This window comes from Amblyraja radiata, chromosome 3 (assembly GCF_010909765.2).
Source record: "Amblyraja radiata isolate CabotCenter1 chromosome 3, sAmbRad1.1.pri, whole genome shotgun sequence".
NCBI lineage: Eukaryota > Metazoa > Chordata > Chondrichthyes > Rajiformes > Rajidae > Amblyraja > Amblyraja radiata.
In genome coordinates, this window is record NC_045958.1 from 53,758,856 (window position 1) to 53,830,944 (window position 72,089).

A 72,089-nucleotide genomic window follows, 5' to 3' on the forward strand; every position below is an offset into this window, starting at 1 on the left:
AGGTCAGCTGGTTCTTTCTCCACTTGCACCCAAAGATACTTGAGCCCATCCTATATAGGATCTTTGCTTGAGCCCAATATCAAAATATCTTTGTTTAAGAAGGAAATGCAGATGCTGGGAAATCGAAGAAACTCCAGCATTTTTGTGTACCATCAAAGTATCTTTGCTTGCACCTATTCTTTCTCCCCCATTGGTCCGATAACCTCTCCTCTCCCATTGGTCCGATAATCCCTCCTCTCCCATTGGTCCGATAGTCCCTCCTCTCCCATTGGTCCGATAATCCCTCCTCTCCTATTGGTCAGATATTCCCTTATCCCATTGGTCCGATAATCCCTGCTCCTATTGGTCCGATAGTCTCGCGACTCCGTCCACGACCCTCGAGCACCGGAAGCAATGCTGCGGCACCTTCCGGCCGCGGCGCGGTTGGCGACAAAGATCTTGTAGCCGCTATAGGATCTTTGGTTGGCGATGGCGGGCAAGAGGTCGGGCAGAGACAAGCGGCGGAAGCGGAGCCACGGCGAGGAGAGTCACGGGGAGAGGAAGCGTCTCAACTCCGACTCGAGCGCAGTCGAGGTGAGTGCGGCTCCGCGGGGCGAACGTTTCCAGCGCGGAAAGCTGGAGCTGGCGGTCTAGCGGTGCAGGGGTCGACCCACTGGTTCCTTGCCCGGCACCTGCCCCACGACCCCGGCACCTGCCCCACGACCCCGGCACCTGCCCCACGACCCCGGCACCTGCCCCACGACCCCGGCACCTGTCCCACGACCCCGGCACCTGCCCCACGACCCCGGCACCCGCCCCACGACCCCGGCACCCGCCCCCTGACCACGACCCCGGCACCCGCCCCCTGACCACGACCCCGGCACCCGCCCCACGACCCCGGCACCCGCCCCACGACCCCGGCAGCTTGGTCTCTGCTCCATGTACTCGGTTCTGACCACCCCTCTTGGGTCTCAGTCCCCTACCCGGATACCATCCATCTATATCTAGCCATTTATGCCCATACCCCAGTACAGTACAGAGCACCTAGTTATCATTACTAATCCCTTATAGCCAGGCATCTAATTCAGGTATCAGCACCAATCTCTTGTATCTTAATCCTTTGTTTATCTTGGCAATAAGCATGGAAACAGGTCCTTTGGCCCACCGAGTGCACTCTGGCCACCTGTTCACATTACTTCTGTGCTATCCCACTTTCTCATCAACTCTTTACACACAGGGAAATTTATTCTTTTTTCCACCAGGGCAGTTTCCTAGAGGGGGTTCGCAGATCCTGGTGGTGGGCCTCAGTTGACCCGCCACACGGGATCTGCCCAGCTTTTACCGTCATATCTTAAGAGTTAGGAATCTGGTTACCCTCAGCCAGCGCGCTACTCCTCGGGGAGAGGGGTGTTGTAGTTGCGAGAGTGGGCGGTCCTCACCCTGTCACGGTGGGTGTCGAGGAGGGGTGTATGTGAGGAACAATTCCAACCGAGCTTATCCCTGCTCCATCGGAATTGCTTTTTGGGCCCAAGCCCTGGAATCTTTCCCAGGAGCCGGCCCTACACAACATGAGCCGCCTTTCCGAGATGCCCTGCGTGCCGTTCCCTGACACGGAGAGACGTTTACTGTACAGGTTTCTCCTGCACACTACACTTCCTCGCCCTCGTCTTCCGTCCGGACACGCCCTGGCGGTCCGTGTTACCACCTGACGGCGGGTGTGGTCCTCAATGTAGGTCTCTATAAGGGGGGAGTCCTCCTTTACATCGGGGACCTGAGATGGAGAGTGTTGCACAGAGCTGTGGTGTGTAATAGATGTTGGTCTGAAGAAGGGTCTCGACCTGAAAAATCACCCATTCTTACTGTCCAGAGATGCTGCCTTTCCCGCTGAGTTACTCCAGCTTTTTGTGTCTATAATAGATATTTGTCCTGTTACATACTCACCTATCTGTCACTTCTGCGGCGAGGAAGAGACCGCTTTCCACGTGTACATGGAGTGTGAGAGGTTGCAGCCCCAGTACGAATATCTGAAGGGGCTGCTCCTCAAGGTTTGGTTACATTTCAGTCTCACGATTTTGGTATTTGGGCACAAGGCAGGAAGTGGGGAGCGTTGATCGCGAGAGTGGGATCTCCCTGTTGGTTTGCTTCTGGGCCTGGCCAAGATGGCAATTTGCGGGTCCAGGCAGCGGGTAATCGATGGTCACACCAGTCGGCTGCCTGCCCCTCTTCCGGGCCTATGTCCATGCTCGCGTGTCCCTCGAGAGGGAACACGCAGTGTCTGCGGGGACTCTCGAGGCCTATGAATGCTGGTCGCCACGGTGGGTCGAGTGTATTGTAGATAAAGATGGCACTGTTGTATTATAATGATCTGCTGATGTAATGTGACTATTGAATGTCTTTGTACCCTCTGGTACACTGGCGAACTGTGTGGAGGTCTCGCCAATATACAGGAGTTGACACCTGGAACTGCGGATACAGTAGATGAGGTTGGAGGAGGTGCAAGTGAACCTCTGCCTTACTTGATAATACTGTTGGGGTTCATGTAAGAAGTTGAGGGGGGAGGTAAAGAGAAAAGTGCCTGGGGAGGGGGTGGTTTGGGTTGGAAGGGACGAGTTGACTAGGGAGTTGCGGAGGGAACGGTCTCTGCGGAAAGCGGAAAGGAGTGGAGATGGGATGATATGGCTAGTAGTGGGATCCCGTTGGAGGTGGCACAAATGTCGGAGGTTTATGCGATGTATTGGACGGCTGATTGGGTGGAAGATGAGGACAAGGGGGAACTCTGTCCTGGTTACGAATGGGGAGAGAAGGAGCAAGAGCGGAGCTGCGGGATATCGAGGATACCCTAGTGAGAGCCTCATCTATAATGGAAGAGGGGAACCCCAGTTCTCGAAAGAATGAGGACATCTCCGAAGACCTGGTATGGAAAACCTCATCCTGGGCGCAGATCCGGTGTAGATGGAGGAATCGGGAGTAGGGGATAGGGTCTTTACAGGAAGCACGATGGGAAGAAGTGTAGCCTAGATAACTATAGGAATCAGTGGGTTTGTAATAGATGTTAGTCAATAGTCTAGCTCCAGTGATGGAGGAGGTGAGATCTAGAAACAGTAAGCAGATGTCGGAGATGGTCCAACTGAATTTGAATGCAGGATGGAAATTAGTCGTGAAGTTGATGGTCAGTGAGTTCTGATTGAACACAGGGGTCAGTGTTTATTATCTATGTTAATAATTTGGATGGGTATGGCATAACCATTTTTTGTAAATTTTTACAGATTATATCAAAAACTGGTGGTATAGTGGACAGCGAGGAAGGATATCTAAGTTTACTACAGGATCCAAATCAGTTGGAAAGGTGGAACAAGGAACGGCAAATAAAATTTAACTCCAATCAGTGTGAGGTGTGCACTTTGCTATGTCAAATCGGGGCAGGACGCACAGAAAATCGTGGAGCCCTGGATGGTGTTTTAGATCAGGGGGCACAGGTGCATGATTCCTCGAAAGTGGTCAGTCGGGTGGACAATGCCTTAAAGAAGGTACAGGTACACAACCTTTTATCCGAAAGCCTTGGGACCAGACACTTCTCGGATATCGGAAATTTTCGGATTTCGGAATGGAAGATTTTTAGCGTAGATTAGGTAGGTAGCGCGGGCGGCTTGAAAAGTCTGGAGCGGCTGCTTCCTCCCCGGAGACCCGAAATCATTGCTTAAATGTTAGTCAGTTAGTTGGAGGGATTTTATGTGGTGGGGGGGGTGACGGGGGAAACTTTAATTCTTAGTCCCCTACCTGGTACTCCCAACATCGCGGAGCTGGGGCTGCGGTCGTCCGGCCGCGGGAGGCGCTGGATTTGGAGCGCCGCGCAGCCAGGGGTAGAGTTGCCGGGGGTCGGAGCTACAACCGGCGCTGCCCACGGCCGGACACCCGCAGCCCCAGCTCCGCGATGTTGGGTGTCGGCGGCCACAGTGCTCCGGAGCTTACTGCACGGCGACCCGGTAAGGCATTGCCCGCTCCCCGCCTCTCCGACCAGGTAGGGGACTAAGAATTAAAGTTTCCCCCTTCACCCCCCCCCCCCCCCCCCTTCACATAAAAGCCCTCCAATCTAACTGACTAACATTTAAGCAATGATTTACAGATGTTTAAGTGTCTCCCCGGTCTCCAGGGAGGAGGCAGCCGCTACAGTAGTACAGACCTGGGTTGACCGTGGGTCGTTTCGGGTCAAGTTTGGTGCCAAACGCGAGCTTTGGTGTGCAGACGACATCCTGGAAAAAATGTCCGGTTTTCGGAGCTTTTCGGTTTCCGGAACTCCGGATAAAAGGTTGTGCACCTGTATTTGGCATGTTTGCTTTATTTAGCAAACATATTGGGCACTAAAGTTGGAACTTCATGATGCATCTGTACAAGTCGTTGGTGAGACCGCACTAGGAGTACTGTGGACTGTGCTATAGGCAGGATGACATTTAGTTGGAAAGAGTGCAGAAGAGATTCAGCAGGGTGTTATTTGAGCTCACAGGCTTGCGTTAAATGATGAAATTGGCAGGGAAGGCTATGGGGTGACCTTACCGGGGTCTACAAAATCACTAGGGACATGGATAATATGAACATTCAGTCTTTTTCCCAGGGTAGAGGATTCTAAAACGAGAGGGCATAGCTCAGTGACAAGGAAGAGATTTAAGGGGGACTACGGGAGGCAACATTTTCATTCAGTGTCATCCATCTCTGCAATGAGCTGGCAGAAGTTGTAGAAGCGGATAGAATTATGACTTTCTACAGAAATTTGGATGGATAGCTGGAGAAAGATTTAGGGTATAATGGTTAAATGGGACTTGTACCCAGTAGCTTTTTGGCACTATGTTTGTGTCGATCCGTCTACTTTGCTGTCTGCTCCTGCGTGACCCAATACCCCTTTCGTTCCTTGCTCTTCCTCTGCTCTCGCAACCCTATTGAGCCCCATTGAATTTCGGGGCCAGGCCCTTAGTCCTGTAAAGCCTGGTAATTATTTGTTCCTTCTCAACTAGGAAATCAAACACATTTCTTTCAGCTCAAAACTATTTTGTTCAAAACTAGCATTTGTTAAAAAAAAATGAAACAAAGTGTTCCACTATAATGTGTGTTTCCATAATATAAATTAGATATAAAGTGAGTGATGAATAAGGGAACAATATTTGCATTATGTGGGTCATATTCGGTTTTGTACCAGGCTATAATCAGACACAGTTGTCTCTTAAGAACTGAACATAGCTGCTATTTTAACTGCGGGTGGCCAATGGAATTGACCAGCATTAGACAAGTGGCATAGTGGCACGACTGGAAGATCTGCTGCCTCAGTCAGAGACCTGAGTTCGATCCTGACGTCGGGTGCTGTCTGTGTAAAGTTTGCATGTTCTCTGTGACCATGTGGGGTTTATCCAGATGCTCCAATTCCCTCCCACGTCCCAAGGACATGCAGTAAATTGTCCGTGTGCAGGCAGTGGATGGGAAAGTAGGATAACAGAACTAGTGTGAATTGGTGATCGATGTTTGGTGTGGTCTGAAGGGCTTTTTCCTTGCTATATCTCTAACCTAAACTAATTTATTCTGCTGACACTTGTGCAGCAATACTGTATTAAACAACCTTTAGTACTTTTAGCTTCAGTAAAAAAACAAAAACTTATTGCTATTGAAAAGATCGTCATTTTTGAAACTCTGCAGGAAAAGTTACTTTGTTATTGTGAATCGGAAACCCTCTGTTCCCTGACTCTATTTCCCCCAAAACGCAATTGCCTTTATATCACAAATTTCTATAACAGAAGGTTTCTTATGAAAGCAACTATTGAGTTAAAGCAGAACTATCAGTAATATTGAACATTGCACGTTCTCAGTGAGTCAGGTTCCATCCGTTTAGAGAGGAACAGAACTTGCATTCTCAAACCCCAAGAATGAAGTTGTTGTACATTTGGCATCTTAGCTAGTGAGAATTTGAGGACGGAAACTCGCAGTGTTTTGAAAAAAAAATTAAAAAATCTCATGGTTGCAAGTTTTATCCTTTATCATTTATGATAATTTTCAATGCTGTGGAAGGGAAGAAATTAAATTCTCTTTTCTCGATGTTATCAAGTACTTGCATTGTTTTAATCGGATTTTTTGGAGGTTTAAGTGTTTTTTGTCACCTTTTAGCTATGAGTTTTATCAGAGCTTAGTTTCATGAGTTTTCTGAGTTCTGCTACCATGGGCATAAGCCTCTTTACAATAATTAACCAAATTATGTAGTAAAATTAAATTAAAAATCTGCAAAAATTGTTTGCAGTTTCATGTGCTTAGTGTTTGACATGTAGTTCATGGTTATATAGCCATAGGGTTTACATGTAGAAATATAAGCTTGACACAAAATGCTGGGAGTAACTCAGCGGGTGAAGCAGCATCTCTGCAGAGAAGGAATGGGTGACGTTTCGGGTCGCCCATATATCGCCTTCTCTCCAGAGATGCTGCCTCACCCGCTGAGTTACTCCAGCATTTTGTGTCTACCTTCGATTTAAACCGGCATCTGCAGTTCTTTCTTTTACAAATATAAGCTTGACATTGTTTTCAGATTAGAATTATTTTATCTTTTCTTACTTTCATAATGTAACATTTGTATTTTTTCACAAGACGATAATACTTTTGTTTATGTGTGAATTTCCGTTCTGTAATTATTTTTGTCCTTGAAGGCAGGAAGAATTGCTTCAGAAAAAGAGGCAGCCACTGAGCACAGTGACTTTGAAGAGGGCGGTCTCGACCTTAGTATTTCCTTGAAACCAATCAGTTCGTATATCTCTGACAGGAAGGAAATGCTCGAACAGTGCTTCAAAATTATTGGTGAAAAAAAACTCCAGAAGATGCTCCCAGATATTTTGAAGGTACTATTGCAAAAAACCATTAGAGAAAATTTGTTAGTACCCTAAATCCTTATTATAATGTGCCATAGTGGGGGTAATTGGTGTCTGTTATCGCCGATTGTACGCTATGATCGAGTATGGGATTATCATTGTATAAGTATTAAAAACAAACAATTACAGATGCTGTTTAATACACAAAAGGAAAAAAAGTGCTGGAGTAACTCAGCAGGTCAGGCAGCATCGGGAGAACATGGATAGATGACATTTTGGCTCAAGACAAGTCAAGTCAAGAGAGTTTATTGTCAGGTGTCCCAGATAGGACAATGAAATTCTTGCTTGCTGCAGCACAACAGAATATGTAAACATAATACAGAACAGTAGATAAAAGTTCAGTGTGTCTATATACCATAGACCATATATATATATTCTTCTTCCCGATGGCACCGGAACGAATGCTCAAGACCCTTCTTCAGACTCTTGGTCTGAAACCTGGTTGGAATCCAGGTGAGTTGACAACCCTGGGCTGTGCTAGCAGCCTGGGAGAGGCGAGGATCTGTGGAGTCAATGGTTTCAGCCCACGGGCGGCTGGAGTGCAGGTATGGGTTGGCGGTGGCATACGGCAGGTGCAGCCGAAGAAGCTGTGTGGTCCGGCTTAGAAGCAGCCAGTGAGGCGGTGCGGACCCGCATTGGCAACTCGGCCTGGATGCAGCTGGGGTGGCGATGCAGGCCTGGGATTGCGTCACAGCCTGGCCTGGAAGCGGCTGGGTGGCAGTGTGGGCCTGGGGTACCGTCGGCAGCCTGGCCTGTCAGTGAAGGTCAGTAAGTCCATCCGCTATAATCCAAATCTGCTATAAAGAGGCTCATAAAAATGTGGGCTTTCTGCATTCGACACACAATCTTCATACTTTTTTGTAGACTCAGTAAGTGGCCGTAAAAAGGATGAAAATTTCTCCAAATATTTTTTTATTTTTTTACTGTTAATTAGCACACATTTTTGTGATTTTTGAATTTTTAACTGTTTAAAATGTTATTGAATTAAGATTCACCTGTGTAAAATTGCAGCTGAAGTAAATACTAAGAGATGATAGGTCTGGAAGGAATTGAATGAAAGTAGATTAGAATAAAATGTCCAATTAACGCATTTAACTAATCCAGAATCAATTATCTGTACTGTTAGTTGATTTCCTATGGAGTTAATGCAAATTCAAATTAATTAGTATTGGGTATATGCTAATGAGTAATTCAGAAATTAACAACAAATCATAAAATGAATGTGAGTCTTCACTAGTAGCCAACGGCTTGATAAGTAAATATATATATATATATTTTTTTTTTAACTTCAATGTAATATATGGATGTTTTTTTTTTCATTTTGGGGTATTCAGTTTATTAACACAGAAAATTATTTCAAAAGCCTTTAATCCAAATTGCATTTTAATAACCTATAGTATTAATATTTACATAATAGTGCACTGGGGTTAATGCAATCTAATAATTGTATTTTGTTTCCAGCAGAGCTGCTCTGTAGAAGAAATTAAATCATTATGCTTGGAGCAACTGACACTTCTATCTGATAAGAAACTTCTCCAAATTATTGAGGGTAAGAAATGGTTGCCGAATCTCCATTCACTATCTTAAAAGCAAATGACTATTAGATAAAAAATAATTTTCAGTATAAATAAAGTGATTTGTAGATAAAGAATTCTGTGTGTACATCTGGTGAAAAATCTGAATATTGTTAAAAATATTTGACTACTTGCGAATTTCCTATTGAGTTATAAAAACATTTTATTGGATTTACATGAGAATCTAAAGTTTTGATTTGCAAAAGAAGGGTTTGTCTTTGCTTTGTCTGAAGCAGGGTCTCAACCTGAAATGTCACCCATTCCTTCTATCCAGAACATTTTGTGACTGGTTTGATTTGCAAAGTGTTTTTGTTTTACTCGTATAGTTTGGAGATAAGGCTATAACATCAGATTTAAAATGTAGGTGGACCAGCATCTGTCACTCAGCTCCTTTCAGATTTGTGGTTATGCTACATATATCTGGGACATACTGACCTGTAAACAGCTGAATGTCTGTGGACTGTTGGCCTCGGCCAGGTCAATATAATTCAAATGAGGACAGATTATACTTATCCATACAATCATCATTTTCTATTTCGGACTTTTTTTGTATGTTACTGTAAAGGAAGCTGTTGCTTTGTAACATTATTTTGTTTTTTTTAGTTTATTTTAGGGTTACAGCGTGGAAACAGGCCCTTCGGCCCACCGAGTCCACGCCGACCAGCGATCCCCACACTTTAACAGTATCCTACACACACTAGGAACAATTTACATTTATACCAAACCAATTAACCTACAAACCTGTACGTCTTTGGAATGTGGGAGGAAACTGAAGATCTTAGAGAAAACCCACATGATCACGGGGAGAACTTACAGACTCTGTACAGACAGCACCCGTAGTTGGGATTGAACCTGGGTCTCTGATGCTGTAAGCGCTGTAAAGTAGCAACTCTACCACTGCACCACCGTGTTGCCCCAATTTACTTGTTGCATTTCAATTGGTAAATGTAATACATACTTCATAACCTTGTATGTAGACAATGAGACAATAATATTGTATTTCTTTGCAACTATAGAATATGTAACTATTTCACCCACTGAGGCAATTATACAAAATCCTCCGATTTGCCGATCATGAAACATTTTAAGAAAGCATGATCGCTTCCAAAATTACTTGATAATACAATGGAACTTGTGATAAAGTAATAAATAATGCATTCATTGCAAAAATTGATACACAAAGTATCAGAATCAAATCTGCAATATTTCTTTCATTGGCTAAGGGTTGCTAAATTTGACAATGGGCGTTTATTGCGTTAGTGAATTCTATTCTTATGTGTGAATAAAATATCAGGCTTCCTAATTATATCACTACAAACATCCTATTTTTTTATATAAGGTGAAGACCTAGGATCTTCTGAGACTGAGGAGCAGGCAGTAGAGAGTGATAGGTGCAAGAAAAAATTGGAAACAGAAAGCCAGTAAGTATGGTTTTAAATCTTCATTTTGCATTTTAACTATTTTCTGTGAAAGGTGTCTATAAAATTAATTCAGTCACATCTATTTTAATCAAACCCATCTCACCTTCAACCTATCTCCTCTTGTTTTTGATTCCTCTACCTGGGGAAAAGACTGGGTGTTCACCTTATCTATAATCATGATTCTATGTAGATGTATAAGGCAACTATTCCCAATTAGAGACCATATTAAAAGACTTGGGTTCTGAGTGCTTTGAAACACACGATAAACATTGTGTTGTGAAAGGGATATCTTACCTGATGAACCTGTTAGAATCCTTTTGAGGAAGTATAGACAAAGGAAAGTCAGTGGATGTGGTTTGCCTGGATTTTCTGAAGGCCTTTGATAAGGTGCCACACGTGTTTTTATCAACTCGTGATTAAAAACTCATTTGTGAGACATTGATAAAAATACATCTATTGATGCTCCTAAACACATATTTAGTGATGTAACCTGGGGTTATTGGGTGTTTCGGGTCTTTCAACATCAGACACCTTTGCTCAGGCGCCCCAGCCGTGGTTGATCAGACCACGATTTGTGGTCGGGTGGCATTCGCTCCTCCCCATGGACCTTCTCTCCTGATTCAGAGCCATCTTGAGGCCTTCTCCGCTGCCTCTGTGGTGTTCTTGATGGCCCTTCTCACCACTCCGTTGATGCCCAGTGCTTTGCAGAGCGATTGCCCTGCAAAACCTCTGCAGCCAACCTCGATGGGCATACACTTTGCCTTCCAGCCCTGCTTACGGCAGTCTATGACCAGCTCTTCATACTTGGCCATCTTCCACTCGCGGGCCTCCTCCATACGGTCCTCCCACGGCACTGTCAGTTCCAACAAGACAATGCTTTTGCTCGCCTCTGAGACCAGGAGGATATCTGGCCTCAGGGAGGTTGTGGCAGTGTGCTGTGGGAACTTCAGTTGTTTCACCAGGTCTACAGAAAGCTGCCAGTCTTGCGCAGTCGCCAGGATTCCTGACGGATTCCTGGCAGATTCCTGGCAGCTGTGGTTCTTGGCAGCTGCACTCCGGCCTTCACGAAGGTGATCATTTGGATGGTAGGGCGTGCTCATCTGCAGCTGCTGATTCCCATGCTGATGGCTTCTGCAATGGGTTTAGGAACCTGGTGTACCGGCCCTGCCCAAGAGCCTTTGGGCTGCAGCTCAGGATGTGTTCCAACGTCCCCTTGCCTGAGCATTACGGGCAATCTGGAGATTCCGCTTTGCTCCAGATTAAGTGGTTCGATGGGCTGGGCAGGACATTATACACTGCCTGGACCAGGAACATGATGCACTGTGGTTCAGCCTCCCAGAGCTCAGTCCATGTGACTTTTCGGTCCACGGCCTGCTCCCACCTTGTCCAGGCCCCCTGCTGCCTCAATCCAACTGCTCTGGTACACCTCCCCTCCTCCACCGCTGCCCTCACTTCCTCCTGGACCAGCCTGAGCCTCTCCTTCCCCTTGGCCTTGTCAAACTGGGAGTTGGGAAGATTCCCAGGCCTGCTCTTCCCCGAGTCACTGCTTCCACCAGGACTCTGTGGCGTATCCGAGACTCCGCTTGCAGCACGGCTTCGCCGGCTCTCCACTTCCTCCCAGTTTTCACCTCCACCCCAGCTTGAGCCACCTTGGGGTCGCTGGACAGCATCACCTCTCTGGCCCGAGTCACCTTGAACTCCTCCTCCAGGGACTTCAGGGGCAGCTGGAGCTTGGTGTTATTTCCGTAAAGGGCGATGCTGCTAAGGCTCCTGGGCAGTCCCAGCCACCTCCTGAGAAAGCTGCTGACTTTCCTTTCCAATCTCTCTACGATGGATATTGGGACTTCGTAGACAAGCAGTGGCCAGAGTGTCCTTGGCAGGATACCATGCTGGTAAATCCATACCTTGAACTTGCCAGGAAGCCCCGACCAGTCCACTGCTCTCAACCAGCTCTCCAGCTCCTGACAGGTTGCCTGGACAGATGCTGTATCCTTCAGGCTTCTGTTAAACACCTTGCCAAGACTCTTCACTTGCGTTTTGGAGACAGTTGGGATTGGTGCCCCTTCGATGCTGAAGCGGAACCTGTCCATGACTTTGCCCTTCTTCAGCACCAGTGACCTTGATTTTCCTGGCTTAAATCCCATCCTTGATTTCCCATGCTCAAATCCATGTTGACAATCCCTAATTAATCGTTGTCTTTACCAATGTACGCTTATATTTCAGAATTCCCACCAATAACCTGCCCACCACTGATGTAAGGCTCACTGGATGCACTCGCACTCTTTTATTTCTCAATCCCACCCACACAACCTTACTGGACATTCTTCCTGGAATATCCTGGCAAAAAAACTACCAATTTTCTATCGGTTAATCAAAATCACAAATTCCATTCCTCTTACATCCACCTCTATCCCTTCTGTGGCATTTGTACTCCAGAACATTAAGCTGCCAGTTCTGCCTCTTCCTCAGCCATTTTTCTATAATATCTATATTTTCTATAATTTTTCTCATATCCCAGTCCTATGTTCATATCCATGCCCTGAGTTCATTTGCCATACTTGACAGGCCTGCTGCATTGAAATAAATGAAGGTTAAACCATCAGACTCTTCTCATTCACTGCTATGCTCTGTCTCTTGAATATACTCTGGGGTGGGAGATTGCAACCATCACGTGGTCTGTCCTGTTTCGACGAATGTAATCAACCTGGCGTGCACAATCAAATAAGATCAAATAGAACAACTTTAGGCTGTGCAAGCTGTATGCAAGAAGAAGAATATACTTTCTAATGTCTATATTGACCTATATGTTCCCTTCTGCTCATTCCGGCTTTGCGTCTCAACCCCCTGCCAGACTATTTTAAACCCGACTACCCCTCGCAATCCCTTCCAGTTCAGATGACCCTCTTGTACGAGGTCTTAAGGCTTATTAACACATGTTAATTAACTGACGGTAATTATCTACAATTTATTCCTTAATTAAGCTTTAGAAAGTTAACTTTATACATCTTTTGAAGGTGGTGACACATTATCCAACCTCTTAAAATAAATTAGTTTGGAAACACCATCAGCAGCTTCTCTCACAGAGCTAGATGTTATAACAGACATTAAGATTATGCACCCATGCAAATACAACAACGTAGCAACATCAATAGACTATTTCCATATATATAATGCCTTGGATTAAGGCAAAAAAATTGATGGGTCATTGCAGGAGCATTATCAAACAGGAACCAAGACTTGGGAATTGGTATGAAATTTTGGCTCCCTTTGAACATGTTATTTTACCCATGAATCATGCATGATTGTGGTCTTACCTGGGATAGGTGGTACACATTTGCCTGACATTTATGCACGTAATAGCAATTGGAGTCATGCAATGCACACGTCCATACAACCTGTATGAAATGGAACTCTGGTCTAAAACCTGGAATATATTGTGCAGATGGCAGTTAAAAGGACTGCACTATTGGATTGAAATCTTGCACAGGAAACTGCCAGTCTCTCTTTTCAGCGGTGAACGTTATGTAAAATTGTTCTTTTGTGCTGTCCGATTGCAATCTGTTTGTTCAGATCACTTCTTGGTCGAAGGCTACATTCTTTGACCACTTAATCAGATCGGACCTCACAATGCCTTTGAGCCATTTACAGCATGGGAGTTGGAACGGCTCAGACCGTATGGGATGGTAAAGCATCGTCACATTCCGAGATAGCAGTAAAACTTGAACAATAGAGACAAGAGGATGGTGTGACATATTTTGGGACTTGTTGGTTTTGTACTTTAATGTACCACTAATTTGGAAACAAGTTGATAACATGCTTAAAATATTAATTGCTGCATGGACAGTAAATGGAATTTGTAGAGTCTGAAGGTCTCGACTCGAAATGTCACCTATTCCTTTTCTCCAGAGATGCATCCTGATCCGCTGAGTTACTCCAGCATTTTGTGTCTATCTTCAGGGTAAACCAGCATCTGCAATTCCTTCCTACACAAATGGAATTTGATTATGGATGCCAGAGTGACACAGCTGGTAGAACCGCTGCCTTGCATCTCCAGCAACCTGGGTTCAATCCTGATTTCTTGTGCTGTCTGTGTGGAATTTGCATGTTCTACCTGTGACTTTGTGGGGTCCCTCTATTGCTCAGGTTTTGTCCCACATTCCAAAGATGTGCAGGTAGGTTAGTAGGACAGTTAGCCTCACTCAGTAAATTGTCTCTTATGTGTAGGTGAGTGGTAGAACTTGGGGGAAGTCAAAGAGAATGTGCGAAGAATATGATGGTATTAGCACAGGATTAGTGTAAATGGATGCTTGGTTGTCAGCGTCGTCCATGTTCTATGACTTAATGAAGCCAATGCATTCTAAAATTGTGTAGGAACGTGAAAAGTTTTACTGATACACTGGGAAATCACTGGGGATGATTACTGGCATATGACATTAAATTAATGAAGTTTTTGGAGGCTATACCTAGAATTTGAAATGCATGGGGACACATGAAGGACTCTGTTCAGATAACTATATTTCAAACGTGTATGTACATGAAATGGATTGTAGAGAATGGTGATTATTTTTTATCTCAAAAGAGAAATTAGACAGATACATGAAGCTGGTTAGAATTAGATGGCAATATTTAAAAAAATACTATTTTTAAATTATATTGGGAAGATTATGTAGTCAAAAGTAATGTCATATTTTTCTGAAAGGTTTTCTTTGAAGTATAGTTAGCTGTTATGATCGGAGAACTTGGGTGTTGCTGCAAGATGGACTTCAGTATTGCGAAATAGTCTACTGTTTTTAACCTAGAAATAGCCAGGAGGAATTCTAACAGATTGTGTCAGAATCATGAAGGTATCAAGTGCATGGCAGAAACGGATGTTGTAAACAATAACACCTTACATTTCTGCAGTGTTGCATTTCTTTAGACTACATAACAACACAGACATATTGTATTTTGAAAAGATATTTGATAGAATAAGTGATGTACAACCAAAAAATGTATTTGAAAACTTGTGGTTGGCTGTATTTGTTTGGTACAAAATTAATTGTTCAGTAATGCTTTATTAATTAGCTTTTGTTGTAAAATTGAAAAGTGGAAATCTTAAATATTTTATTCCTACTAAATCTGTTGATGTCACAATTACATAATTTGGATTGAAGTAGAAATGACACGAGAATAATTAGTTCTTGTTTGTTATGGTGTATTTGCAGTAATTAAATATTTTGCACCAACATAGTCACTGCATTTGGAAGAAAAGAATGGAGAATGAATGTGCATACTTTGCTTTTAATAAGCTCAGCATGGAATTTGCTAATGCAGTACCATTAAATTAAGATTTAAACACAAGATTACATATTAGCATTGGAAATAATAACGTCATAATAATTGTGTAAAATAACATAATTACATAATTTGTTATACCTTGAAAGAGCCATAAATTTTAGGTGTCATACATAGTTTAAATTTTTAAATATACTTTTTTGGCAGATCTTACTGTCTTTCTGTAGCACGTACCCAAGGACAAATTGCCATTATCAGGTACTATTTATATTTTATGAAAGTTTTTTGCTGTTTAAAACTGTATCTTTAGATAATGTCAAGATACATTTCAGAATATGATTTTGCATTGAACAGGTACATTGACCAGGTTGGTCAATTTTACTAAAATTTAAAGTAATGCAACTAAAAAGTCTGGAAACTATTAGGACAGTGACATCAACTATTGTTATCAATATTTAGGCTTTTTTTTTTAATACATACCATTTAGATTTTTTTAAGGTATGATGAAGAAATTAAGTTCATTCTTGGTATTCAAAGCAAAATAAAACATGTAAAGCTGTAGATCTGTCACTTGATAGCCTGAGAGAATTGGAGAAAATAGCTATTAAATATTGTTACCATACACAAAGGTAGCATTTTATAGTACCAGACTGATGAGTACAACATCCACTGTTAAGTTGACAGTTACTTTATCCATGTCTTTCAGCCATTACAAAATAGTCATTTTGAGATTGTCAAGAATGTTTAATATGTACCGACAGCGGAACAATGAAATGCTTACTTGCTGTAAAAGGCCTATGAATGCAATAACATACAGATAAATGTAATGATCAAAAAATAAATAAATTAATAACCAAAATAGTAGGTAACCATAATAGTGTAAAAGTGAAGTCCGTAGTGCAACCAACCATGCAATCCATAGAAGATAGTATTCAAGAACATGATTGTTGCTGGGAAGAATCAGTTGTTGAACCTGGTGGTCATATTTTTTCATGGTCCTGTACCACCTTCCTGCTGGTAGTTGTGCCATAAGTGCATGGCTATGGCGGGGGGGGGGGGGGGGCGGCGGCATTGCCTCATAGAGATCCCTTCAATGGTGAGGTCACAATGTATAATGGTCCGGGCATGTTCCCACTCTCTGTAGCCTCCATTCCTAGGCATTCGACCTGTCGAACCATGATGCAATCAGTCAGTATGTTCTCTGCCATAGAGGTTTGATGGAATATTTTCTGACATGATTTTTGTGGAAATATCAACAACGGATTTTTTGCAGACCTCTGACAAAAAATGCTGCAGTAAGGGCAGAAACCATGGATGCAGTTCAGCAACTTGTGATTTAGCTTTTGGCTTCTACTTTTGCAGTGTAGAAAATCATTGGTTTAAACAGCTAAAATCTGAAACCTTGTGCATACTAAATCAGGCGTGAATTTGCATTGTTTCCTTTAATGATGCAATTATCTAATAATTATTTGCCTTATTTTGAAATTCTCATGTCTGCAGAAGGAAAACACTTAAATTCAGTTACATCTTAATTTAGTAAAAATGGTAAATATAAAAATTATATTAAACATTTCCCCAAATTAGCAATATTTTGCAGACCTATGCGAAACGGGTTACGTCATGGTGTATACAAGGAAAACATGCAGTTATGGTTCTCTTTTGAGGTTCTTGTTTAGGTACATTGACAAAGGCGAGTTTACTGAAATTAACGTGCCAAAGTAATTGTAATACTGTGTTTTGAATTGTATTTTGTACAATTCTGTTTTACCTATATTTGCTGATTTCTCTCAAAATGTTGCATCCCAAGACATGCAGTAAAAATTAGAACCCATCATTGGGAATGTTTACCATCGGCTTTTGTGATATGGTGTTCTTCATCAATATCTCTATTTTTATGTGTTTTCAAGTTCTTCAGTTGGGGATACCCAAAAAAAATTATGATGAAGCTTATCCAAACTTTTGAATGGCAGACAACATTTACACTGCAAATGAATCGTTTTTTAGTTTTGAAGATACAGCGTGGAAACAGGCTCTTCTGCCCACTGAGTCCACGCTGACCATTAATCACCGATACATTCGTTTTATGCTATCTCAGTTTTGCATCCTGCACACTTGGGGCAATTTACAGAAGCCAATTAACCTATAAACCTGCACATCTTTGGAAGTGGGAGGAAACCCACATGGTCACGTGGAGAATGTGCGAACTCTGCACAGGCAGCAGTGCCACAATTGCAAAACTTTGTTCTTTTGGTCTCCAAAGATTATCTAATACTAAGTCTACCCATTAATTTGCTTGTCATTTACCAATTCCAAAGATGAAAGCAGGAGCTAGAAATGGCTGTAAAATAATATGTGGTTGATGTAGAAACCGATTCATGGAGAGATATCATGGTGTTTTACTATTGGTGGGTTTGAGTCAACAGTAGGGGAACTGAGATGAGGACATGGGTAGATTGTGAAGAGGAGGCATGGAGATGAAGGTAACAGCATGAATTAAGCTGAATTGAAACAATCAAAAATATAGTAAAGATATAGTCTTGGCCTGAATCGTCACCCGTTCCTTCACCACAGAGATGCTGCCTGTCCCTCCAGGATTTTGTGTCCACTTTGATTTTGAACCAGCATCTGCATTTCTTTCCAACACATATGGTAAACTGAGTTTGATTTGTTTGTGAATACACTGTATTTAGCGACAACATTTGTCGCTCCTTAGCTTCCTTCCTGAATAGCGCATATGTGTTGACATTTTTTCTGGCATTTCATTCATTTTCTTCCCAATCAGGATTTTTAGATATGTTTTACACCTCCAATGGCACCTGGTATCTTTAAAAGCCTGTACCTTCATTTACAAAGTGCATATAGTTTCTCTTTTGAAAATAATAGCCTAAAAATAAAACTACATCATGGATGGCATAGAATCATAGAGTGATACAGTGTGGAAAGAGGCCCAACTTGCCCACACTGGCCAACATGTCCCAGCTACACTAGTCCCATCCACAATGAAAAGCAGTCATGCAGGGGTTGAACTGTTCGGCTCAAAGGTATTTCTAAACACCAGACTTTCAAATCAATAGGAACATTTCTTAACCATCCATCCTCTGCAGGTTTGTGGAAGGACCATGGTGTGATAGTGTCAGACAGCATGAAAACAGGGCATTTAACTTGTCCATGGCGACCAAGATGCCTCATCCAAGATAGCTGCATTTGCACGTGCCTGGCTTTTATCCCTCGAAACCTTTCCTATCCATATACTGCTCCAAATATCTTTTAAGTGTTGTTGTTGTACCAACATAACATATTGTACCTGCCTGAACTACATAATCTGGCAGCTTTTTCTATGTACTTGCAATCCTCTGTGTGAAAAATTTACCCTTCAGGTTCCTACTAAATCTTTCCCCTCTCACCTTAAACCTATGCCGTCCATTGATTTCCCCTACACTGGGGAAAAAGACCCTGTGTACTCACCCTATCTATACCCCTCATGATTTTCTACAACTCTTAAGATCACCTCCAGCCTCGTACGTTCCAAGGAATAAAGTCCTAGCCTGCCCAACCTCACCCTATAGCCAGGGCTTCGAGTCCTGACAATATCCTCGCAAATCTTCTCTGCACTCTTTCCAGCTGAATGACGTCTTTCTTTGACTGGCCAAAACTTAAGCCCCACCTCACCGAGTTATAGGTCCGCCACGACGTAGAGCTTTTCTTCCGTTGCCTCCACCTCCATGCCTTTTTCTATGGGAAGGAGTCCTCACCATCCAGTGATGATCCCTTTTCCCATCTCCACTGATCCCCCTCTTGGATTCCCCCGAACAGCCTTCTACCCTCTTTAGATAATTTCTAACTGCTGACGTGACATCAATAGTTTCAAAGTTTCAACTCCCCTCACCTATGTAACCTCATTCCCTCTGAATGTATAGCCCTCCACTCACTCTGCAGCAACCTCAACGTCATCATCAAACCCGCTGACAAGGGAGGTGCCGTGGTAGTCCCGCTGACCTCGACCGCATTGAGGCCAGGTGCCAGTTCTCAGACTTATCCTTACCCTCTTACTCATCCTTGGACCATGACCCCACAGATGCGCACCAGGCCATAATCTCACAGAGCATTTGCGCCACAGCTCCAACCTAATCGTTCCCCAGCCCCGCGCGGCCCGATTTTACCTTCTCCCCAAAATCCATATGCACAACTGCCCTGGCAGTCTGAAGAAAGGTTTCGGCCCAAAACGTTGCCTATTTCCTTCACTCCATAGATGCTGCTTCACCCACTGAGTTTCTCCAGCAATTTTGTCTGCCCTGGCAGACCCTTTATTTCTGCCTGCTCCTGTCCCACTGAAATGATTTCCACTTAGCTTGTCTCCATCCTATCCCCCCCGGTCCCTCTCCAGAACGATGTCCAAGCTACCTCACACGCCCTTCCTCTCTTTAATGACTTACACTTTCAGAGTCCCCACTCCCTCATTTTTAGTATGTACGGTCAGTCACTGCACACCTCCATCCCCCACCAGTAAGGCCTTAAAGCCCTCCATTCCTCCGCCTAGCAGAGCTGGTCCTCACCCGTAACAACTTCTCCTTCGACTCCACCCACTTCTTCCAAATCAAAGGCAGCTATGCCTGCCTCTTTTTAGGGAATGTAGAACAATACCTGTTCCAGGCGTACACTGGCCCTATCCCCGAACTCTCCGTTACATTGATGACTGCATTGGTGCTACCTCCTGCACCCATACAAAACTCATGGACTTCCCCACCAATTTCCATCCTGCACTCAAATTCACTTGGAACATCTCCGACACCTCCCTTCCCTTTCTTGTTCTCACTGTCTCCATCACAGGAAATAGACTATCAACTGATGTCTATTACAAATCGACTAACTCTCAAAACTATCTTGACAACACTTCTTCCCACCCTGCTTCCAGCAAAGAATATTCCGCACTCCTAATTCCTCCCTCTACGCCGCATCTGCACCCAAAATGAGGTGTTTCATACCAGGACATCTGAGATGTCCTCATTCTTAAGGGAACTGGGGTTCCCCAATTCCATCTTGGATGAGGCCCTCACACGTGTCTCCTCGGTACCCCGCAGCTCCGCTCTTGCTTCCACTTCCCCCCAGTCGCAACAGGGACAGAGTCCCCCTAAATCTTAACTTATGCCGTCGCATACAATACATAATCCTCCGACATTTTTGCCGCCTCCAATGGGATCCCACCACTAGTCACATCTTCCCATCTCCACCCCTTTCCGCAGAGACCATTCCCTCCACAATTCCCTGGTTAACTCATCCCTTCCCACCCAAACCACCCCCTCCCTAGGTACCTTCCCCTGCAACCGCAGGAGATGCAACACCTGTCCCTATACCTCCTCCCTCGACTGTACAGGGACCCCGATAGTGCTTTCAGGTGAGGCAGAGGTTCACTTGCACCTACTCCAACCTCATTTACTGTATCCGTTGTTCAAGCTGTGGACTCGTATACATCAGCGAGACCAAACGTAGACTGGGCGATCGTTTCGCTGATCACCTTCGCTCTGTCCGCCTGGCCCTACCTGATCTCTCGGTTGCCAAACACTTTGATTCCCCTTCCCATTCCTTTCTGTCACTAGGCCTTCTCCGTTGTCAGAGTGAGGCCAAACGCAAATTGGAGGAACACCATCTCATATTTCACTTGGGCAACTCACAACCCATTGGTATGATTATTGATTTCTCTAACTTCATGTAACCCCTGCAGGAGTTGGCCATTCAGCCCTTCGAGCCAGCACCAATGTGATCATGGCTGATCATCCCTAATCAGTACCCCGTTCCTGCCTTCTCCCCATATCCCTTGACTCCGCTATCTTTAAGAGTCCTATCTAGCTCTCTCTTGAAAGTATCCAGAGAACCGGCCTCCACCAATGAGGCAGAGAATTCCACAGACTCACAACTCTCTGTGAAAAAATGTTTCCTCATCTCCGTTCTAAATGGCTTACCCCTTATTCTTAAACTGTGGCCCCTGGTTCTGGACTCCCCCAACATCGGGAACATTTTTCCTGCCTCTAGCGTGTCCAAACCCTTAATAATCTTATATGTTTCAATAAGATATTTTTAGCTACTACTACTGTCTGAGATAAAAAATAAGGATAGTTGACCCAGTAAAAGGATCAAACCTATCACTCTCTTACAGATTATGTCATTTTCAACATCTTAAGTGTTTCCTCATCTCCGTCCTAAATTCATGTGTTTTATATCTCTCCACATCACCGTCTATATCTCTCGTTTTCCTCTCCCCAAACTCTCAATCTGAAGAATCACGACCCGAAACGTCACCCATTCGTTCTCTCCAGAGATGCTGCCTGTCCTGCTGAATTACTCCAACACGTTGTGGTTTAAACCAGCATCTGCAGTTCCTTCCTACACATAATGCTTCAAGTGCTGCCTCACCACTATTTTGTACAACTGTAACAATATCACAACGTCTTTATTCAATTCCCTGACTGAAGCCCAGCATGCCAAAAGCTTTCTTCGCCAACCTATCTACCTGCAATGCGACTTTCAGGGAACTGTGTAGAGTCATATAGCACAGAAACGGGCCCTGCAACCCAACTTGTCCATGGCTACCATGGTATCCCATCTAAACTGGACCCATTTGTCTGCATTTGGGCCATATCTCTCAAAACAGTGTACCTCTGTTTTAAATGTTGTTATTGCATCTGTTTCAAAAACTTCCTTTGGCAGTTTGTTCCATATATCCACGATCCTCTATATGGAAAAAGTTGCCCCTCGGGTTCCAATTAGATCTTTTTCCTCTTACCTAAATCTCTGCCTTCTAGTTCTTGATTTCCCGAACATGAATTAAGTTTGTACATTCCCTATATAATCTCCTCATGAATTTATATACCTATTATTCAGATCGCCAATCAGCCTTGTACTCCAAGGAATAAAGTCTTATCCTGTCCAACCTCTCCCTCTTGCTCAGGCCCTCGAGTTCTGGCAATGTGCTTGGGGAAACTTCAAATCCCCTACAATTACGACGCTATTGGTCTTGCAGTTGTCTGCAATTTCCCAGCATACTTTTTCCGCCCATTCCTGTTGACTATTTGTACTATAGTACAATCCCAGTAAGGTGATCATTCCTTTTTCCATATAGCCTCACTGGCCACTGCTTCAGTAATATCATCAAGGATTACTGACGTGATGTTCTCCTTAGCAACTCCGTCTCCTCTTTTACTCCCAACCGTATCGACTGTAGCCTGGAACTTTGAGGTCCCAGTCCCTTTCCTCCCTCAGCCAGGTTTCCATAATGGCCATAAAATCTGAATCCTTACCCCTTACACCCACCCCTCAGCCACGCATTAATCTGTCTTGTCTGCCCATTACTGCCCTCATTAGCATGTGATGCTGACAATAATCTGGAGGTTACTACCCTCAAGGTCTTGCTTTTTAACCTTTACCTATGTTCACCTTGCAGGACTTCATCCATTTTCCTACCTATGTCATTGTGCCAATGTGCCCAACAACGTTTAGTTTAGAGATACAGCGTGGAAATAGGCCCTTCAGCCCACTGAGTCTCCACCGACCAGTGATCACCCATACACTAGTTATCTCCTACACACGAGGGACAATTTACAGAAGCCAATTATGGACAATAGTTGCAGGAGTCGGCCATTCGAGCCAGCACCGTCATTCAATGTGATCATGGCTGAACATCCCCAATCAGTACCCTGTTCCTGCCTTCTCCCCATATCCCCTGACCAATTAACCTTCCCTTTATTTTATTGACAGAGCTACTCACTTTTTCAGGGGGAAAGGCCACAAGGGTTTCCTGCACTCTCAGCCTACTCCTTTTACCCTTCCTTGTAGTCACCCATCTACACTCTGCATGCACGTTAAGTGTGATTACCTCACTATATCTATGAAGTCTTCCAGGCAATTCTGACATCGTCCAACAGCAAATCCAGTTCCCTCATGCAGTCGGCCAGGAGCTGCAGATGGATGCACTTCCCACAGGTGGCCTCAGGGACACTGGAAGTTTCCTTGACTTCCCACATCACATTAAAATTAAAATAATAAAACATCCCTTATCTTGCCATCGTCCTCTTCTCAACCTTTGTTGAAGCCTCACTAGCCAAAGGGTCAGCACTTGCGCTCACATGCAATACATCACGTCGGTCACTCAACTGACCCTCAATCGCGCCTCTGCTTGTGGCTGCCTTCCTTTAATACACTACCACAAGCTGTCACTTCCAGTCTGCCCCCTCACCTGTATCTACTTAGTACCTGTCAGGCTTTGTCCTGCCACCCTTCTCTTCCAGCTTTCCTTCCTCCCCCTGCAATTAGTCTGAAGAAGGGTCCCGACTCAAAACGTCACCCATCCAGTGATTCTTCCTGACCCGCTGTGTTACTTTACTCCAGCAATATGTGCCTTTTAAAAAAATATTGACTGGCTGTATTTGGATGTAGACTGCTTTATTTTCTGATGAGTCATGAATTGTGCTGAACATTGACATAGGAGACATGAACATAGGACTGTCCAGAGGAACTCTTGCAGAAATGTTCTGTGGATGATTGACCTCCACACACCATGACCTTCCTTTGTGCTGGTATGATTTCAATCAACAGGGACACACAGGGATCAGGGGGTATGGAGAGAAGGCAGGCACAGGATACCGAGTTGGATGATCAGCCATAATCATATTGAATGGCGGTGCAGGCTCGAAGGGCCGAATGGCCTACTCCTGCACCTATTTTCTATGTTTCTATGTTTCTAACAGAAGGTTTTCTCCCCTATTCCCATTGATTTCAGTTTAGCCAGTGTTTACTCCCAAGAAAGGGAGATTGTGGAGTGCCTCCATGATGGATTCTTAGAGCAGCTTGTATTGGAGCCTACCAGGGAGAAGGCATTTCTGGATTTAGTGTTTGTAATGAACCGGATTTGATAAAGGATCTTGGGGTTAAGGAGCCATTAGGAGGTAGTGACCATAATATGGTCAGGTTTAATCTACAATTGGAGAGGGAGAAGGGTAAATCGGAGGTGTTACAGTTGAATAAAGGGGACTTGGGAGCCATGAGGGTGGAGCTGGCTAAAGTTGACTGGAAAGATACCTGAGCAGGGAAGACAATGGAACAACAATGACAGGTATTTCTGGGAATAATACAGAAGGTGCAGGATCAGTTAATTCCAAAGAGGAAGAAAGATTCCAAGGGGAGTAAGGGGCGACCGTGGCTGACAGGGGACGTCAGGGACAGTATAAAGATAAAAGAGAAGAAGCACAACATAGCAAAGATGAGCGGGAAGCAAGAGGATTGGGTAATGTTTAAAGAGCAACAGAAGATAACTAAAAAGGCAATACGGGGAGAAAAGATGAGGTGCGAAGGTAAGCTAGCGAAGAATACAAAGGAGGATAGTAAAAGCTTCTTTAGGTATGTGAAGAGGAAAAAAATAGTTAAGACCAAAGTTGGACTCTTGAAGACTGAAAAAGGTGAATTTATTATGGGGAACAAGGAAATGGCAGATGAGTTGAACAGATACTTTGGATCCGTCTTCACTAAGGAGGACACAAACAATCTCCCTGATGTACTAGTGGCCAGAGGATCTGGGCTGATGGAGGAACTGAAGGAAATCCACATTAGGCAGGAAATGGTGTTGGGTATGATAATTCTGGTATTTATATCCCTTAGTCCGTTCAGTGAAATGGCTAGAATACTTTTAATCATCCTTTATTTCACCATGGTGACTAGGTTTCTCTGTACGGCCCTGGGAAGCTCTCCCAGTGGATCACGGAGAAACACACGTGCTCAAACAAAGGATTTAGCATATATATATATATATATATATATGGTTGATACAGTGGGAGGTAACTTACAATGGATCGGGATTCTAGACCAATAACTACATTATCACATGGTTATATAGGTGGGGACAATCTTTCCACCCAATTACAATCATACACAGCATAATACATCTTAGCCAATTACAATAGCATTTTAAACATCACATGTTTTCCAGGAAAAACGATGTTACAGCAAGGGTAATGAGACTTAACTAAATGATGTCAAAATAAAGCAATTGAAACTTCGTTCAGAATACTTGAACCGTAGTCCTAAAATTATCCCCAATTCTACATATTCTGATTCCTCCCTTTTATCATTCCATGATAAGTAACCATGTTCCTACCTATATCTATCCTTCCCAGTCATTCAACCTCTTCCTGCACTTTATCAACATACTCTGTCTTTGCATACTTCACATACTTCATCCCGTCTCACCAATAACTTTCTCGGAGCACCTTTGCCTTCCAGTGCTGTCTGCATTCTCCCCAATACACAATTTACAACTGTTAATCCTACAAAAATACAAATAATCACAATAGCTGGTACACAGACATGTTGATTTGCCAGTCTGACCAGCTTCCGAAGCCCCAATTACTCCAGTCACTTGCTTCCTTCATGTTATCCAATTGTTCTCTTATTTGCACCGCCATTCAATAGACAATAGGTGCAGGAGTAGGCCATTCGGCCCTTCGAGCCAGCACCGCCATTTAATGTGATCATGGCTGATCATCCCCAATCACTACCCCGTTCCTGCCTTCTCCCCATATCCCCTGACTCCGCTATTTTTAAGAGCCCTATCTAGCTCTCTCTTGAAAGCATCCAGAGAACCCGCCTCCACTGCCCTCTGAGGCAGCGAAATCCACAGACTCACCACTCTCTGTGAGAAAAAGTGTTTCCTCGTCTCCGTTCTAAATGGCTTACTCCTTATTCTTAAACTGTGGCCCCTGGTTCTGGACTCTCCCAACATCGGGAACATGTTTCCTGCCTCTAGCGTCCAAACCTTTAACAATCTTATATGTTTCAATGAGATGCCCTCTCATCCTTCTAAACTCGAGAGTGTACAAGCCCAGCTGCTCCATTCTCTCAGCATATGACAGTCCCGCCATCCCGGGAATTAACCTTGTAAACCTACGCTGCACTCCCTCAATAGCAAGAATGTCCTTTCTCAAATTAGGGGACCAAAACTGCACACAATACTCCAGGTGTGGCTCTGTACAACTGCAGAAGGACCTCTTTGCTCCTATACTCGACTCCTCTTGTTATAAAGGCCAACATGCCATTCGCTTTCTTCACTGCCTGCTGTACCTGCATGCTTACTTTCATAGACTGATGAACAAGGACCCCCAGATCCCGTTGTACTTCCCGTTTCCCCAACTTGACGCCATTTAGATAGTAATCTGCCTTCCTGTTTTTGCTACCAAAGTGGATAACCTCACATTTATCCACATTAAACTTCATCTGCCATGTATCTGCCCACTCCCCCAACATGTCCAAGTCACCCTGCATTCTCATAGCATCCTCCTCACAGTTCACATTGCCACCCAGCTTTGTGTCATCTGCAAATTTGCTAATGTTACTTTGAATCCCTTCATCCAAATCATTGATGTATATTGTAAATAGCTGCAGTCCCAGCACCAAGCCTTGCGGTGCCCCACTAGTCACTGCCTGCCATTCTAAAAGGGACCCGTTAATCCCTACTCTTTGTTTTCTGTCTGCCAACCAATTTTCTATCCATGTCAGCACTCTACCCCCAATACCATGTGCCCTAATTTTGCCCACTAATCTCCTATGTGGGACCTTATCAAATGCTTTATGAAAGTCCAGGTACACTACATCCACTGACTCCCTTGTCCATTTTCCTAGTTACATCCTCAAAAAATTCCAGAAGATTAGTCAAGCATGATTTCCCCACCGTATATCCATGCTGACTCGGACCGATCCTGTTACTGCTATCCAAATGTGCGGCTATTTCATCTTTTATAATTGACTCCAGCATCTTCCCCACCACCGATGTCAGGCTAACTGGTCTATAATTCCCTGTTTTCTCTCTCCCGCCTTTCTTAAATGGTGGGATAACATTAGCTACCCTCCTATCCACAGGAACTGATCCTGAGTCTAGAACATTGGAAAATTATCACCAATACATCCACGATTTCTAGAGCCATTTCCTTAAGTACCCTGGGATGCAGACCATCAGGCCCTGGGGATTTATCAGCCTTCACTAAGAAGACGGATCCAAAGTACCTGTTCAACTCATCTGCCATTTCCTTGTTCCCCCTAATAAATTCACCTTTTTCGGTCTTCCAGGGTCCAACTTTGGTCTTAACTAATTTTTTCCTCTTCACATACCTAAAGAAGCTTTTACTATCTTCCTTTATATTATTGGCTAGCTTACCTTCGTACCTCATCTTTTCTCCCTGTATTGTCTTTTTAGTTATCTTCTGTTGCTCTTTAAATATTACCCAATCCTCTTGCTTCCCGCTCATCTTTGCTACGTTGTACTTCTCTTTTATTTTTATACTGTCCCTGACATCCGTTGTCAGCCACGGTCGCCCCTTACCCCCCTTGGAATCTTTCTTCCTCCTAGGAATGAACTGATCCTGCACCTTCCGTATTATTCCTAGAAACACCTGCCATTTTTTTCCACTGTCATCCCTGCTAGTGTATCTTTCCAGTCAACTTTGGCCAGCTCCTCCCTCATGGCCCCATAGTCCCCTTTATTCAACTGTAACAATGACACCTCCGATCTACCATTCTCCCTCTCCAATTGTAGATTAAACCTAACCATATTATGGTCACTACCTCCTAATGGCTGATTAACCTCAAGTTCCTTTATCAAATCCGGTTCATTGCATAACATTAAATCCAGAATTGCCTTCTCCCTTGTAGGCTTCAATACAAGCTGCTCTAAGAGGCACTCTACAAAGGCCCTTTCTTGGGGTCCAGTACCAACCTGATTTCCCCAGTCTACCTGCATGTTGAAATCTCCCATAACAGCCACAGCATCACCTTTGCTACATGCCAATATTAACTCCTGATTCAACTTGCACCCTATGTCCAGGCTACTGTTTGGGGGCCTGCAGATAAGTCCCATTAGGGTATTTTTACCCTTACAACTCCTTAGTTCTATCCATACTGATTCCACATCTCCTGTTTCTATGTCACCCCTTGCAAGGGACTGGATTCAATGTTATAGCTAATCATCCACAATGGTCTCACTAGGGCCCTGTAAAACTGCAGAAGGACCTCATTGCTCCTAAACTCAAATCCTCTCACAATTAAGGCCAACATGCCACTAGCTTTCTTTACTGCCTGCTGTACCTGCATGCTTACTTTCAGTGACTGATGTACAAGCACACCCTGGTCTCGTTGCACCTCCCCTTTCCCTAATCTGACACCATTCAGATAATAATCTGCCTTCCTGTTTTTGCCACCAAAGTGAATAACCTCACATTTATCTACGTTATACTGTATCTGCCATGCCTCTGCCCATTCACCCAACCTATCCCCAGTCCCCCTACATTCTCATAGCATCCTCCTCACAGTTCACACTGCCACCCAGCTTTGTCTCGTCTGCAAATCTGCTAATGTTACTTGTAATCCCTTCATCTAAATAGGCACAGGGACTTTTACTCCCTCCTTTTGACATGCATGATCAAATTTACAAGGAGCATGGTAACATGGCAATACTCCATAATTATGATTCTCCATCCTTGCTATTGCCATCACATTGCAGTGCATCTCCTTCACATAGGTGATAGATTACATCGGCATACTCTTTTTTTCGCAGACCCAATGGCTATCAATGTCCCCAGATAGGCGAACAACAATGGTATGTCTATTGTGATTTATCCTAGAAAGGGATTTCTTAAAATAAAGAAAAGGTTAGTGTTTTATGTCTTAGGCACCATACTGACAATGTTATAGTGGCGAAAGTGAACTGGTTCCATGGGGTTCTTAGTGGACGGCCATATACAATCTCTGCTGGACTCAACTGAGCCTTCCCTGCTGGGGTGGTACACATCCGGAATAGCGCCACAGGGAGTAATTTAAGGCAATTGGGCCCTGTTTCAATTTGTAATTTGGCAAGTTTATTTTTCAATGTTTGATTGGCTCGTTCAACGAGTCCAGCAACCTATGGCCGATAGGCACAATGTAATTACTGTTGGATGCCCATCTGAACACAGAATTCTTTGGTCACCTTTCCCACAAAATGAGGGCCATTATCCGAACTCAGCCCAGTTGGGATTCCATACCTGGATGTAATTTCTTTCATAAGTACTTTAGCAACCGTAGAAGCTTTGTTGTCCACAGTTGGATAAGCTTCAATCCATTTACTAAAATCCATAACTAATACATATTTATAAAACTGACATCTTTCCAACTCAATGTAGTCCATCTGGAGGGTCTCAAAGGGACCCATGGGTAAGGAGGTTCTCCCTTTTCTGCAGGTTATACCCTTCCCGGGGTTATATTGCAGTTCAGACAACGACTACTAATCCCTTGTGCCAGAGTCTGCAACTTTGGATGCCATGTATCTAAAAGCGTATCACCAGTTGCTCAGGTACCACAGTGAGTTGAAAAGTGTATTCATTCAATAACCCACATCGCAAGTTCATCTGACATCCATGTTTGTCCTGCTGGGATAACCCATAAATCCGACATGCAATCAACTTTGTAACCGAGCTGTTTCCTCATTTCTATATCTTGGTCAGGAGCATCCTCCTGTAATCTAACAACATCTTGGATGGTTGGCATTGGTTCTTCTGAGGGAGACTTGTCTTTGTCTATGCTATTAGTAGGTATGTTACAAAACTTACCTTCAGCGGCGCTGCAGTTCTGCCACTGGCCGTGTGCTCGACTTTGACTCCTTTGGGGGGTGGGGGCGGCATTAAAATGCCGTTTTCTCCTGCTTATCGGAGGCGGCTTTTCTCAGGCTGCTAAGCCGCTGGAGAACAATCGTTCGGACTTCCGTTCCCGATTTTTTTATTTATTTAATCGCAAGACTATTCAATAATTACATTAAAATAAAAACCGACTTCAAACGTCCTCAATGCCTGCAACGGGGCGGATCGCACGAAGGGGACAAAACATAATGTAAGTCGTTTATTTTACATATAAACTTGATTCTCGGAATGGCTTTAATCTAATTTTCATTGGCGAAAATGTGATTTTGGCGCCATACGAACCGGCAGTGTTTTTCCTGCCGATATGGGGTTCAAATTCACCGCAAATGCAATGTTCCAATCGATCGCGTTCCAGAAACACCCACTCGCAAGTTAAAAAAACAGTAGAATGGCACAGTAAAGTTAGTCCCTGGTGAGGTAGGAGTTTATAGTCCTAGTGGACTTACTCCAATGGCCTTGCTGGATACAATTAAAGCATCGTTTAACTGCACAAGCCATTTGGCTCTGAGAATTGTCAGTCCAGTCCATATTGTTAGTTTGTATTGCCTCTGCGACAGTAGCTGGGAGACAATGTACTAGGATAGCACAGTACTAGGGTGAATTCTGACCATCTCCATACCTAGCATCCCCTGACTGACTGATGTATATCTCTGACAATCTCTCCAAAAGTTCTTCTACCCCCTCTCCTTTCCTGGGTTTAGTATCCAGAATTTTGGAGATATCAATAGGTTTTTGCACAGTGGTAGTAAGGGCGGTAAGGATTGCTTCCTCTCTGGCTTCATTCTGAGCATGTTAATTAACCAGCGCTTCATGGGTTCGGAACCCCAAGTTAGCTAGGAATCTTGCGTGTTCTACTGGGGTTAGAACTTGTGGTATGGGTTGGCTCTTTTAGTCTTACTCCTGATACAGAGCGTGACTCTGTACAAACAAGAACCCGGATGCGGCTATGGTGGTGGCTGGAGATTTTAATAAATCAAATCTCAAGAAGGTCATGCCGAACTTCTACCAACACATCACGAGTGCCACCAGGGGGGAAAGAACATTGGACCACTGCTATACGCCGTTCCGGAAGGGCTACAAGGCCGTTTCACTCTGACCACGCTGCCATTTTCCTGCTGCCGGAGCATAAACAGAGGATAGTTCGGGAAACGGCAGTGACGAGGGACGTAAAGCGGTGGTCCGACCAGTCAGAGGCCATACTGCAAGATGCACTGACAGATGTCGACTGGAATATGTTCCAAGCAAGTTCCAGTGACGTCAGTGAGTTCGCGGAAGCAGTCACGGACTTCATCGCAACAATAACCGACAACATCGTCCCCACGGTAAGGGTAAGCACCTTTCCGAATCAAATACCCTGGGTAGACAGTTCGTGTGGCCTTGAATGCTCGCACCGCTGCCTACAACTCGAGCCTGGTATCCGGAAATATGGGCGTCTACAAGGTAGAGTCCTACCGACTGCGAAGGGTGAAGGACACAAAAAGGAGGTACAGAGACAAGATGGAGTCACAGATGGACACCAGACGCCTGTGGCAGGGGCTACGGACTGTAACCAACTACCGGAGCAGCCCTCCCTCAACTGGAAGTGCCGGCACCTCCCTAGCTGATGACCTGAACTTTTACGCTCGTTTCGAGACGGGCAACATCACCCCAGGTCTGCCGACTAACAAGGATACAAGGATACAAAGGACATTTATTATCACATACACCAATTGGTGTTGTGAAATTTGACTTCCCATGCAGCACACAGATAAAGATAAGACACAACATTAAAGAATTTAACAATAAACATAAAAACATCCCCCCACAATGATTCCCACTGTGATGGAAGGCACAAAGTCCAGTCCCCATCCCCATGTCCACCCATAGTCGGGCCTATTGAGGCCTCTGCAGTCGCTGCTACGGGGGCCGATGTTACAGGCCCTTCTTCGCCGGGTGATGGTGATGGTGATTGTCGGGAGAACCCTCTCAGCGGCTTGGGATGCCTAGAACGGCCGCTTCCTTACTGGAGACCGCGGCTTCCGAAGTCAACAGGCCGCGCTGGACGGAGCTCCACCACTGGCGATCTCGGCGAGAGATCCCAGGCTCCCGATGTTAAAGTTCAGCGCCGCCGGCCGCTCCACAGTCCCGCAGCTCCGCGATGTTCACCTGCGGTCTCAGCATTCCGTAGCTCCAGCGCGGCGACCCGGGCAAGGCATCGCCCGCTCCGCTCCGCGATAGCGCTCCAGCGCTGCGCCGCCGCTGAAGCCGAGGTTCTGGGCGGTCCCCTCAGGAAACGCCGCTCCAGGCCCGCTGGTAGGCCGCGAGGACGGGTCGACGGTGCAGCCCAGAGAAAAGCCACCTCTCCGACCAGGTAGGGACCCTGAAAAGCAGTTTCCCCATCCCCACATTGTAAAGGCTAGAACTCCGAAAACAAAAACTCAACTAACTAAAAATTAAAAAAAGAGATGAAAAAACGGACAGCTGCAGGCTGGGCAGCAATACCCGTACAGGGCGGCGCCCCCTATAAACTTGAATATTGTAGTGAGCACCAGAGTTAGCTGCGTAGCACAGGACTTAAGTACTTACCCCGAGATGCCATCTGGGCCTGCAGCTAACGACAATACCGCCAGCGTGCTGGCTATCGAAGCTGAAGGGAGGAATGTGCACACATTCTCGGTGTCCGAGCACGACGTGAGGAGGGCTCTGACACGGGTGAACACGAGGAAAGCTGCAGGCCCAGATGGCATCTCGGGGCGAGTGCTTAAGTCCTGTGCTACGCAGCTAGCTCCGGTGCTCACTAAAATATTCAACCTCTCCCTGGCCACGTCCGCGGTCCCTGCCTGCTTCAAAAGATCCATCATTGTACCGGTACCTAAAAATGCCTCCCCAGCCTGTCTGAATGACTATCGTCCGGTGGCCCTCACCTCGGTAGTCATGAAATGCTTTGAGAGGCTGGTCAAGAAACACATCTGCACCTTCCTCCCTCTCAACATGCTAATGAACACACTGAATGTACAATTTGACGAGACAATCATTCAACGGGGAAATAGTTTTATCTTTGATTTTACTATTAATTTCTCCCTTGCAAGATTTGATTGCATTTAGTAATCAAATCACAGACATTGTCAGATACCTTTTAAATAACCAAATTTTATGTAACCATCAGTTTTGATTTTTAGGCTCATTGCCTTGCTGTAAAATGAACCGCTGGCCAATGAGTTTTGAGGCATTTGTTTGAACTTGAGTAGATAGGACGTGCCTATACACTTCAGAATTCATTATGCCACTACCTTCAGCAGTTGAGTCATCAATGAAGATAAATGAGCCAGTACTTTCAGCAGCCATACATGCCCAGGCCATAACACCCCCACCACTGTGTTTCACAGATGAGGTGGTATGTTTTGGATCTTGGGCAGTTCCTTCTCTCCTCCATACTTTGCTCTTGCCATCACTCTGATATAAGTTAATCTTCGTCTCATCTGTCCACAAGACCTTTTTCCAGAACTATGGTTGCTCTTTTAAGTACTTCTGGCAAACTGTAACCTGGACATCCTATTTTTGCAGCTAACCAGTGGTTTGCATCTTGCAGTGTAGCCTCTGTATTTTGGTTCATGAAGTCTTCTGCAGACAGTGGTAATTGACAAATCCACACCTGACTCCAGAAGATTGTTTCTGATCTGTCGGACAGGTGTTTGGGGATTTTTCTTTATTATAGAGGGAATTCTTCTGTCAACTGCAGTGGAGGTCTTCCTTGGCCTGCTAGTCCCATTGCGATTAGTAAGCACACCAGTGCTCTCTTTCTTCTTAATGATGTTCCAAATAGTTGATTTTGGTAAGCCTAAGGTTTGGCTGATTTCTCTAACAGTTTTATTCTTGTTTCTCAGTCTCATAATGGCTTATTTGACTTTCATTGGCACAACTTTGGTCCTCATGTTGATAAGCAGCAATAAAAGTTTCCAAAGGTGATGGGAAGACTGGATGAAAATAGGTGCTGAGAGTTCTCTTATTCCTGCATGAAGGAGGCAATTAAACACACCTGAACAATTACAAACACCTGTGAAGCCATGTGTCCCAAACACATTATGGTGCCCTGAAATGGGGGGGACTGTATAAACACAGCTGTAATTTCTACATGGTGAAACCAAAATGTATAAAAATACCCTTTAATAAAATCTGACAATGTGCACTTTCACCACATGTAATTGTTTTTACTTATTACAAAGCTCAAATTGTGGAGTACAGAGGTAAATAAATAAATGATGGGTCTTTGTCCCAAACATTATGGATGGCACTGTATGTTTGCTGCCTTGACACGGTTATTATCCATGTGATGAATTGGTGAGAACCCGTAAATGTAATTTCTTTCTTTCCAAACCTAGTTGAAAAATAGTGGTGCAGGTGGTGTTTTATTTTTGCATATTTTTCCTACTGAAAACACAACGCTTCATTCACTTTGAGTGGTTGGTTTACTATCATGCTGAAACTTTGCTTTGAAAGTCTATGTCTTTTGAATAGGATACTGATGGGGTTTTTTTAACTTAACTGATATATTAGTGATGCTGAAAAATATTTAGTTTACTTGTAGCATTGAATTATCAAAAATAAAATTAATTGTATGGTGGCATTTGTGGCATTGTTCTCAATAGGCTGATGTGTTGTTTTTTGACTCGAACAAATACAAATACATAAAGGGCCTGTCCCACCAGCATGCAATAGCATGCGTCTAGCGCGACCAAACGTGGTCGCTTGAGGCGTACGGCCGCGCGGGGCCGGTCCCACTTCGAACCGCGGAGGCGTATGGAGTTGTGCAGGGCTGGTCCCGACATCTCGCGGGGCCACGAAAATCCTGCACTGTCCGAACATTCCGTGCGCCAACGGCCTGTCGGCCCGCAGGCGCATTGAGGGCGTACGCAGCGTCTTGACGGCGTACGCCTGGCGCGTGGCGTTGCGCGATTACATCACTGCCCGGCGTGCCGTTGCGTGATGACGTCACTGCCCGACGCCGTGCGCCATCCAAATTCAGTCACCGCCCAACGCCGTGCCCAGCTGATTGGTGAGTATGATGTCGGGACCAGCCCTGCACAACTCCATACGCCTCCGCGGTTCGAAGTGGGACTGGCCCCGTGCGGCCGTACGCCTCAAGCGACCACGTTTGGTCGCGCTAGACGCATGCAATCGCATGCTGGTGGAACAGTAATACAAATACAGGTGCACAACCTTTAATCCGGAGTTCCGGAAACTGAAAAGCTCCGAAAACCGGACATTTTTTCCAGGATGTCGTCTGCACACCAAAGCTCGCGTTTGACGCCAAACTTGACCCAAAACGACCCACGGTCAACCCAGGTCTGTACTACTGTAGCGGCTGCCTGCTCCCCGGAGACCGGGGAGACACTTAAACATCTGTGAATCATTGCTTAAATGTTAGTCAGTTAGTTTGGAGGGCTTTTATGTGAAGGGGGGGGGGTGAAGGGGGAAACTTGAATTCTTAGTCCCCTACCTGGTCGGAGAGGCGGGGAGCAGGCAATGCCTTACCGGGTCGCCGTGCAGTAAGCTCCAGAGCTTACCGCACGGCGACCCAGTAAGGCATTGCCCGTTCCCCGCTGGGATCCCAGCGCTGCGACGCCGCCGACTCCCAACATCGCGGAGCTGGGGCTGCGGGCGTCCGGCCGCGGGCGGCGCTGGATTTGGAGCGCCGCGCAGCCAGGGGTAGAGTTGCCGGGGTCGGAGCTCCAACCGGCGCCGCCCGCGGCCGGAAGCCCGCAGCCCCCAGCTCCGCGATGTTGGGAGTCTCCGGAGCTTACTGCATGGCGACCCGGTAAGGCATTGCCCGCTCCCCGCCTCTCCGACCAGGTAAGGGATTAAGAATTAAAGTTTCCCCCTTCACCCCCCCCACCACATAAAATCCCTCCAAACTAACTGACTAACATTTAAGCAATGATTTACAATGATTCCCCGGTCTCCGGGGAAGAGGCAGCCGCTCCAGACTTTTCAAGCCGCCCGCGCTACCTACCTAATCTACGCTAAAAATCTTCCATTCGGAAATCCGAAAAATTCCGAAATCTGAGAAGTGTCTGGTCCCAAGGCTTTCGGATAAAAGGTTGTTTACCTGTAGAGGAATAGGTTATCTGCTCTACCATTTGAGTTTGCTGATATGCTTGTAATCTCAATTGTTGGTTCTTGTCTTCCTGCAATAACCTCTCTCCATCCCCTAATTTGTGATGAATCTAACTACCTCTGCCTTAAAAATAGTTGGCCTGCTTCCAACACTCATTGAGGAAAAGTTCAATTGAGAGGAAAAAAAGCACCTCATCTGTCTCAAAGAGCCAAACGTCCTTATTTTTAAACAGCGAGTTCTGTAGTTTTATATTTTCCTACAACAGGAAACATCCTTTACACACCCATACGGCATGGAAACGGGTCCTTCGGTCCAGCTCATTCACATCGCCCAAGATCCCCCATCTAAGAGTTTCATTTGTCTGATATCCCTCAAAACCTTCCTATCCATGTGCCTGTACATCAGCCTTTCAAATGTTGTTATTGTTTCAAAACCTAGACTTTGAAAAACTTAAACACAATTGAAATATCTATCGAAGATAGACACAAAAAGCTGGAGTAACTCAGCGGGTAAGACAGCATCTCTGGTGAAAAGGAATAGGTGACATTTCAGGTTGAGACCCTTCTTCAGCAGAGCTATCGATCACCTGCACTTTTTACTCTTCCTCATCCCTACTTCACCTGTTTTGTTCCAGAGAAGGTATTATACCAATATTGAGCCTCCCTTACTGAAACTATTTAAATCCTGTTATCCGAGCTGTACTTTATTGTAGCTTTAACAACCTTTCTGGCAGTACTTATTTTAAGAGGGAATTAAGGTTAAAAAATGCATTGTTTCTAGTACTCATTTTCAGCAATTCACAGTAATTGCTGATCATGTCATAGTGATTGAATTGCTAGAATATATCCAGAGTCGTTGAATTCAAAACATACATTTTCAGCTGGGGAATTTAAATTTGGTTGATTTAACCAAATCTGAAATAAAATGCTGGTGTCAGGAACGGTGACGCAGAAAGCTACCTGATTGTTCTACCATATGTGCTCCAGGAAATAAAATTTGCCAACTTTATCTGATCAGGCCTGTGACTTTGGGCACCACCAATGTTGTTGACTCTTAAATGCACTCCCAAATAACTAAGCAAACCACCGAGTTTTCAGAGCAGCCAGTAACTATGTGAGTGAAATAATAGTTAGAATTACAAACAGTTATTTGTGATTTTTACTAATTTATGTTTAGTTCATCCCTTTGTGGAATAAATAAAGGGACATTAACTGTAAAAAGTATTAATGCTTTCAGTATCTATTAATGCCACTCTAAAGAACAAAGGGGCTGGCTTTTGTTTGATAATTTTGCCATTCTTCCCCAATTCTGGTTAAATTATATTTTGTGAAAGAATTAAATGTTAAGTGTTTTTATTTTTGTTTTTCTACAAGATGGCTGAGTAGTATGTACTCTCAAAAATTCCACAAGATGGCAGAGTTTGTCTGCTTAAGAGATTTTTGCTCAGATGGAATACCATGAATGTCAAATATATTCCAACATGTACATTTTTAAAAATGAGCTGTGAAGTTTTATTCTTCTTTCTAGACAAGACAATAATGTAGACTCCACATCTTCCTATAAAGAACACAAGGACCAAGAAGCTCCTGAATTGAGAAAGGGTATGTTACGTTTTCTGCTTTTGTTATATGAGTGCTTTTGGCATACGAGTGCTGCAGCTTGTTTTTTAAAACTTTAAAAACGTGTGTGTATTCTTTTATAATTGGCAAGTTGATTTAAGTTAACTTATTTGGCTAATTGTAAGGTCATGTTTTTTTTTCTAAAGTTTGACATTATTTCCTTCGTTTTTCATCTATCAAATGGATTTCATCCAGTAAATATAGTAAATATTTAGTAGAATTAATAGGTCAAATTTGGGCTGAGACACAACAGTGATTGGAATTATTAATGTATTAATATCCAAATGATAAACATTTCTGACTTCAACATTGCAGGAACTGAAATGATCATAAGAGGGTGCTATCTTACAGGCATTTGCGTAGAGTTATATCCTCAGTTTTAAACTGTAACTTGAACCGTGGCAAATTAAACAATTTTGCACTGTTTAATCATATACAAAAATAATGAAATCATTTTCATGTGCACATTTAAGTAGGAATGGAAATTTTATCTTGTATTCTGAAATCTAAATGGACTCCAGGTAGGAAAATCTTGGTCACTTTAAGTTCGATTGTCAATTATACAGTTGTACAGGGTCTTGGTGAGACCACACCTGGAGTATTGCGTACAGTTTTGGTCTCCCAATCTGAGGAAAGACATTCTTGCCATAGAGGGAGTACAGAGAAGGTTCACCAGACAGATTCCTGGGATGGCAGGACTTTCATATGAAGAAAGACTGGATATAGACTCGGCTTGTACACGTTAGAATTCAGAAGATTGAGGGGGGATCTTATAGAAACTTACAAAATTCTTAAGGGATTGGACAGGCTAGATGCAGGAAGATTATTCCCGATGTTGGGGAAGTCCAGAACTAGGGGTCACAGTTTAAGGATAAGAGGGAAGTCTTTTAGGACCGAGATGAGAAAATCATTTTTTACACAGAGTGGTGAATCTGTGGAATTCTCTGCCACAGAAGGTAGTTGAGGCCAGTTCATTGGCTATATTTAAGAGGGAGTTAGATGTGGCCCTTGTGGCTAAAGGGATCAGGAGGTATGGAGAGAAGGCAGGGATGGGATACTGAGTTGGATGATCAGCCATGATCATATCGAATGGCGGTGCAGGCTCGAAGGGCCGAATGGCCTACTCCTGCACCTATTTTCTATGTTTCTATACACTGATAATATTTTCAAACTCTAAATTTAAAAAAAAATCTATATGGATTGGATCTCACTCCTTTTCACACCTACAAGAGTTCTTCCACAATTGGAGATGATGCTACTTCAAACTGTGATGGAAATGCATGAATCGTTGAAGATTCCAATCCCCTCTTGCGGCACCTCATTTTGTGTTATCAGCAGATAGATAGATATGGTACTGAAGATAACAGAAACAAATGGATGGCAAGAGATGAGCATGAATGGCAATTTACTGAACACATGCTAACAATGAAGGGCAGAGAGAATGGAATGTAAACGAGAACAGGTTTGAATGAGGCAGTAGGGGTAAAACAAGAGAGTCAGCTTGTCTCGGAAGGTGAAATATGTCATTTACTTACAGTTGAAAGAGTGAAATAGAAATGGAATATCTGTATGAAACAGAATTTTGACAAATTTTATGTTTAATGTTTGGAGAGATTACAGCATGGAAACAGGCCCTTTGGCCCAGAGTGTGTGCAGACCAACGGATCACCTGTGACTTAGTGCTATCCTACACACTAGGGGAAATTTACAGAGGCTCTTTAGAACGTGGGTGGAAACCGGAGCAGCCAGGGAAACCCCACGCGGTCACAGGGAGAACATGGAAACTCCGTACAGATAGCACCCATAATCAGGATCGAACCTGGGTCTCTGGCACTGTAAGGGAGCAACTTTATCGCTGTGCCACTGTGCAGCCACTTTTATGTGGGTGAAGGGAGAGAGAGAGAGAGAGAGAGAGAAATAAAATAGTTAGTATGAACAGAATATTAAAGCTTGGAAGGTAGATAAATGCTGAAGAAACTCAGCAGGTGAGGCTGCATCTTTGGAGCGAAGGAATAGGTGACGTTTCGGGTCAAGACCCTTCTTCAGACTGATGGGGGGGGGCGGGAAGAAGACAGGAAGAGGTGGAGACAGTGGGCTGCGGGAGAGCTGGGGAGGGGAGGGGAAGGAGGGAGAAAGCAAGGACTACCTGAAATTGGAGAAGTCAATGTTCATACTGCTGGGGTGTAAACTACCCAAGCGAAATATGAGGTGTTGCTCATCCAATTTGCAGTGGGACTCACTCTGGCCATGGAGGAGGCCCAGGACAGAAAGGTCGAATTCGGAATTGGAGGGGGAGTTCAAGTGTTGAGCCACCTATTCCTTCGCTCCATAGATGCTGCCTCACCCGCTGAGTTTCTCCAGCATTTTTGTCCACCTTTGATTTTTCCCGCATCTGGAGTTCTTTCTTAAACATAAAGGCTTGGAAAGTAGCGAGGGAAAGAGACATGTTGCTCTTTATATTGAGATGGAAAATTAGAAGTGTTCCAGTGTAGCTGAGCGTTTTGCAGTATGAATTCGAGCACTGAAGGCTTGATATAGGAGAGTAACTCTTGAAGTGACTGAAATAATCTCAATATCCTATTTACCTTCCTTAAAAATATATATATTATACAGTGGTATGAATTTGCCAGGATTTATAAATCAAATATTTGAGACCACCTCTGCATAAGTGCATCACCAAAAGGGTACACAGTACTGGAGTAACTCCACAGGTCAGCATCTCTGGAGAACATGCATAGGTGATGTTTGGATTGGAAAGGGTGCAAAAAAGCTTTACAAGGAATTAAAGGACATTAAAGGATTGGCTGGGTCTTTTTTCCCCTGGAACATGAGGATAAGGGGTGAACTTAAAAGAGATGTATCAAATTATGAGGGGCATGGATATGGTGAATAGCCATATATTTTCCCCAGGCAGGGGGAGTCTCAAACTAGAGGCCATAGGTTTGCGATGAGAGAGAATTTAAGAAGTATTTAAAAGGGACCCGAGGAGCCCTTTTTTTTTCCACACAGAGGATGGTATGTATATGGAACAAGCTGCCTGGGGAAGTGGTAGAGATGGGTACAGTTACGATATTTAAAAGACACTTAAATGGGTACATATATAAGAAAGATTGAGGTATCTGGGCCAGGTGCCAGAAAGTGTGACTCAGTTAAGCAGGTTTGTTGACATGAACGAGTTGGGCCAAAGGGCCTGTTTCCATGCTGTTTAGCTGTATGACTACATTTTAGTAATTAGCGTGATTAGGTACTGATGGGCAATAATGCAACAAGTACGTCTTTCAAGAAATGGAAGCCTTTGTGCATCATGTTTTACATGTGTTACTGAATAGATATTTATAATTTAAGTGTTTCATTGTGCATGTTTGCTTTCTTGCATAATTGACCAAAAATCTAGTGAATAGTATCCCTAGCTGCAGATAGTAGAAAACCGTACACCATATGTGACAACTAATGCTCTTGCAGTTAGCGTATTACAGCAAGTTAAACATTTTCAATGTTGCACTTCATCTTTAACTTGGGCCTTTTTTCATACCCTGGCATTGAAATTGCTGCTCTCCGACTGAGAAACTTTACACATTTTCAACAGTAAATATTTGAAACTGTTGACAACCTTAATTTAGTGAAATCACAATATTCAGCTATACTAATTATACAGAAGTTATTTTGAAAGAATCCAAAGTATTAAAAGTATTCAATGTTCCAAATCGTAATACATTGTACCGGCTTTAAAAAATTGAAATGCACAAAGATAAGTTAGAGCAAAAGCTTGGCTGTGAGGTGCTACATCTTGGCAGGACAAATCAAAATAGGACGTACATGGTAAATGGTAGGGAATTGAAGAATGTAGGTGAACAGAGGGATCTGGGAATAACTGTGCACAGTTCCCTGAAAGTGGAATCTCATGTAGATAGGGTGGTAAAGAAAGCTTTTGGTGTGCTGGCCTTTATAAATCAGAGCATTGAGTATAGAAGTTGGGATGTAATGTTAAAATTGTACAAGGCATTGGTGAGGCCAATTCTGGAGTATGGTGTACAATTTTGGTCGCCTAATTATAGGAAGGATATCAACAAAATAGAGAGAGTACAGAGGAGATTTACTAGAATGTTGCCTGGGTTTCAGCAACTAAGTCACAGAGAAAGGTTGAACAAGTTAGGGCTTTATTCTTTGGAGCGCAGAAGGTTAAGGGGGGACTTGATAGAGGTTTTTAAAATGATGACAGGGATAGACAGAGTTGACGTGGAAAAGCTTTTCCCACTGAGAGTAGGGAAGATTCAAACAAGGGGACATGACTTGAGAATTAAGGGACTGAAGTTTAGGGGTAACATGAGGGGGAACTTCTTTACTCAGAGAGTGGTAGCTGTGTGGAATGAGCTTCCAGTGAAGGTGGTGGAGGCAGGTTCGTTTTTATCATTTAAAAATAAATTGGATAGTTATATGGATGGGAAAGGAATGGAGGGTTATGGTCTGAGCGCAGGTATATGGGACTAGGGGAGATTATGTGTTCGGCACGGACTAGAAGGGTCGAGATGGCCTGTTTCTGTGCTGTAATTGTTATATGGTTATTATATGGTTATTATATGGTTCTTGTACCATCTTTCCTCAATGCATTGGAGATTAAATTAGTGTGGGAAGGTGAATACCTTTCTCTAATAATATTCTTTTATTGCACGGGGAGAGGCAGAAGGTTTTAAATTGATATCCAGAAGAGCAGCATCCTTGAATATCAGAATAAAGGAAAACAGTGTCACAATATAAAGCTTATTCTTGATCAGTCCTTGTTTGAATTATGTTCAAATCAAAACCATGAAATCTCAGATTATTAAATAAAATATATATAACAAAACTTAAAATTAGTAAAAATCCATTCACCTCAGGGTACAGTTGAATTGCGTTTATCTCCCATGACAAAGTCAAGTTAAAACTCTCGGGGTAAATTGTAATTTCTTTGAATGTAACCAAGTAAAAGCTCTGTCATCGGATAACATCTTCTACCCAATACTCAACAATTCTATTCTTTTGAGATCAAATTCAGTTTATTGTCATATACACCAGCGTGCAATGAAATTATTTTTTCACATGAAGCTTATAACGTAAATATACATACAGCAATGATAAATCCAAAATTAATACAACAAATAGAACACAGCAGAGTAATGCACGATATAGTGGGATCCACAATGTTGTAAAAATACTATTAAAGTAAAATAATGGAACAATTGAATGAGGTAGATTTATGAGTAAGAGTATGTGGCACACCTCTGAGAATGGGGTGTGAAGAGGTGATTTTTTTTCGAGAGCAGTGGAAAGAAGCTGCTCTTAAGTGAATGTCCTGGCATTCAAGCTCAGAAGGTTGAAAAGAGAAAAGGGAATGGCCAGGCTGGTAGGTATCCTTGACATTCCCTCCTGATGCAGTGCACCATAAAGATAGACTGGATGGAAGAAGGTGAGGAGCCTGCGATGGACTGGGCTGTGCTCGCTTTTTTTGCCTGGGTGTTCGAGTTGCTAAACCAGGCCATGATGCAACCAGTTAATATGTTCTCTACTGTACCCCTATGGAAGTTCAAAAGAGTATTTGTTGACATAGAGAATCACCTCAATCTTCTAAGGAAGTAAAGGGATTGATGGGCTTTCTTTATAACTGCTTCAATGTGCTGGGTCTAGGAATCTCGGACAAATCTTCAGAGGGGGCGCTGTCCTGTGCACGGCTGCCCAGCCAGCAGCTGTCTGTCTCTTCATATTTTTATTTTTTATTTTAGTTAGTTAAGTGTTTTGTTTGGAGGTCTAGACTTTTTTTTATGTGGGGGGGGGAAGGGGGAAGGGGGAAACTACCTTTCAGTGTCCCTACCTGGTCGGAGAGGCGGCTTTTCTCCGGGCTGCAGCTTCGACCCGTCCTCGCGGCCTACCAGCGGGCCTGGAGCGGCGTTTCCTGTCGGGGACCGCCCAGAACCTCGGCTTCGGCGGCGGCACAGCGCTGGAGCGCTATCGCAGAGCGGGCGATGCCTTGCCTGGGTCGCCGCGCTGGAGCTCCGGTGAGCTGAGACCGCCGGGTAAAACATCGCGGAGCTGCGGGACTGTGTAGCGACCAGCTGCGGGCGGCGGCGTTGAACTTAACATCGGGAGCCTGGGATCTCTAGATGAGATCGCCATTTGTGGAGCTCCAACCGGCGCGGCCTTGTTGGCTTCGGAAGCCGCGGCCTCCAGTGCGGAAGCGGCCGTTCCAGGGTTCCCAGGCCGCTGGGAGGACTCTCCCGACGCCGGAGCAACATCACCCGGCGAGAACGGCCTGGAACATCGGGCCTCCGTAGAGGCAACTGTGGAGGCCTCAATGGGCCCGACTATGGGTGGACTGGGGTTGGGGACTGGACTTTGTGCCTTCCCTCATGGTGGGAGCCATTGTGGGGGGATGTTCTATGTGTTTAAGACTCTCATTGGTGTTATGTCTATTCTTTTTTTGTGTGCTGCAAAATGGCAAAAAGCATTTCACTTCACTACACCTGGGTATGCCCAGGAATTTGAAGCTTTTGACTCCACCACCGTCACATCGATGAAGACAGATTTGTGGACCCTGGTCGTTCATCTTCCAAAATCCAAAATGAGTTAATTGGTCTTACTGAGGTTAAGAGCAAGGTTGTTGTTCTGGCCCATTTGATCAGTTGATCGATCTCCCTCCTATACTCCAACTCATCCCCATCTGTAATTCGTTCAACAAAGCTGGTGTTGTCAGTGAACTTAAAGATGGAGTTCGAACTGTGTCCGGCTACTCAGTCAATGGGTGCAGGAGTAGGCCATTCGGCCCTTCGAGTCAACACCGCCATTCAATGTGATCATGGCTGATCATCCCCAATCAGTACCCCGTTCCTGCCTTCTCCACATACCCCCTGCCTCTGCTATTTTAAGAGCCCTATCTAGGTCTCTCTTGAAAGCATCCAGAGAACCCGCCTCCACTGCCCTTTGAGGCAGAGAATTCCACAGACTCACCACTCTCTGTGAGAAAAATTGTTTCCTCGTCTCCGTTCTAAATGGCTTACTCCTTAAGTAAGATTAAGTAAATGGCTTACTCCTTAAGTCGTGGGCACAACAGGACACATCATCCGAGGACGTACACACCATTGAGGATAAATGGGGATACTGTGGATAGGGTGAGCTGTTTTAAATATCTGGGAGTCCACATTTCTGAGGATATGACATGGACATCACATGCCGCAGCCCTCGTGAGTAAGGCAAGGCAGCGCCTTTACCACCTCAGGCAATTGAGGAAATTCAGAGTGCCTCCGAGGATCCTCCAGTGCTTCTACTCAGCGGCTGTGGAAAGCATCTTGTCTGGAAATATTACAATTTGGTTTGGGAATTGCTCTGCCCAGGACAAGAAGGCTCTGCAGAGAGTAGTGCGTTCAGCCGAACGCACTATGGGAACTTCACTCGCCCCCCTGCAGGAACTATACATCAGGAGGTGCAACTCCAGAGCCAATAAAATCATGGGAGACCCCTTCCACCCCTGCAACGGACTGTTCCAGCTGCTACGGTCAGGCAAACGCCTCCGTTGCCATGCTGTGAGAACGGAGAGGTTGAGAAGGTATTTCTTCCCAGAGGCCATTAGGACTGTAAACTCCTATTTCACCAGGGACTAACTTTTACTGTACCACTCTACTGCTTTTTTTTTTAAATTGCTGTTTTTTTCCCTTTTTCCTTCCGCCCACAATATTTAATATGTAAAAGAATATGTGATTCTGTTCCATTCTGTTTGTAGTTTGTTTGGTTGTTTGTTTGTTTGTCTTTTTGCACAAAGTCCGCGAGCATTGCCACTTTTCATTTCACTGCACATCTCGTATGTGTATGTGGCAAATAAACTTAACTTGACTTGAATTGACTAGAGCAGGGGGTTGAGCACGCAGCCTTGCGGTGCTCCCATACTGATGGTTATCAAAGAGAAGGTGTTGCTGCCAATTCATAAAGATTATGGTGTGCAGAGGGATGCGCAGAGGCCCAGCTCCATGAGATTGGTAACCAACTTGCAGGGGATGATGGTGTTAAATGCCGAGCTGTAATCTATGAGCGACGGCCTGACATATGAGTTTGTATTGTCCAAGTGGTCCAGTGCAGAGAGCCAATGAGATTTAATCCTCTGTTGACATGTTGCGGTCCTCAAATGGTAACGGGTCTGGGTTCTTGTTAAGGGAGGGGACATTACTGTGGACATTAGTGCCACCGGTTGATAATCATTGAGGCACGTCACTTTATTCTTCTTGGGCATCATGAATTGGACCTCAGTAATGAGAGGTTGAAGATGTCCACAAAAACTCCATCCAGTTGGTCTGCACGGGTTTTAAGAACACAACCATGTATACCATCAGGTCCAGACTCTTTTCGATGGTTCTCCCTCCTGAAGTAGGCTTCTGTGACTGAGATTGTTATACCATCGTGGGCAAAGGGGCCCCCGGGAAGGCACAAGAGTGTTCTCCCTATCAAAGCGTGCTCGAAAAACATCTTGAGCTTGTATGGGAGTGATGCTTCTCTGTCACTTGAGCTGCCACGATTTCACCTTGTAGGAGGTGATGGCATGCCATAGCTGCCGAATACCCGTCTCATTTTCCAGTTTGGAGTGAAATTCCCTTCTCGCCTCTTTGAGAGCCATATCAAGGTCATAGCTCCATGTCGCCAGACTTGAACGAAAGGAGCCAGGTTGGGTTGCTGGTTATATGGATGCCTAGCAACTTGAAGCTGTTGACCATCTCTACAGCAGCCAAAGTTGACGAGGACAGGATTGCGTTCACCCCCTTGCTTCCTTAAGTCAAAAACCAACTGTTTCAAAATGTGTTGTAATATCTCATGACAGCCCTTTGAGAAACAGGGGTGTTATTTACCAATTGGTGACACAATCTCACGTTGCAGATGGATTTGATCCAGCATTAAAGAATGTGCCTCCAAATACTTGCTCTGATACCATTCTGAGCATTATTAGGGATGAAGTTGAAAAATGATTTCAGGATCTAAGATTCAAACTCTTCATGGAAAACAATTGAGAAGCTTTAATTTTGAAGACAAGTCGGAAATAAGGATTATTTTATTTTGTTTGAGCAGATGCCATTTATTGAATTTGAGGGAAGGAGTTATTGAAATTATGTTCTAGTTAAAGGGAACTTGTGGTATCATGAAGATCCATCCATTGCTCCAAATTACTTGCAAACCACATTAATGTTAACAATTTCAGAAACATTCACAGTTGAATGTATTCAAACTTCTAATTTGTTCACATTGAAATTGGAAGTTTCATGAAATGCGTAACAGTTTATGTGAAGTAAATAGTACTATATCCTATGGTTTAAAAGTAAATGATTTTAATTTGATTATAGCAATCTTCAGAGTTGGTTATTACTCATGTATGGCTTGGTTGCATTCATGATTTGTATCATCTTGATTTAATTGGGTAGCATGCAAACAAAAACTTGGTACGCATGATAACAATAACCAACACCAGTACCAATATGGCTGCTTAGAAATGTTTCAGTATTGAAATAGAGAAAGGGCAATAGAATGTTCTTGTTTTAGTTTTGGCATATTTTGTATTTAATTTAAATGTATTAGCGTAATTGAGTCAGTAAATAATATGGATTTGTCCTTACTGAACCAGGTGGAGCTTCTGGAGATGAAAGTGATGCCCTGAGCATAAATGCTGAAGCATACGATAGTGACATAGAGCAAAACTGCAACGAACAAGAAGAAAGTACAGATGTGTTACTGCAGAGATGTGCACCTACGCCTGTTGGTGTTGCAGATGAGATTCAAAAGGACATTGAAAAGAGTGTAAATGAGATTCTTGGTTTGTCGGGGTCTGCTACAGGGAAAGATCAATCGGCTGCTGCTCTCAATGCTGACAGTGATGGTCTTCAACCTTCAGCACAGCAACTGGAACTGCTCGAATTGGAAATGCGAGCCAGAGCGATCAAGGCTCTTATGAGAGCTGGAGATATCAAAACACAGACTTAACCACTACGACAAACTGAGTTGTGACACTTAAGGGAAGGTTAAAAACTGTCATAAGCTAACACTACAGGCCAAACAGAAGATCTGCTTTGTTACCACTCTTGCCTTTGTTCTTCCTCCTCCAGAATTACAACTGTATTTTTGTGCTGGAATCTTCTGTTAATATCATTCTTAAATCTACTATTGAGTTCCCTTTGTTATTGATATTTGCTGTTGAAAATACTTAGTAAAATAAATGTGATGAAAGCAGGTAAAGATATTTGAATGTGCAATCTGTACTCGTCAAAATAGTACCTGATACATCATTGCACCCTGGATGGCCTGGCAGCGAAACTGTGACCTCGTTTCAGTCAAATGTTTACAGAGTACTACTGGTTGGATGTGGCATTGTTGTAAAGATTCTACTAACAAAGCCTGCTCATTTTGCCCTCTCAGCAGTTTAACTAGTTAACTGGGGAGTCAGCACTTTGAATTGAAGTAAAAGAAAGGAAAACATATTCACTGGTTGAGAGAATTATATCTCAATGTATTTTCTACCTTGTAATGTGAAGCACTATTACTAAATTCACTGATTTTTGAATAACATTTGTTGGTACAAATCTGACCCATCGTTGTGATGACAGCCTATTGGGCATAAATTTATTTTAAAACATAACTTCAAATACTGGAGCAAAAATCTGAATTGCATATATTGCCAGGTTTATAATTGAAAAAAATCAGGCACATCTATTGAACAAGGAAATTACATGAATGCAGAATATTTAGTTTATTATATGGATAAAGAAATGTTGGTGTCATTTTTTTGCTTTTAACTTTAGCTAATATTCTAAAAACAATTTAAGATAAAGACCACGATTTATTTACCTGTTTCAAGTTTGCTTCAAAATGTGAAGTCACTGCATACAGACCTTTTGGTGACTAGTCTGCATAGTTGAAAATGGTTGTTCTTCAGCATTTGATAATCTGAAAACCTGCACCATGTCTAAAAATAACATCAATTTTAATTAGAACAAAAGAAAATCACTTTTGATTATTTTGTTGAAAACAGTTTTCCAAATGTGCTCTTAAAAACAAAATTACAATGATTTCATCAAAATTGATTTAACCAAAAGCATGTTATTTGTGTGCAGTAACAAATATTACATTATTTTAATGTTCCTGTCTGGCAGTTGTTTGGATTACCTTGTTTTGTGATTGTTCACTTAAAAACTGTTAATTGTATTTAATTTGAGCAAACAAGCAATTTCATACTTTGCAGTTTACATCTGCAAAAATGTTTCTTTGAGGAGAATGAATCAGAATCTTCTCATGAAAGTAACAAAAAGTATATGTAAATTGAACAAAGATTATTCCGTGTACTGCTAGAAAGCATAATGCCATTTTCCACTGTAAAACTGAGATCAATTACATTATCTTTGACATCATCCCTGTCTTGATTTAAATGCAATTAAACCTCAATGTGCTATGAACATTTTTTGATGTTTCTACACTTTGTGTTGCGTTGGTTTGAATGTATACCACATGGTGAGTTGGCAGTTATATTCCAAGTAGATGTTGAGTAAAGTTCCATTAATCCATATTTTTCGCAAGATCAACAGTTTTATTCTCTTGCAAAGATCTTGGTGAAATAAGGGGCTTTGGAAGCTACTCAGAAGGATTTGAATTAAAGACCATGGCAACAAAAAATACTTACATTGGATGCTTGAGATAACAATTCAAAACAGAGTTGAATAATTTCATACTTCAACCTGTCTTTGAACCATCCTTTATTATTGCTCTACCTATTTTCAAAGTGTGCCTACATAATGGTGTATATAGTCTCCTTCTAGTTTTTTCTTATGTGGCATTGGATATTGGAGATGACGTGTTACTTATCCCATGACTACAGGTGAGAACCTACAGCCTATGTAAAATATGAAGATGGGTATAAAGTTGTCCCGAGGCGTAGAAAAATAATTTGAATTAATGCCATCCATATCCCCATTTTTTTTTTCTCAAACTAAAGAAAATTATTTTTGTGTAGTTACCACACTTGGGCTCATTTTACACAACCTCAATTTACAATTGTTCTCAGCCATTGATCCTGATACTTTGTTTTTACTTTATCCCCTTCAGGGCTCGAAATTAACGGTTGCCCGGGTGCCATTGACCACTCAAAGTGCCGCCGGGCAACCTAAACACCGAGTCATTTTGCCCGGCTTGGCAACCAGATACTGGTTTGTACCGAAGATAGACACAAAAAACTGGAGTAACTCCACGGGTCAGGCAGCATATCTGGAGAAAAGGAACATGACGTTTTGTGTCGGCGGTGACGGCTGTATTGCGTGGGCAAGATACTAGGTGCGGGGTGACGAAGGGTTGCAGCGAATGACGGGCCCAGAACAGCGGCAGCAGCGGCCCCATCTCCTCCTCCTCCCGCACCCCGCCCGACCTGATAAGGGCCGCTGCTTGCAAACCCGCTAACCAAAGATCTTATAGCAGAGCTCCGCTATAGGATCTTTGCCGCTAACGGCCCATTAAAAAAAAAAACTCCGCACGCCGAGGGAGGGAGGAGGGAGAGGCCTCGGCGTGCGGGAGGTTTTTTTTTTTTAAAGAGCCGTTAGCGGGATTGCTGTCGCGGCCGCTGCTGCTGCTGTGCGGGAGCCGTCATTCGCTCCGACACTTCTGAAGCAGCTGCACCATAGATCCTTTAGCTATAGGATCTTTGAGCTGCGCCGCTCGGCCCCGCACCTTGCTGTTGGCTGGCGGAGGAGGGAGGCGGTGGCGAGGAAATCCCAACGGCCAAGGCAGCGGGCGATGTTCGAGGAGCACTGGCCTTCTTTCCTCCCCACCTCGCCCCCCTTCTCTCTCTCGTACGCCCCCTCCACCCCCCCCCCCCCTTTTATCCTGGGACCCCTCCTCTACATCCGGCACTGATCCCCATTCCCGCCTCTATTCAGTCCTCACTGACATCCCCTGTGCTCCCCTCTCCATCCCCCCCCCCCCCCCCCCAATCTATTCATCCTGCGCTGATCACCCTATCCACCTCGCATTGATTCTCCTGCCACCCCCCCCCCCCCCCCCATCCTGCACTGGTTCCCCAATTCACCCTGTACTTACACCTTTCCCATCCATCCTGGACTTCTCCTCCATAACGTTGCCTATTTCCTTCGCTCCATAGATGCTGCCTCACCCGCTGAGTTTATCCAGCACTTTTGTCTACCCCCATCCATCCCGTACTGAACCCCCCCATTCAACACCACTGACATCCCCCGTGCTCTCCCCTCACAATTTTACCTACTCCAACCAACACGTACTAATTCACCTGCCTCAATCCATCCATTCTGCACCGACTGCCTTCTAACCCCCCCCCCCCCACCGGCCATCTATCCACCCCGCACTGATTCACACACACACCCTTCCCGGACCCTATTGTCCTGGAAATGTCTTCAGAGCGAATATTGACTATGTTTGATAACGGAATGCAATCAAATGCGTTTAAATTCCCAATGTTATTATTTGTTTTAATCCATAAAGATGGATTAATTAAATTGTGAACACGTGAAACATTAAAACCGCAGTGTTTGATTGTCACTGCTACCGTTGACACGTTATTACAGAATTCATTTTAACGGCAAATCAATGCTCTTAATTATTTAATGAGCAACATTCACAACTATACGTACGCATATATGTTACCATGGTCCAGGATTTATTGACACAGGTTGATCATACGCTGAATAATCCAAACACATTTTTGTTTGGAAGTGGAAAGAACTAATAGAAATTGCATTAACTGTAATGTGTAAAAAGAGTTGAGATACTGTCTTATAATTTTGCTGCATGTCATTGTGGGATATATCATGTCTTGATTGGTGAATGTTTAGTTTGTGACTTTATTTGAAGCAGAAATAATATGTGAATGCTTCATTGAGTATAATTCCGACTGGTAACTACGCGCTTTATCCGAGCACATTATCGCGCGCGTCATGCAAGCCATCTTAAATGACCACCTAAACTGTCATTTGGCAACCTAAAAAGCTGCTAAGGTTGCCTAACTGGCAACAGGGAAAAAAAGTTAAGCGAGAGCCCTGCCCTTACTTTTTATGGACAATTTATGTTTTATATTTATTTTCCAGGATTTTGGCATAAATTATAAGGCTGCCCATCCCCAATTGCCCTTGAAAAGATGGCAGATACATTTTAAACCACTCAGTCTTTCTGTTGAAAATACTCACTTTCACAATGCTTTTAGCTTCAAATTTCAGAAGTTATTTGGAAGACCAGCAACATGTTTTCAAGGTGTATTGAGTATAGAAGTTGGGAGGTCATGTTGCAGTTGTATAAAACGTTGTCGAGACTGCATTTAAAATATTGTGTTCAGTTCTGGGCACCATGTTATAGGAAAGATATTGTGAAGCTTGAAAGGGTTCAGAAAAGATTTACGAGGATCTTGCCAGGACTAGAGGGTGTGAGCTATAGGGGGAGGTTGAGAAGACTGGGTCTCTATTCCATGGAGCGTAGGAGGATGAGAGAAGATCTTATAGAGGTATACAAAATCATTAGAGGAATAGATCGGGTAGATGTACATTGTCTTTTACCCAGAGTAGAGGAATAGAGGACCAGATGACATAGGTTCAAGGTAAAGGGGAAAAGATTTAATAGGAATCCGAGGGGTAACTTTTTCGAGGGTGTATGGAATAAGCTGCCAGAGGAGGTAGTTGAGGCTGATACTATCCCATCATTGAAGAAACAGTTGGACAGGTACATGGATAGGACAGGTTTGGAGGGTTATGGACAAAGAGCAGGCAAGGGGGACGAGGGTAGATGGGACATTATTGGCCGGTGTGGGCGAGTTAGGTCGAAGGGTCTGTTTCCACACTGAGCAGTCACGATCCACTAGGCTGCAGTATTCCAAATGATCAGATGAGAAATTTATTTACTAGCCTGAAACTGTCAACCCTTATTCTGAGACAAGCCCTTAAGGAGCTGTCCCACTTGGGCGACCAAATCCGCGAGTCCAGAAGAGTGTCTTCGGCCTTCAAGCTCGAGGGCACTCTCCTGGAAAGCCTCGAGCTGGATCAACCAACCGCACACGCACACACATCGCGAAGGTGGGGGCCAGGGAAAGCGGGGGAACGCTGACTGAAATTCACATCCGCGATGAAGAAGATGGTAAAACGGCTGCACAGTAAGTCCTTTAGAGAGGGGGGGGAGAAGGAGTGGAGATGCTTTTAAGAAGTATAATAAAGTTTAGCGGGCATTTTACCTACCGGTAGGTCTTCCTTGTTCCTGAAAACTCCAATGAGCCAATCAAAATGCCTGGTCAGCAAAGGAGATTGCCTACGGCTGCCCTCGACAGCCTGTAACTAAATAGCGACCCCACTCCACTGCGAGTTAAAAAGACCCCTGCCGACCAAATTTTACTTGCGGTAAATTTTTTAACATGCTACAAAACTTTCCGCGACCTAGCTGAGGCCATGAGTATTCGGGAACTTCCCTCAAGCATGAAGGAGAGTTCCAGCGACCTCATAGGACCTCCTAGGACCACGTGTCGACCATGCTGCGAGTTTGAAGGTCAAAGCCACTCTTCTCAACTCGCAGATTAGTCGCCCAAGTGGGACAGCCCCTTTAGGTCTAAAGCCTAAACCTTTAAAGAGGTCCATGGAACTCATCTCTCCAATAGCAATATGTCAGGAATTAATGCAATGCATCTATAATGCACTGCAATCATCAATGCTTAAGGACCTGTAGATGCTGGAAAAATCAAAAGTAGACAAAAAAAGCTGGAGAAACTCAGTGGCTGAGGCAGCATCTATGGAGAAAAGGAGTAGATGACGTTTCGGGTCAAGACCCGAAACGTCGCCTACTCCTTTTCTCCATAGATGCTGCCTCACCTGCTGAGATTCTCCAGCATTTTTTGTCTGCTATCATCAATGCTAGTGTTTTGATATATAGTTCAAAACTTGACAGGGTACACCAGGTGAGACCTTATCCATAATTAATTTTAAAATGGTTAAAGTACTCAACAGTTCAGTTAGCATCTGTACATATCGAAGCAGAGATTCTGGAATAAGGATTTTGAGTGAAATATAGAACTCCAGAAATTGACAATAGTTTCACTACATGGCATAATGTTTTACAGTTTGCTCGAACACGGTCAGAAGAAAACAAGAATTAGAAAAAGACGTGTGCTTGGAACGAAGTGTATAATTCCCTGGAAATTTGGTTTTATTCATTGTGCATTTTATTTTCTGATTTGGTGCCTGCGAATACTTATGCTTTGTTTTGCATCTTGGTGACAGCATTGTTCTGTTTTGAACTGATCAAATTTTACATGGAAACAGGTCCTTGGGACCACTGACCATCTGTTCACACTCATTCTATGTTCTCCCACTTTCACATCCACTTCTGACACACCAAGGGGTATTTACAGAGGCAATTAACCTACAAACCTGCACATCTTTGGAATGCATGGGGAGATTAGCACCCAGGGGAAAGCAACGTGGTCAGAGAGAGAGAGAGAAGGTTCAAACTCCACACAGACCCAAGGTCAGGATCTCGCACAGTCTGCGTCTCTGGTGCCTTGAAGAAGCAGCTCTACCAGATGTGCTTCAGAGATTCCACACTTCTGATATCTGATAATAATCATGATCAACAATCTCTCCCTTAATATCAGCATGACAAAGGAGGTTGTAGTCAACTTGAGGAAGCGAAGTGGTCGGTATACATTGAGGGTGCCGAAGTAAAGATGGTTGAAAGCTTCAAGTTCTTGGGAGTACATATTGTTGGTAGTTTGTCCTGGATCAGCCACATTGAAGCAATGGCCAAGAAAGCACTCTAATGCCTCTGCTTCCTTAGAAGGCTCAGGAAGTTTGGCATGTCCTCAACAACCCTAACCAACTTCTCCAGATGTGCCGTAGAAAGTATTTTATTGGGATGCATCACTGCATGGTTTGGGTACAGCTCAATCCAAAACCACAAGAATTGAGAGGTGTAGACGTAGCCCTGACCATCACACATTGACGCCATCTGCACGTCACGCTGCCTCAGCAACGCCATCAGCATAATTAACTAGTCTCACCCCGGTCACTCCCATCAGGCAAGAGGTACGGAAGTTTGAAAACACAATCACATCACAATAATGCTTTATTAGCTGAGTGTGTTTTGCAACATATGAGGAATTTAATTTGCCAAGTCAATCATACAAATAAAAAGTAACAGAACACACAAAACACATTTTAACATAAACATCCAGCACAGTGACTCCTCCACATTCCTCACTGTGATGGAAGGCAAAAAGAAAAAGTTACTCTCTTCCCTTTGCTCTCCCATGGTCGGGGGGCCTCGAGCCCTCTGTTGACGGGACGATATTGACTCCCGTAGTCGGCGGCGTTTTGGCCCTCCCCATCGAGGTGATCAGCTCCTGCATCGGAAGGATGTCAGCTCCCCTGTGCCAGCGATCGAACCCCGCGTCGGAGCTGGTTGGAGCTTCCCTACTAGCCTCAACTGAGACTGCGAGCCCTTGATGGTAAGTCTGCAGGCTGCGGTTGGAGCAATCCCAGGCAAGCGATCAGCTCCGATGTTAAGTCCACGCAGTGGGGTCCAAAGTCAGTCCGAGGAGGCCTCCAGCTCCATCAATGGTAGACCGCAGAGCGACCGGAGATGCGATCCGGAAAATTAATCGCATCTCGGGTAAGGTAAGAAACTGAAAAAAAAGTTGCCCCCGTCCCCCACCCACTACGCCCACATAAAACAAACCGGAGAACATTTACACAAACCTTTAACACACACTAAAAATCAAAAAAGACAACAAAACAGACTGTTGGCGGGGCTGCCAATCATGCGGTGCCACCGGTGGTTAAGTACCTCCAGATTCAGGGATGGTTTCTTCCCATCAGTTATCAGGCAACTGAACAGTCTTCAGCAGCTAGAGAGCAATCTGTAATCAGACTATCTTGCACTGAATGTTACACTCTTCATCCTGTATCTACACTGGACAGCTTGATTGCATTCATGTATGGTCATTTTGCTGACTGGATAGTATGCAACAAAAAGCTTTTCACTGTACCTTGGCACATGTGACAATAATAAACTAAACTAACTGGAAGGAAACATTCAATTTCCTAGACTTTCATTGGTTTAGTTTAGAGATGCAGTGCCCTTCGGCCCACCGAGTCCGCACCGACCAACACATTAACACTATCCTACACACATGAGGGACAATATAGACATAGAAAATAGGTGCAGGAGGAGGCCATTCGGCCCTTCGAGCCAGCACCGCCATTCATTGTGATCATGGCTGATCGTCCCCCATCAATAACCCGTGCCTGCCTTCTCCCCATATCCCTTGACTCCACTAGCCCGTAGAGCTCTATCTAACTCTCTTAAATCCATCCAGTGATTTGGCCTCCACTGCCCACTGTGGCAGGGAATTCCATAAATTCACAACTCTGGGTGAAAAAGTTTTTTCTCACCTCAGTCTTAAACGACCTCCCCTTTATTCTAAGACTGGACCCTGGTTCTGGTCCAGCCCCACATTGGGAACATTTTTCCTGCATCTAGCTTGTCCAGCCCTTTCATAATTTTATATGTTTCTATAAGATCCCCCTCATCCTTCTAAACTCCAGTGAATACAAGCCTAGTCTTTTCAATCTTTCCTCATATGACAGTCCCGCCATCCCAGGGATCAATCTTGTGAACCTACGCTGCACTGCCTCAATCACTAGGATGTCCTTCCTCAAATTAGGAGACCAAAACTGTACACAATACTCCAGATGTGGTCTCACCAGAGCCTTATACAACTGCAGAAGAACTGCAGAATATACACTCATACCAAGCCAATTAGCCTACAAACCTGTAAGTCTTGAGTGTAGGAGGAAACTGAAGATCTCGGAGAAAACCCACGCGGTCACGGGGAGAATGAAGAAACCTCATACTAACAGCATCCGTGGTCAGGCAGCAACTCTACTGCTGTGTCACCCTTGGGTATATATTTGTGGTATATATTAGAGGTTGAAAATCAATGATGTTGCTTTGCCATTGATTATTCATTTGTGATAACAACACAGCTGAGGCTCCAACATCACCTCACCAGTAGTCTTTAAGACTAAAAATGACCCTATTTAATACCGGTTATTCAATCACTTGTCCTTGTTATTTTGTAAAACAATCTTTTTGAATAGTATGTTATTGGATACTTTCTAGTTTCTTCTTTATCTATCCTGCTACTTTTCTACCAATTTTCTTAAGTGGATTTCAAGTTTCCAGACCAGTGATCTCAGGATAAGTGCTGTGAACTTAACTAATTTCTCATTCTAAAATGAATGAATATTTGCTATTTTCCAATCAATTTAGATAATTCCAGAATATAGGCATCTTCGAAGATTACTGCTACTGCTGTTTTTGCAGCCAGCTCTTTAAAAACCGTAGGATGTAGTTGATTTGCTTCAGGGAATTCATCAGCTTAAATACTGAAGAAATGAAAAGGACTGAGATTCCTCACACTGGTGTTTTACTTCTCCATTCCAGGCCCCACAACTATTTTCAGTACATTAAATATTCTATTACAGTAACCCTTTTGAATATCTCTCTTTGATACTTTCTTATTCTTCATTATAATTTTAGTTTTACCAACAACAAGGAAACTAGTTTTAACTTTGCCTTTTTCTTATATTACGTACTATAAAAAGCATGAGTAAAGTAATTCCACTTTGATTTTTCACATGCTATTTTCTCCTCATGGTTTGGGAGGTTTACAAAATAGGTAGTTTAGTCTTTAGTATTGTAAATGTCTAATCTAATCATGCATCCCCTTTAGTTAGTTATGGATGGATAATTTCCTCATATAATTAGTGACAACCACACAAAGATAATTTTGAGCTAGAGTGTGTCACTTTGAAATTCAGTGCAAACATCTCTCAATGTTCTCACTTCTGTTTGTATACTTCCAATTTTACAGTTGCAACCAGATCCAGAACTTGTATGATTTGGCCATTTATTTGTGTAGCTTTGCAAAATTGTCCTAATATTATACCATTTCAATCGCTATTTTATACAAAGTTAGAACTCCAACGTGGGAGGTAATCAGAAATCATAATCATAAATAACTGAGGGGGTGGGAGGAAATAAAGACACTCACATATCATAAATCCAATAAAACAAAATAGAAATATGGAAATTGAATAATGCAGCCAAAGTAAAAATTGATTTTTGAGGAGCAGAGAAAAAAGATAATGACATCTTATGTTTAACAAAGTTATCGTTGCATTGTAGATAACTTTCTCAAGATAGAAACATCAGATGTTAGAGGGCATAGCTTTAAGGTGAGAGGAGCAAAGTTTAAAGGAGATGTGAGGGACAGGTTTTATTTTAAAAACAGTGGCGAGTGGCTGGATTGCACTGCCAGGGGTGGTGGTTGAGGCAGATATGATAATGGCATTTTAAGAGACTTTTGGATATGGAATTATATGAATTATGTGAAGACAGATAAGTTGGTATTGGCATTGTTCAGCACAGACATTTTGTGTGTGTGTGTGTGTGTTTTTGTTCCAAGTGCCATCCAAGCTCCACCCCCAATGCACCCATTCCCTACCCATAGCCCCCATGGGAGGCGTGGTCCTCCAACTCAAGCCGTTCCCGAACGTATGATTCCACCACTCCCCTTGCCTTCCTCAGCAGTTCTCTTTACAAAAAAATTCCAATTGCATTTGCCCTGCATGTTGCAATAGTAAGCCATTGTGACGTCATCAGTTGAAGCTGCCATTGTGACGTCATCAGTTGAAGCTGGTTCGTTTGAAATTGAAGGTGTTTTGATATATTTTTTAAATTTTAATCAGAAGTCGAGAAATAAAGCATAAAATGTTCAGTGAAAGTGTTCTCGGCCATATATACACACACACACACACATATATATATATACACACACACACACACACATATATATACACACACACATATATATATATACACACACACATATATATATATATACACACACACACACACACACATATATATACACACACACACACAGGACATTTATTATCACAAAGGCCGCTCCAGTCCGATGGTAGGCCGCGAGGAGAGGAGCGAAGAAGCAGCTCGGAGGGAAGCCGCCTCTCCGACCAGGTAGGGACTAGGAAATAAAGTTTCCCCCTTCCCCTCCCCCCACATAAAAGACTAGAAGACCTCGAAAACAAACACTTTAACTCACTAGAAATTAAAAAGGGTGAAAAGACTAACAGCTGCTGGCAGGGCAGCCATACTCGACGGCCACACACACACACACACACACACACACACACACACACACACACACACACACACACACACACACACACACACACACACACACACACACACACACACACACACACACATATATACACACACACATATATATATAATAAAACAGGCCCTTCTCCCACAATGTCTGTGCCGAACATGTCAGGACCACCTTTTATCTGTCTTCGTGTGCGTGCACACACACACACACACACACACACACACACACACACACACACACACACACACACACACACACACACACACACACACACACACACACACACACACACACACACACACACCTCCCCCCCTCCATTCCCCCAACGCAATACTCCACTCACCCATAGCCCCCAACTGCCAGGCGCGGCTCATTACCCCTCATCCCCAACACTTCCTCCCCTTCACCCTCCCTCTTCTCTCCCATCTCCTCCTCCACTCGCTCCGTCTCCTCAGTCACTCCCCACCCACAGTCACTCCCTCCTTCCATAACCACTCTCCGTTCCCCCCAAAGCAACCCGTTTCCACCACTCACCCATTCCCCAATGCAATATACCACCATTCACCCATAGCCCCCAACTGCATAGGCACGGCTCATTTCCCCTCATCCCCCAACACTCCTTCCCCCTTCTCTTCTCTACCCTCTCCCACTTAGCCACTAAACACAGTTTAATTAACATTTCTCCTCCTCCCTCCCTCTCCTTACAACAATGTAACAAATCTCTCTTTGCACTGGGTGGAAGACTTGACGGGCAGTTTATGTAAATGAGATCCCATTGTGACATCATACGCTGCTAACTGCCAATGGAACTGCTGACGGGCAGTTCATGTAAATGAGATCCCTTTGTGATGTCATAGCTGTTAACTGCCAATGCAGATGGAAGAAAATGTTCTCAAAAGTGGGTCTTGTAAAGTTAAATGTGAATAATTTGTAAAATATAACATAAATCTGAACGAAGCTTGATACACACAGTCAATGGTGACTAAGGTGGGCCATAGATTGTGGCACTTCCGTGTACCGTTTTGGTGTAATTCCAGGCATGACTATGCTCACACGCAGACAGACTCACAAACAAAGCAGCGCAACGCTTCCGACACCTCCGATGGCCCGGGACTCTTGCACTGAGGCTGCCCTATGGCCGGAGATGCAATGAGCGACTCGCCAGCCCTGCTCCCCGTCCGCATCTGTCCCCGGCACTGCTTCTGCTTCCAACACCCATGGCCCATGCAGTTGATATGAATTTTGAAATTTTCGTTCATCACAGAATTTCTCACGAGCGTGAGAAATTTGTGATCAGCGTAAGAATTTAGCGAAATGCGAGATTCTCACGCTCAATGCGAGTTGGCAGCCCTGTCTCTCTATCCCCCTCTCTCCCCCCTTTCTCCTCTCTCTCTTCCCCCCTCTTCCTCCCCTCTCTCTCCACCTCTTTCTCTCCCCTCTCTCCCTTCCACCTCCCTCTCTCCCCCTCACTTCCGCTCTCTCTCCTCTCACCCCCTTCTCTCTCGCCCTTCTCTATCTCTCCCCTCCCCCTCTCCCCTCTCTCCCTCTGTTTCTCCCACTCACCCGTCTCCTGCCTCTCTCTCTCCCCTTCCCTCCCTCTTCTCTCTCCCCTCTCTCACCCGTCACTCCCTCTCTCACTCTCCCCCTCCCCCTCCCCCCTCTCGTCCCCTCTCTCCTCTCTCTCTTCCCCTCTCTTTCCCTCTCCCTCTCTCCCCCTCTCTCTCCCCACACACTCTCCCCTCTCTCTCTCCCCCCCTCTCCCCCATTTCTCCATCCCACCTCACTCTTCCCCTTCCTCTCTCTCCCCTCTCTCTTTGTCTCTCATCTGTCTCTCTCATCTCTCTCTTTAGCCCCCTCTCTCGCTTTCCCCCGTTTTTCTCTTTCCCCCTCTCTCCCTCTTCCCCCTCTTTTACCATCCCTCTCTCTTCCCCCTCTCTCTCCCATTCTCTCCTACCCTCTCTCCTCCCTCCCTTTTCCCCCCTCCCTCTTCCCCCCTCCCTCTTCCCCCCTCCCTCTTCCCCCTCCCTCCCTCTTCCCCCCACTCCCACCTCACTCTACCCCCTCTCTCCTCTCTCTCCCCTCTCTCCCCTCTCCCTATCTCTCCCCTACCTCTCTCTCCCATCTCTCCCCATTCTCTCCCCCTCTGTCTCTCCCCTCTCTCTCCTCTCACCCACTCTCTCTCCCCCCTGTTGCCCTGTCTCCTTCCCCTCTCCCTTTCCGCCTCCTTCTGTCCCTTCGGCACAGAGACTCTCACGGCAGCGGCGCAACGTTTTCGACGCCTCCGACGGCCCGGGACTTGCACTGAGGCTGCTCCATGGCCGGAGCTGCAGCGAGCGACTCGCCATCCCCGCAAACACTCACCAGCCCCGCAAACACTCGCCAGCCCCGCAAACACTCGCCAGCCCCGCAAACACTCGCCAGCCCCGCAAACACTCGCCAGCCCCGCAAACACTCGCCAGCCCCGCAAACACACGCCAGCCCCGCAAAGACTCGCCAGCCCCGCAAACACTCGCCAGCCCCGCAAACACTCGCCAGCCCCGCAAACACTCGCCAGCCCAGCAAACACTCTCCATCCCCGCAAACACTCGCCAGCCCCGCAAATACTCGCCAGCCCCGCAAACACTCGCCAGCCCCGCAAACACTCGCCATCCCCGCAAACACTCGCCATCCCCGCAAACACTCGCCAGCCCCGCAAACACTCGCCAGCCCCGCAAACACTCGCCAGCCCCGCAAACACTCGCCAGCCCCGCAAACACTCGCCAGCCAGAAAACACTCGCCAGCCCCGCAAACACTCGCCAGCCCCGCAAACACTCGCCAGCCCCGCAAACACTCGCCAGCCCCGCAAACACTCGCCAGCCCCGCAAACACTCGCCAGCCCAGCAAACACTCTCCATCCCCGCAAACACTCGCCAGCCCCGCAAATACTCGCCAGCCCCGCAAACACTCGCCAGCCCAGCAAACACTCGCCATCCCCGCAAACACTCGCCATCCCCGCAAACACTCGCCAGCCCCGCAAACACTCGCCAGCCCCGCAAACACTCGCCATCCCCGCAAACACTCGCCAGGCCCGCAAACACTCGCCAGCCAGAAAACACTCGCCAGCCCCGCAAACACTCGCCATCCCCGCAAACACTCGCCAGCCCCGCAAACACTCGCCAGCCCCGCAAACACTCGCCAGCCCCGCAAATACTCGCCAGCCCCGCAAACACTCGCCAGCCAGCAAACACACGCCAGCCCAGCAAACACTCGCCAGCCCCGCAAACACTCGCCAGCCCCGCAAACACTCGCCAGCCCCGCAAACACTCGCCAGCCCCGCAAACACTCGCCAGCCCCGCAAACACTCGCCAGCCCCGCAAACACTCGCCAGCCCCGCAAACACTCGCCAGCCCCGCAAACACTCGCCAGCCCCGCAAACACTCGCCAGCCCCGCAAACACTCGCCATCCCCGCAAACACTCGCCAGCCCCGCAAACACTCGCCAGCCCCGCAAACACTCGCCAGCCCAGCAAACACCCGCCAGCCCCACAAACACTCGCCAGCCCAGCAAACACTCACCATCCCTGCAAACATTCGCCAGCCCCGCAAACACTCGCCAGCCCCGCAAACACTTGCCAGCTCCGCAAACACTCACCAGCCCGGCAATCACTCGCCAGCCCCCCGCATCTGTCCCGCTGCTGGTTCTGCTTCCATCCCTCCCTCAGCCCTGGCTCTCCAACTCCCGCGGCCCATGCAGTTTACCTGAGTTTTGAAATTTTCGTTGATCACAGAATTTTTCACGACAGAGCGTGAGAAATTTGTGATCAGCGTGAGCGCATGAGAATTCGTTCAAATGTGTGATTCTCATGCTCAAAGCGTGAGAGAAGGCAGCCCTGCATATATATACACACACATATATGGGTTGATGGTGTAATCAAGAGCTGGTTACTGGTCCTAGTTCTGAGACCAAGGTTGGACTAATAGGATGAGCATTTCCTATTTGTTGCTTCAGATTCAGAGCTTGCTGTTTTTGCCTGTGGTTCTGAAAAGTGACAGCACAGATTATGCATGATGGTAAAAGGCAAAGGATCAATATATGTTTTGCTCTAGGCAATGAAGTGCAGGGAAGTTAATGTCCAATTGTACACAACTTCAATTAGGCCATAGCTAGAATGCAGTGCATTATTCTGCACAGACACAAAATAGCAAGAACATGATTACACTGGAGAGGGTGCAGAAGAGATTCACCAAGGACATTGCTGAAATGGAATGCTTAATTAATGAGCAAAGATTGAATAGGCTAGGTTTGTATTCCTTAGAATGAAGGCAGCTGTGGGGGGAGGGGAACCGTTGAGAGATACAAAGTTATGAGGAACATAGATAAGGTTGGTGGTAGGAAACTTTTCCTCTTTGCAGACGTGTCTGAAACTGAGAGAAAGGAGGGTCAAATGGTATCTGAAGCAGAATCCAGAGGGTGATTGGAATCTGGTTGAATGGTCGCAGAAGGTGCTCTCACAAAATGGTATTATATTGAATTGCCAAGGCAGAGAAGGCAGTGGATCAAATGCAGGTAAATGGGATTAGTTCTGGCTAATCTGAACTGTGACACTTGACTGGGCTGAAGGGTGCATTTTTGCATTGTATGGACAACCTCCACTTATTGCTGCTGAACTACTCAATCTCTTATTGTCTCAAGATGCAAATAACATACTGCAATATAAATGATAAGGTGTCCAATTTCGAAGGCAAGCAACTGACTTTCCATTATATCTGCTTATCTCACTTTGGATTCACATCCAGCATTTCTGCTTTTCTCTCTCCAACCATCTCAACTCAAGGCGACCTTGCTCTCCAAGTTAAATTCAAAATGTTACCTGTTGATCACAAAGATGCATAAAACAAAGCTGATGTTTGCGTATTATGTTCAATGTGGCTTAGTTTAGTGATACAGCACGGGAACAGACCTTTGGCCCACCGAGTGCACGTCGACCAGCGATCCCTGCATACTAACGTACTAACTCCGTACAGACAAGCACCCGTAGTCAGGATGAAACCCGGATTCTGGTGCTGCCATTCCCAATGGTATTCCCAGGAGCGGTAGATTTGATGCCTTACAACGTTAGGGATCCGGAGTCAATTCTGACTACAGGTGCTGTCAGTAGGGAGTTTGTACGCTCTCAATGTGACCTGCGTGGGTTTTCTCTGGGAGCTCTGGTTTCCTCACACACTCCAAAAACCTACAAGTTTGTAGGGTAATTGGCTTGGTAAAGTTGTTAATTGTCTCTGGTGTGTGTGTGTAGGATATTGTTAGTGTGCAGGGAATCGCTGGTTGGTGCGTATTCGGTGGGCCTATTTCCACGCCGTTTCTCTAAACTAAACCAAAACTAAGATTCAATTGGATGTCAAAGATTCCAAGACATTGTTCATATAAGAGATGGTGAATTCAGTCTTCCGGCCAATATTTAATCAAACAGAATCACTAATACAGGTTAATATGCTATTTAAAATATTGCATTTGGGACCTTGTAAATTGGATGCCATGTTTCCCATGTTACATGTCGTCTTTAATATTTACCGGACTCATAAGTACATAATAGGCATTACTTTACTAGCAGGATTAATTAGACATCTATTGCTCACCTGAAGTGGGACATGCTGGGACTGCATCACCACCCACAAGATTATTGATCTTGGAATTATAATTAGAACATATAGGCAACAATGGATCTTTTGACTGTAGTTCCTTATGTTTTAACTTTGAAATACAAAATCAGCATCAGAAATTTCATGTGAGCAAAGTAAAACATTGTATGCGATAGTTTATTTTTTGGCAATTTTAATCATAGACCAGCTAATGCAATACAACTGGCTAATCAGTGTTGATTTACTTATGTAATTAAACTTTGTCTTATGAAACACAAAGCATTCTTATTTTCAAAGTCAACTGTGTTAGAGCTCATTACAAAGTAAACAGTTACCTTCATAACAAGAAATAATGTTAATTTAATCTTGAATAAATTTTAAATGCCACATGTTATTCAAGAGTAACTTTAACAGTAATTATATATTTTACACTTAGCATAGTTTAATGTTAATGCATTAAATCTAAATATATTCAAGATAATTCCAGACTACAATCTTAGACACAGCTCTTAATACTCAGATTTGAATTAACTTGGTTATTCGCAGAAGATTAGAGATAACTTGCAAATGTCTACAAATGTGGTAGTTATGGTCATAACTTCCATCCCTTCTATTGGTCAGGTTCAATTTCAATGTCCTTCAGTTTATAATCCTTGAGATACCAAGTCTGTTCCCTCTCTAGTTTTTTACAGATTTTACCCTATATTGGTTTTGCCCTTAGCAGCCTTGAACTCTGGAGTTCTCACCCCACATTCCTTGCTGGTTATCCTTTAAAGTCTTATCAAGTGTTTGACTATCTGTTGTAGAATCTTTTGTGGCATAATAATCAGGTTTTGTGGTGAAACATACTACCATTTTACTATTAGAATTCTTCTGCAGTTGTACAGGGCTCTGGTGAGACCACATCTGGAGTATTGTGTACAGTTTTGGTCTCCTAATTTGAGGAAGGACATCCTTGTGATTGAGGCAGTGCAGCGTAGGTTCACGAGATTGATCCCTGGCATGGCGGGACTGTCATATGAGGAAAGATTGAAAAGACTAGGCTTGTATTCACTGGAGTTTAGAAGGATGAGGGGCAATCTTATAGAAACATATAAAATTATAAAAGGACTGGACAAGCTAGATGCAGGAAAAATGTTCCCAATGTGGGGCGAGCCCAGAACCAGGGGCCAGTCTTAGAATAAAGGGGAGGTCATTTAAGACTGAGGTGAGAAAAAACTTTTTCACCCAGAGGGTTGTGAATTTATGGAATTCCCTGCCATAGAGGGCAGTGGAGGCCAAGTCCTGGATGGATTTAAGAGAGAGTTAGATAGAGCTCTAGGGGCTAGTGGAGTCAAGGGATATGGGGAGAAGGCAGGCACGGGCCATTGATAGGGGACGATCAGCCATGATCGCAATGAATGGCGGTGCTGGCTCAAAGGTCCGAAATTTCCTCCTCCTGCACCTATTTTCTATGTCTATATTGTGATGGAAAAGAGAGGATTTGTATTCATATCAACAGCACCTGTCATTTAACTTTTTCTCACTTTACAAGGATCCAAACACCCATCCAGATAAAGCAGTGATTCTCTCAATACTTTCAATCTTGTGTTTAGTACTGATGTTGTTGTCATCTCTGTGTTGGAGAAACCAAATGCGGTGCGAGTGACCACTTTGTAGTGCACAGTTTCCTGTTGCCTGTTACTTTATAGTTTAGATTAGCGATACAGCGCGGAAACAGGCCTTTCGGCACACCAAGTCCGCACCGACCCCCGCACATTAACATTATCCTACACACATTAACGACAATTTACTTTTATGCCAAGCCAATTAGCCTACATACCTGTAGGTCTTTGGAATGTGGGAAGAAACTGACTGCCCCGATCGCAGGAGAATAAAGTGGAAGGAGATTGGACCTTATTGCCTTACAGTGAGGAACGTGGGGAACCCGATCTGGTGGCTGTTTATGTTAACTCTTATGTAGTTGTGTGTCTTGTTGCTCTTTTTTGTATGTTTGTATGGTAATTCAAATTTCACTGTACCTTAATTGGTACATGTGACAATAAACTGACCTTGACACCGAAGATCTTAGAGAAAGCCCACGCAGGTCACGGGGAGAATGTATAAACAGCATCCATAGTCAGGATATAAAAAGGGTTCCATGTAATTGAAGTTAGTTAAATATCTAGGCAAATGCATGGTACTGTCTTTAGCTAAAGTTTTGTACAAGACTTGTCAGTGTATGTCTGAATTGACCATATTGTGTTTTGGAAAATAAGGTAGGTGGAGTAGGGAGTGGTGGCAGATGATCAAATGCAGGAGGGGAAGGGAACTTGGGGATGTGGGCAGGGCGAGTGGCAAGAAAGAAACTTGCTGAGGTGGAGGAGGGGACAGGTTGCTTGAAATTGGAGATTTCAATATTCATGCTGTTGTGTTGTAGGCACCCATCCGAAAGTGAGTTGCCGTTCCTCCATTTTGTGTGTGGCCACACTCTGACAGTGAAGGAGGCAGACGACAAAAGGCTGGTATGGAAGGGAAAGACAGTCAAAGGGGGGGATGATCTTTCATTAATCTCCCCTCACCTCTCTCTACCACTCCATCAGGCTGAAGAAGGCTCTCAACTCAAAATGCTCTTGCTCCATTTTCCTCCACGGATAATACCTGACCTGCACAATTTCTCCAGGAGTCTTCTTTTGCTCAAGATTCCAGAATCTGCAGTCTTAAACAAGAATGTCTGCACTAGCAAATCTCTTAGATTCAATCTTTTCCCAAACCTGTGCTGGCTAATATTACACAGACAACATGGTTTATAGATATGTTGTTAAAGCCTAAAGATAGAACAAAACAATTCCCATTCCTCCGTGCCTGGTTCTATGTCTTTGGGCCTCTTTTGAATTTTCAATGGAAACCTGCTAAGCTTTTAAAATAAAATTTTCCTTGAGGAATAATAGGATAAAGACCAGCTAAACATGAAATGCCTTCAAACCCCCAAAAGGACAGCTAATTCATTCGAAAGAAGTTGACTTTTAAATCACACAGTGTTGCTTTTAATATATAAACAGTTTGGGTAGAAATAAACTCTCACAATTTACTACTTTAAATTCAAAAAACTTAAATACACAAAAGAGCAGTTGTTTTCAGATTGAGTTTTTCCATCCTTAACCAGAGGTTACAATTGTGGGAAGTCTGGCATGGGAATGTAGTTGCCCAAATTATAGTATTCTTGCTTGCACGCATGATAGAGCAGTAAATATCAATATTTAATAAATATATTTAACATTGTTGACCCTCAAGGTAACTTCAAAACCACAACAAGACTACTTTAGTATTCTATTATCAAGAGTGCTTCTTCTTCTTGCGTAGGGCGTGCAAAGCCTAAAGCTGTAAGACAACTTGTTCTGTTTGATCTTCTGTTTGTGCATGCCAGGTTGATTGCACTCGTCAAAACAAGGTGGACCACGTGAAGGTTGCAATCTCCCACCCCATCAAGAGTGCTGATTATTTCTGTTATATTGACACCTATGATCCAAACTGACCAGGCAAGTGTTCACTCCCTGTGCGATGTTATCCCTGAGCTGTGCAAGGCAGCCAGAGATTTTCATGCCAGGTATGACACAGGTTGGGTCTGGGTAAATCCCCATTCCCGGAACAGACGTGATCAGCCTTGTGATGACTGACAGGAATCTTGTAATCCACATTCAGCAGTGAAATGGATTGCTAGTTCCCGAAGGTACACAAAAATGCTGGAGAAACTCAGCGGGTGCAGCAGCATCTGTGGAGCGAAGGAAATAGGCAATGTTTCGGGCAGAAACCCTTCTTCAGACTGATGGGGGGTGGCGGGGAGAAGAAAGGAAAAAGGAGGAGGAGCCCGAGGGCTGAGGGATGGGAGGAGACAGCCCGAGGGCTGAGGAAGGGGAGGAGACAGCTAGGGCTAACAAAATTGGGAGAATTCAATGTTCATGCCCGCAGGATGCAGACTCCCCAAGCGGAATATGAGGTGCTGTTCCTCCAATTTCTGGTGTTGCTCACTCTGGCCATGGAGGAGACCCAGGACAGAGAGGTCGGATGGGGAATGGGAGGGGGAGTTGAAGTGCTGAGCCACCGGGAGGTCAGGTAGGTTCTTGCGGACCGAGCGGAGGTGTTCGGCGAAACGATCGCCAAACCTCCGCTTGGTCTCACCGATGTAGGTCAGCTGACATCTAGAGCAGCAGATGCAATACATGAGGTTGGAGGAGATACAGGTGAACCTCTGTCGCACCTGGAACGACTGCTTGGGTCCTTGAATGGAGTCGAGGGGGGAGGTAAAGGGACAGGTGTTGCATCTCTTGCGGTTGCAACGGAAAGTGCCCGGGGAGGGGGTGGTACGGGAGGGAAGGGAAGAATTGACAAGGGAGTTACGGAGGGAGCGGTCTTTGCGGAAGGCAGACATGGGGGGAGATGGGAAGATGTGGCGAGTGGTGGGGTCACATTGGAGGTGGCGAAAAGGACGGAGGATTACTTGTATGTGACGGCTGGTGGGGTGAAAGTGGAGGACTAGGGGGACTCTGCCCTTGTTGCGAGTGGGGGGATGGGGAGAGAGAGCAGTGTTGCGGGGTATGGAAGAGACCTTGGTGCGAGCCTCATCTATGGTGGAGGAGGGGAACCCCCGTTCCCTGAAGAATTAGGACATTTCAGATGCCCTGGTGTGGAACGCATCATCCTGGGAGCAGATGCGGCGTAGACGGAGTTCCCGATTTCCTCCTCTTCCCCCTTCTGCTTGTTGAATGGTTATATGGTTATTTGGGTGATGATGACCTTCCTCATGGATTTTGAATTTGTGCTAGCTGGAAGCAAGGCATTTTACACTTCCAGCAGGTCCAGGGCAGTCTCACAGAGCCAAGTACAACAGCCAAGAAGCTAGACAAAATGTTGGAGTAACTCAACAGCCAGGCATCATCGCTGGGGAAAATTCAGCCAATAAGCTGTTGCTTCCAGGAGTTTTATTTGTCCCTAGGACATGGATGGACTTTGGAGCAGTTATTAGCTGCTCTAGAGTTGGATTTGGTCTTGACTCTCCTGATCACTATTGTTGTCCCACACTCCAAAGACATACAGGTTTGTAGGGTAATTGGCTTCAGTAAAGATTGTAAATTATCTCTAGTGTGTAGGATAGAGTTAGTGTAGGAATCACTGGTGGGCTGACGTGCCTGTTTCCACACTCTCTAAAGTCTAAAATAAAGTATATGCTTAGTGTGCTTCCAGAATTTATTTTTTCTTAATTTATAAATTAATATATTTGATGATTCAGACTAGAACAGATGTTGAAGGCTTACTCTTGATAAATCTTGAAGATGTAAAAGAGTAGAAGTTAGAAGATTCAACTGATTAAATCCAAGTAATTGTCAGAAAGTTGATACCAATTGGATTTTAATTAATTCTACAGTAAAAATATTGTAATGTAGCTAACGACAGCGAAATTGATACTGAAGCATAATGGTATCCATTTTCAAAAGGCAGCCTTCCTTTTGTAGTTCTTTTTAATGACAATACTAACAGCTCCAGTAAATTAGTGAATATTCAGTCTGAATTACAGAAAGAAAGGTTTCGCACTCAAGTCATTTTCTTTGGCAACTAACAATAAACCAAGTTGAAATTAGACGAGCTGCTCATTTTAGGTAACACTATTAATCTATCTCAATACCATAGTTTTAGATGCCTTTGTGCGAGGAATATATCCATCTCGCATATGCAGCAGGATGACATCCGCACCATCTTGCAGAGAAAGCCATAGGTTCCCCATGCTCTGAATGAAGAAATATTTAGACTACTTTGCTGTCGGAAGGGAGAGTGTACGCTGGCGCGGTTTAGCTGCCGCTGCTCTCTCTTCACATTGTGTTTTTGATTTTTTTTTGTCTTTGGATCGAATTCTGTCTTTAATTTGTGTATTGGTGATGTCTTTATTATTTATTTTACTCCGATTATATGTTTTTTACTCTTGTTAATTTCCGTAAGGTGTCCTTGAGACTTTTGAAAGGCGCCCACAAATAAAATTTATTATTATTATTATTACTTTAAACTTTTGAGATACAGTGTGGAAACAGGCACTTCGGCCCATCGAGTCTACGCCGATCAGTGATCACTCTGTGCACAAGCAAAATCCTACAAACTAGGGACAATTTACAAAAGCTAATTAGCCTATATACCTGTACGTCTGGAGTGTGGGAGGAATTGCAGCACCTGGAGAAAACCTAAGTGATCACAGGGAGAATGTACAAACTCCATACACACGGCACTCATAGTCAGGATCAAACACAGGTCGCTGGCTCTGTAAGGCAGCAACTACTGCTGGGCCACTGTGCTGCCCTATATCTCAATCTTAAATATATATTTTTTATATCCAGAGACAGACCCCAGAATGCAGCCAGGGAAAATAATCTCTCTGCAATGAGCCTGCCAAAATGTTGCACATGTCAGTGAGATAACCTCCTGCTCTTCTAACCAATCTTCTAACCCATCAACCCAAACTCACATCATATCTCAGTTCTGCTATCCCAAGAATTAACCTGATGAACATTTACTGTCACCTTTGTGACAGTTATAATCTTTCAAACAGAACTGCAATCAAAACTCCACCAATGCTCTATGAATTAGAGCAAGACATTTTTGTTCCTGTACTCAACCTCATGCAATGAAGGTCAATGAACCATTTGCCTTCTTAACAGCTAACGACATCTGCTTGTTTAATTTCCATGACTTGGACAAGGACATCCTTATCCCTCTGAATATCAACATTTCCCAAATTGTCACTATTTATTTAATACGCTACCTTTGTCTTTCCTACTAAATTGGAAAATGTCACGATTATCCACGTTGTGCTGCATTTGGCTTGTTTCTACTGTCTGACTCAACTATTCTAAGTTACCCCAAAGCCTCTTTGCATTCTCCTCACAAAGCAGTCAATTACCGGTAGTCATTGGCAAACGTAGAAATATTACATTCAGTTCACACACTCAAATCATTGATATATTTTTGATGGCCAAACGTTGTAGATTGTGGTACCCCACTAGTTACTGCCAGCTTCCCTGATAAAACAAGTTTTTACTCTTTGTTTCCTGACTTTCAACCTGGAAATTACAATAAGTCCCACATGCTTTAACATTTTACACATTAACTTCGTGTACAAGTCCTCTCATCAAAGGTTGTCTGAAAATCCATAATACACTGCTTTCACTGGTTCCCCCATATGCAGTTATATTCTCAAACTCCAGCATGTTTGTCAAATGCTGCAAATCCAAAACAAATTCAGAAAATGTGGCAAACACTCAGCAGCAACATTAACCGTGTTTCTCTTTCCACAGATGTTGCCTGACCTGCTGAATGTCCCCAAAATGTTCACGTTTTTATATAAAACCAGATATTGTGCCTTTGAATGCTATCCCTTAGTGTTCCATATAGATGAGAAATAGGGATAAAGGATAAGTCCTTGCAGGATTTGAAAATAAAGGTGCAGAAGATATTGAAGACAATTCTCGAGAATAAATTTGATAAATATAAATGAAACCAGGAGGGGAACAGATGTTTGGGATGGAACAGTCAGCTATGCTTAAGACTGCAATCACATTGGTAAATAATTACGCAGTCTTCTCACAGTCAAGGTCACATGAGATGATAGTTGTAACAGTATTAAAGGCTGTTTTGGTGCTGTG

At 44.2% G+C, this 72,089-nt stretch overlaps 1 protein-coding gene and 1 long non-coding RNA gene across 4 annotated transcripts; one reads left to right on the plus strand and one right to left on the minus strand.

The window, feature by feature from the left end:
- The first annotated feature begins 402 nt into the window (after positions 1–402).
- On the plus strand, positions 403–49,276 carry caap1 (caspase activity and apoptosis inhibitor 1). Of its 3 annotated transcripts, XM_033017819.1 has the most exons (9): positions 404–422; positions 462–573; positions 3,246–3,371; positions 6,654–6,842; positions 8,334–8,421; positions 9,786–9,867; positions 15,349–15,399; positions 37,468–37,541; positions 47,188–49,276. In XM_033017819.1, exons 2-9 carry the CDS (start codon positions 469–471, stop codon positions 47,541–47,543), a joined length of 1,071 nt encoding a protein of 356 aa, XP_032873710.1. In that variant the 5' UTR covers positions 404–422; positions 462–468; the 3' UTR covers positions 47,544–49,276. The 3 variants fall into 3 exon arrangements, with proteins under 3 accessions (XP_032873711.1, XP_032873710.1, XP_032873712.1); XM_033017820.1 differs by lacking the exon at positions 3,246–3,371 and having other exon boundaries at positions 403–422; XM_033017821.1 differs by lacking the exon at positions 3,246–3,371 and having other exon boundaries at positions 8,337–8,421.
- On the minus strand, positions 30,290–42,826 carry LOC116971027. The gene is made up of 3 exons (XR_004411382.1): positions 42,816–42,826; positions 35,132–35,137; positions 30,290–30,622 (listed from the first exon to the last, which is right to left on the minus strand). It is a non-coding gene; the product is annotated as an uncharacterized LOC116971027 (long non-coding RNA).
- Positions 49,277–72,089: the final 22,813 nt, after the last annotated feature.

Excerpts from the sequence above, each read along its gene's own strand:
- caap1 (XM_033017819.1), top strand. The coding sequence starts at position 469 with ATGGCGGGCAAGAGGTCGGGCAGAGACAAGCGGCGGAAGCGGAGCCAC. Across the intron at positions 574-3,245 it reads CCGACTCGAGCGCAGTCGAG|ATTATATCAAAAACTGGTGG; the intron begins GTGAGTGCGGCT and ends AAATTTTTACAG. Across the intron at positions 6,843-8,333 it reads TGCTCCCAGATATTTTGAAG|CAGAGCTGCTCTGTAGAAGA; the intron begins GTACTATTGCAA and ends TTTTGTTTCCAG.